The 72,089-nt window shown below is 42.0% G+C and overlaps 1 protein-coding gene across 1 annotated transcript; it reads left to right on the top strand.

Annotated features, from left to right (window-relative positions):
* The first annotated feature begins 33,892 nt into the window (after positions 1 to 33,892).
* On the top strand, positions 33,893 to 60,151 carry LOC148034010 (uncharacterized). The gene is made up of 8 exons (XM_087682026.1): positions 33,893 to 34,176; positions 35,701 to 35,900; positions 35,977 to 36,212; positions 49,348 to 49,597; positions 50,700 to 50,845; positions 58,656 to 58,861; positions 58,943 to 59,067; positions 59,180 to 60,151. Exons 1-8 carry the CDS (start codon positions 34,109 to 34,111, stop codon positions 59,731 to 59,733), a joined length of 1,785 nt encoding a protein of 594 aa, XP_087538152.1. The 5' UTR covers positions 33,893 to 34,108; the 3' UTR covers positions 59,734 to 60,151.
* Positions 60,152 to 72,089: the final 11,938 nt, after the last annotated feature.

Here is a 72,089-nt window from a genome sequence, read left to right as displayed (position 1 = left end):
CTACATGGCTGACCACATGTCACACATTCCCACGGGAGAGCCCGTTGGACAAGGTATTGCCGATGAATTGCCAGATGCCCATCTATTCAACCTTTCCAGCGCAAGAGATTTATTCAAGGCTGATCTAACACCATACTAGGCAGATGACATCGTCCAAGTGCTGGAACATGGACTACCCGAGTGACCAATAGAAAAGGCTCGACTTAGGCAACTTATCCTCAAAATCCAACCCTATCAATTGATAGCATGCCAACTATATAGGTTAGGGCAAGACGGGTTATTGCGTAGATGCATATGCAAGCATGAGATGGATAATGTACCCACAGAGGCACATAGCGGGATGGCTGGAGGACACTTTAGCAGAGACATGACAGCCCACAAGGTACTGTAGTCTCAATTGTGGTGGCCCATGCTTTTCGCGACACAACACAATTCGCCAAGCATTATGACAAGTGTCAACGGACAAAGGTCCCAATTCACAAGGATCAAATGGAGTTAACCCCAATCATTGCACAACAACCCTTCGAAAAGTGGGGAATCGACCTCATAGGACCCATTAGTCCTACGGCACAGTACTCATAGGCCAAATATATCATTGTGGCCAAAGACTACCTAATGAAATGGGTGGAAGCGAGAGCGACATGAAAGAATGATGCTAGAATGACTTCCAAGTTATTATTTATGGGAACAGGTGATCTCACAATTCGGTTGCCCCATCAAACTAGTCAGTGACCAGGGCATGCACTTCATCAATGAAGTGATAGCGCATCTTCTGTCCACCTTTCTGATCATCCATCGAAAATCCTCTTCATACTACCCTCAGGCAAATAGACAGGCAGAATCCACAAATAAGATCCTTGTAAATGTCCTGACCAAAGTAGTCTCTGCTTCGCGTAGCAACTGGGATAACAAGCTGATGGCAGTCTTGTGGGCTTACCATACAGCTTATAAAATGATTGTCGGCCAGACTCCCTTTAGGATTGAGGCAATTCTACCAGTAGAGTTCTTCATTCCTAGCCTAAGAATAGCACTTCAAGAACGGTGGAAAGGGAAGGAGGCATGGATGCAACGCTTGGTTGAACTTAAACGTCTCTCGGAAACACATCTTCTAGCCACTGTGTGCTCATATGTGAGAAGGCATGACGAAGAGCTTGTTTGACAAGCATGTCAAACAACGGGACTTTGAACAGGGTGACTTAGTGCTCATGTACTCAATGAAAGGACACAAGCAGAAAATGAAGTTTAGAGGTCTTGAGCCTTTCAAAGTTCGTGCAATCAGCCGAACCGGCAACATTGAGATCGAGACTCTAGATAACGAGCCATAGGCTTCTTTAATGGCAGTCGCATTAAGAAGTACTACCCTCCCACACATCTGCTGCATGAGCCACCAATGTTGGAACCCCCTATCACGGTATTAGTCGCCACAATCATAGAAATTGATGATAAGGACGAGGAAGCCGTGGAACCCGTATACCTCCACATCACAGTCACTGCCAAGCAAACATGCGCTTTCAATGCCTTGATCGATGAGGGAGTAGACTTCAATTTCTTAACTCACAATCATTGGACCCAACTTGGTAAACCACCACTACAACCCACTAATGCCCAATTAAACCCATATGGGGGCTGCTCATATGCACTTCTCGAAAATGTGCAGGATCACTATTGCTATTGAGTCTGAGACTGTACCAATGATCTTTTGTGTGTTGCCAAACACTAAAGACGCAGGCACAGAGTCGCTGCTAGGGCGAACCTTCAAGAAGTAAACTCACTGCAATATCGATTATGAGTCGCAAGGCATCCACCTCACCATAGGCAACGTCCATATTGATACAGCATTCAGCAAGGACTACGCGACCCCATTAAAGTCCACAAGGCCACCAATAGAAATAAGCACGAGCACAAGTCTATGGAGGGGGGGTAGTGCTCAACCACCATCCACCAAGTCTCACGGGCCGCCGCTCACAACGGGAAAAGCTAAGGCCCAACAACCTGAGTTTCAATGGAGGCCTAAACAACCGCAACCATCGCCTAGGAGTAGATGCCCACGCCTTTGTAACCCAAGAAACTCTAAACCTAGGAGGCCGAGACGCAGTTACAAAAATCAAAGCATGATCAAGCCAAGATGGGTTCCTAAAGCCCTCTTGCACGTGCAAGGCTACTATGAGGGAAATGCCTGGCTATGGATCCCTAAGACCAGAACGGCCCATGGCATCACTCAAATGCCACCCTCGTGCTTAATCACCCTGAGCCTTGTAGAACCTAGAAACCAAAAGCCACAGCATTTCCCGAACCCGCCTCCTACTAGCTCACCCACGCATAAGCTCAGAAGAGTTGAGCAAGACTGTCGACCCAAACCCCAAACAATGCTACCCCCTTCAACCCTTACTAATGCCGATAAGACTTGCCAAACCCAATCCCAGTGTAGCAACCCATCCATAGCAGCCACTACTCTGACGCTTATCCACAAAACTCAACCACCACTTCATGGGCAACTACCACCATCTACCGTCGAGCCTACTAGCCCCATCAAACCCCAGCCACATGCGAGCCTTAAACCATCTTACAAGCGGAAATCATTATTAACTCTAGCCACAAACCTAGCCAAAGACACAAGGGATGAATGGAGAGGAAGAAACCTTCCTCAAAAGCCTCCTTCATCGGGTATGTAAGCATACTAATGGCCATCATCCAGGAGGCTATGAAAGAGGCCCAACAAGGAAGCAAAGGAGCAGATGAGACCCTAGATAGGCCGCTGACCCAACAAAAGAAGGAGCAATCGAGCGACTTGATAGAAATTGAGACAGAGAAGGAGGAGCGAGAGGCTCAATCCGGACGAAGAAAAACAAAGGTGTTCACTGGGAAGGAAACTCAGAAGAAGAAACAGAAGGCGGGCAGGAAAAAGGAAGAAGAAGATCTAGAAAGAGCAAAAAAGGAATCCCTAAGAGAGGTGACGGAGTGGAAAAAGAAGAAGAAGGAAGAAGCTGAAAGGTTGGCCGAGGAAGCAAGGAAAATAGAAGAAGAGAGAGAAAGAAGAGTTATGGAAGAGGAGGTAGAGTTGAGAAGACAGAAGGAGGAAGACATGGCCGAAGCAATTCGTCGGTCTATAGATCAACAAAGCCGACTCGATGGCCTAGGGACCTTAAGTCTAGCTAGGAAAGATAGACCTGGCTCAAGTGTACAAGTACTTGAAGCCATGCCATCCATGGTCATCGAGGGGGAAAGGGTAAGGCCCCCATTCATCCCATTCCGGCCCCCTTGGTACCCACCAACGAGGCCACCACTACCACCCCAAGCATCCCGGTCAGCACCAATGTGAACAGTTTTGTGGCATGGATGTAATACTTTATCAATAAGGAACAAGGAAGGAGCGGGGAGGCCACAGCCACCGGGCACAAAAGGCCAACTATAGATGCCGAATCCAGGCAAGAGCCAAAACGCCAAAAAATGGAAGCCTCGACCACCCCAATTCCCACCACTATGATGCCACATGCAAATCATGACGAATATGTTGATGAATTGCTCTCACAGTTAGAAAGGGCAAGGGAGGAAAAGAGGAACGCGGTGGTAGCCGAGTTGGAGGCAGAAAGGGAAGCAATAGTGGCCTTCCAACTCGAAAAGACAAAGCAAATGGCTACGCAACAAAAGGAAATTCTCGACCTAAAGAGGGAACTAAAGATCAAAGAAGAAAAGGAGCAAAGCTGGTGGCGACATCTCATAGATGAAAATCAAGAACTCGAGAAGATGCGAAAAGAATAATACCTTCTGATCATGCAACATGAGGATCTAGTAGAAAAAATAGGGCAGATTGAATAGGGCATGAAGGAGTTTACCACAAGGGAGGATGGGAGGAAACAAGAAGAGGAGCACCACCACCGAGAAATGGAAACAATGATCGAAAGGCTGAGCCTCAAAAGAGAAGAGCAGGAGCAAATGAGCAGAGAGTTGGAAGATCAGCAACAGCAGAGGCTTACAGAGTTAGTGCAAAGACAGGGAGAAGGCATGGAAGAATGAAAAAGAGGGCTGAAGAATGGGCAGGCCAGAATGAGCAAAGAGTAAAGACCTTGGTGCATTGCATGGCTCTAGTGGAGAAGGAGAAAATCCTAGCAGAAGCCAGAGCAGAGGCAGCCCAAGTGGCCTTAGTGCAAAGAGTGAAGACCTTGGTGCATTGCCTGGCTCTAGTGGAGAAGGAGAAAATCTTAGTGGAAGCCAGAGCAGAGGAAGCCCAAGTGGCCTTCCACACTCAACAATAAATCTTCCTGAACACGTTGATGGATGCCACTCATGAGGAGGAAGGGGAGTCCTTGGAGGCAGTAAAAAAGAAACTGAACATAGCACGCAGAGCCCTGCAAGCAGGGCTACACATGCCCTCCCAACCCATTACAGTGGAGCTAAGCCTGGGGGAACAACATAGGTATCTACTATCGGCCATCCTAAATCGATGCCTTGGGGTTCGTAGAAGGGATGCAACAGCAAGACTGCCCAGGGAGTGAGACAGAACTCCACATCGACCTAGGTGGATTCGAAGAAGAAGTGGTTCCACAACCCCCTTCACCCCGTCTTGAAGGGCAAGGGCAGCTAACAGATGCATTTGTGGAGAGGAAAACCACCCTGAGGGAGAAGAGAAGGAAACTGGTGGAAGAAGCCAGACAAAGATTAAGAGCTAACCCTATGGCCCAGCCCTCTATACCCCTCCCGCCATGCCCAAACGACATGCCTCCCAGTTTTCATGCGGAGCTCATACTCTAGGAGAGATAGAAACAGGAGAAGTAGCCCTTCACCTTCAGTTTTCTCATCCCCAATGCTAAGCCAATAGTGGCTAAAGGAAAGAGAGAAGAATCCCACCCTCTGAGGCATCGAGGATGCAGAATACTGGAAGAATAAAGTTTTTGAAGTGCCTCGATTTGTGTTTAGATACAAGTGCCAACCACTATGGCGAAGGCGCATCTACGACGACAACGTATTCACATGGATGGCCTTCTGCAACACTCTCCCTTCGGAGAGGAATGACTCTACCTACATGGTGTACCCTTGACGAATAGGGGTAGGCTTTGATGCAAATGCCCATGGTCGTTACAACTTCCTTGTAATATACAACCCCTATACCACCACTTTAGCCCAAGCCCTCACCTTCACCTCCGACAACTTAGATGCCACCATGACATGCTTTATCGCGCTAATTTCTTCTCCTGCATGGATCCCTCCTTCATCACCACTTGTAACTATCTTAGGCTCCTAAAAATCCTACTTAGGCAAGACCCCACCCCAGCCGAACGTGACCTTCCCCCGCTCTTTTTTTAACCTAATGCAATCGATAGCTACGTGATGACCCGCCTGATGATGCGAGCCAGCCTCCCCCCTTCTTTCTGCCTCACTGTTCTTGAAGACATGAGCGGCAGCCGGTCACTCACTACAGCCATCCTTTCCTCTCCACAACTCCCCTCTAGGTTTACTTGAACCTTAAGCATTTCATGCAGAGATGGAGATTTTTGAGCCATTCCATTAAATCTCCTTCACCACCCCCTCCTAAGGACGAGGACTAACAATTCCCTACTACTAAACCCAAAAAAAAAAAAACGAATCCGCACGCAAGTCGCGGCACATGGCTCACAATCCCTCCACCTAAGGATCCTTAAGTTAGGTGCGTCTGGTGACCTCGATCGGCTGGCCCCATTCCTAAACCCCCTAGCCCTTTTTTGCCCCCACTTTACGCTTTGGGCACCCCAAGGGTAGGACACACCTAGGGAGGTAACATTCGCTTATGGTTAGACCTGTTATCCTATGCTACACTCACCACATCTCCCTACTACACGAACGGGATCCTCAAGTGTGGGACATCACCCAGGCCTACCTGTGGTTAGACCCAACTCCCCATTCCACTAGCACGAGCACAAGGCACCCCATAGTAAAGCAGGCACTCCCCTTAGGTAGAGCACTGCCAAACCATCAACTTCGGAGGCCCCATCATCCACTTGACATCATTGCCCATGCTTCCAAGGCAGCCTAGCCCATATATGGCACTACCATCGCCTAACCAACAACTTGCCAACCGCCTACCCTTCCCCAACAAACAGCTTGACATGCCATGGGACTGGCACCTGCCTTGAAGGGGGGTAATGTTAACCTCAAATCGAAATGGCGGAAAAATGAAGGAAAAAGTGGAAAAAAAATGGAAAAAGAGCAAAGGTGTAGAGGCGGCCTCTAAAGCTAAACTGAGGCAAAAAGATCAATTTTAAAGGAAATGTGTCTCAAAAACTCTAAAAACTCTTGTAAAAGAGCGCCAGGCTCCTTCCTGTGCCACTTGTAAAAGAATAGACGGGGATAGGCTTAGGGCATGAAGCAAGAAGAGGGGATTAGAAAAAGGGACCTTGCCACAATGGTCAGTCATGTAAAAAGGGATGGGCGCCCATGGGGGTTTTAAGGTTTGTATATATAAAGTTTAAAAAGTGAATGGAAGCTCATTCTTTGGTGTGTGGCTAACAAGAGTCATCTCTTCTTCTCTTCTTGTTTTCATCTTGCTTGTGTGTGTGCTCTTGAGGAAGGGAGTGTGAGAGTGTGAGGGAGTGAGTGAGCGTGTGGCAGTGAGGGATCAAGAGGGTGAAGCTCTTCACCATCTCCTCTTCTCTCTTCTCTTGTCTCGCACGTGGCTATGGTGGATGGAGCTTGGAGATGGAAAAGGCTTGAGGATGCTTGAGCTAGTATCTAGGATCATAGAGCTACCGGCTTGTGTGAGGGAGGAGATAACTCATTTCGGCATCAAGATAAGCGCATAACACCCCGAGAGGATCAATGGCGCATCAGCTAGGTGAGAGATAGCCATGAGAGCTCACTTGGAACGCTTGAAGCAATAGGCGGTCTGTGGGTCTTGGTGGTTGAGCGAAAGCTCCCACAAACACATTACTCATTTATGTATAATTTATGCATCCATGTCGCTTTGTGAGGATAAAAACTAGTTGTAGAACTCACGACTATATTGAAGTGTGGCACATGCATCCAATACTCGTGGCAGCTTACTCAATAAGAATAGATAATTTGCAACATCGAGTAGCATGGTACCTTGTCAGAGCCTATTTGCAACATGTAGCTCCTCATTAGTGAGAATCTTATCAACCATAGCATTTTCTTGGCTAGTTCCGACTAAGTCCATACCCCTAATGGCAATTAGGACTCGAAAGGAAGTTGGCGACACCATAAGTTGGGTCTCTTTGAGACTGCCATTTGGCCAATCGCTCCTCTAAGAATGCCGTCATAATCTGAGCTCCCAGTTTGGCCATTGTAATGCGGTTTTCAAATCAATGCTTTTGAAATTGACTTCGACCCTCTGATTGTCGCTTTAATTACTCTATCTCTAAAATATTCGGTTGGCATAGCACATCGTTGAATGTCACATTCAAGAGTAAGTCGTCGAGTTCCTTGTCAAAGATGAGTTGCATGCGCTTATGTAGGAGCTTACCATAGTGCTCATCAAGATATTCTCACTCTTCCTAGGATAGAGGAAATGGCAAGTATTTCTCAAGCTACTCCTTTGGGAATGCACCTATGTCTGCAAGGATGTAGATGCGTGAGAATACTTTGAGCTTAGCATCCAACTCAATTAAGTATTTTACAACATTTTTGTGTTCAAGGAGGGCTTGCTCGGTTGCTATCTTATGCAAAGTTCTAGGAGTTTCCCTAGGCTTTAGCATAGCTGGGGGCTCAGGCCTAGATGAGCAAGATTGGTCAACTCTAGGATTGCTTATGTCCTCGGGGTTTCCATGTTTCTCTTGAGGCTTTTTTGTTATTGTGTCATGGTTCTCCTTGGATGTGACTGGTATAGATTTGTCACCCTGTTGCGATAGTGTTGTATCCACTCTTGATTGGTCAATGCAATTTCTATTGTCGGTGGATTGAGCGTTGCAAGCAACCACTGATGGTGATGGTTGCTTTGACTTATCAAAACACACGGATGTTTCTGAGGTTTCACCACTATTAGGGGAGATGGAAATGGGTTCCTTAGTGGGTGGATTGGATGCTTTATTCCCAAGTTCTTTCATGCTCTTGGTCTCAATCTTCTTAGCATCCACAACCACTTGTAACTGCCATTGTGTTTGCTCTATTCTCCTCTTGTTCATGGGCAATGAAGGTGTCTTCCTTAAAGACTCAGGACCCTGAACTAGGTTAGCGTTTATGTGCTTGGTTGGGTCTTACCTCTCTCTTTCTCTAGTGTGCTCTCATGGGACTTAGTTGTGACCTGTTGAACAGCCTTGCTAGGTTGATTGGTCAGAAGTGCCATCTCCTTGGCCACATCTTTGAGAGGTTTCTCCTCAAGCCTAGGCTTTAGGTGCTTTGGCAATGCCGAAGGTATCAAGGAAGTTTGTTGTGACACCTCTTCCACCGATGAATGGCTAAGGACACATTCCGCAAGGGGCATCATCACAGCCAAAGGCTGTGATGTGACTGTTGTAATTCCTGATCAGAAGTAGTAACAGCTAGTTCAACAAACTGGCCAGTATTGGTAGATTGTAGCATCAAGTCCTTAAGCAGATCAGAAGTGGTTGTGTCTTTTTTTGCCCTTTGCACATTCACCTATGCACATCAAGCATTCATTGAGCTAGTCACGATGGATTGCACACACATATCCCAAGGATGAGAGCTAAGGGTGGTGTCATGTCCCACATTTTGGACATTTGGAAGCTCAGATGGAGATAGAGATTTGGATTGCACAGCTGCACTTGATGACTGATGTTGTGCTTCCTGTGTCCATTTAGGGAAAGAGGGTGTAGGAGACTTGGGACACCTAAGTGGCTTTGACACTAGCTAGACGATTTGCTCGTGGCTGTTAGATGATTCTGTCATTTGCTTTGTTGAGCAATTAACCTTACCATGAGCAATGTTGTGCCTATAATGCTCATTATCCTCTTGGGAAATCAAAGGCTCCTTGGGCACTAGTGGCTTTTGTACACACTCGACGGGTACATATGATATTCGCTTTTTAAGCAAGCTAGACTGGGGTTCTACTCTTCGAATAGTCCCATCTGGTTTCTTGGTTTCAGTCGTGAGGGGCTCAGTCACTCCAATGATTTTGACTCGAGACTTGGATTCTCGCTTAGATTTCCTCCTACGCTTCTTTGCTCTTGATATGTCCTGGCCTTCAACTAATAGAGATGGTTTAGTAGGGGGTTTTGGTACCCAAATCCATCGGTTACCTACATAATACCCTTGAGCACATAGCAATGCTTTGGATATTCATCGCAACATTGTGCTGGCTCTCCATCGGTACCTTCATCTATAAGGTTTGGGCTTCTTTTGTGGTCTTCTATGATATTTGTAAGTCCAAAGCCTATCCTTGGCATTGTCTCCCAACCTTCTTGTTTCAAGCATGGCCTCACTCACTAGTTCTCTCTGTTCAACATAAGCTTGTATCAACTCTTTCAACAAGTACTTGCTCTTGTTACTAGGCTTGCCTGGCATGTCAGAATGTACCTTGTCTTTCCCCTGAGGTTTGATGAGGCCACCCTTACTAAAGGTTGTGATTATCCTCAACCCCGGTAGTGTCAAGTGTATCCTATGTGCTACATAATCAGCCTCACACTTCATCATCCTTTTGAATGGTCTTCCTAGAAGAGATTTCATGTCCACAATTAGCACTATTTGGAGGAACATGGAATGGAATAGGATATGCAAGCTTTCCGTTTCAATAGTTACAAGGATTTTGCACTTCCCTATAAGTTCTTGGGAGTGTCCCTCGTCATGACTAAGAGTTGCATTAGTCGATGTGAGTTGCTTAGTTGAGTACATGCTTCATAAGTCAAGATATTAAAATCAGCTCCTTCATCGATGAGAGCATCGACACAGTGCTCCCTTTTTGTGGTGAGTTTGGCCCTAAGATAAGCAGGTGGTACTATGTCTTCATCTTCCGGGTATTGGCTTATGAATTTAAGCCTTTTCACAAATGCCCTTGGGTCCCTAGTTGGACGACCAGATGTGGATTCTCCACTGATGTCTTGGGTCATCATTGTAATGCTATTCAAGGTGCATCTATCGTCAAGACTGCCATATCTAGTCATCCTTGTAGTTGGAGCTTGATGTTTTTGCTTTTCGCTTTGACTAGATGCACTCCGAATGCAACACATGCGTGTTTTTGCTGTGTGGCCTTTTTGCCCTTGTTGGCTAGATTGGCCCATTAGGGTTCTAGGGTCTTTGTTTGTCTTTATTCGGGTATGGGCTTTTGGTTGCTCTTTTGCAAGTGAGAATCCATGCTTGTGTAGAGCCATTACTACACTAGGATCTCATTTGGAGGACCTATCACCGAGCTTGTTTTCTCTCCAACCTACTTGAGGGAGATGCAGAGGGGGCAGATCCCCCTCCACGGGGGTCTGGGGGGGACAGTCCCCCCGGCCTGCAAGGCCAATACACTAAATACCATACGCCATTTGAAGGATCGTTCGTAGCCAAATTTTGAACTACTTACTCTAGATTTCAGCCCAGTGATAGATCTATGATGTGCTTTCGGCTTTATATGGTCTCTAGGTCAATTTCAAGGTCTATAGGTTAAAAATTTGACCAAATCCAAATTCGGCCTAATAGGTCCGAATTGCAGGAGCTGAATTACCGATCTGGCCTACCTAAGGATCGAGTAGGCCGAGTGATCTAAGGGTCGAGTGAAAAGGATCGAGGGCCGAGTGCCAAGTTGAGTGGGCCGAGTGGTCCAAGGATCAAGTATAGGACGGGGGCTGAAGGCCGATTCTAGAACTCGGTCCAAAATCATCATCACTTGGATAGGCTGAGTGCGGCGCATTTTTTGCCTAACTCCACAGAATTTGTCACGCCGAGCCATCGAGGCCTTCCTATTGTTCGAGCACCTCCAAATCCAAGATAATCATGCAGGGGAAGGTGTGGAATCACCTGTGGTAGGCAAAGAACTCCTCAATGGCAAGATCGAAGCAGGTTCACACAATGAAGCTCTCTCTCCCTCTCTCCAGCTCTCCTAAAACTCTGCAATGAAAATGTGGTCTTCCTTGCCACTCCTCGCCCCTTATCACCCTACCCAAGCTTGTACTCACCTTAGTCTTGTTCCTCTTACCAATATTTAATCCAATTTTTTATTTTTTGCCCTTCTTTTCCATGTTTCAGCCTGTTATACAGCAATAGAAAACCCTACTGCGTGCTTCAATGTTTTGCTCCTATCCTACCTAAATGTAATAAAAAATCATAAGAAAAATACCTACACTACTCCAACACACTTTTCCAAGTCAAAAAACCAAAAACCTACTTGATAAGGAGATCGAATACCTCTTCAAACTCCCTCGCTTCTTACCTATCTACCTCAAGCACCGGTTCGGGAAAAACCTCTTCAAAAACCTACTTGCTAAGGAGATCGAATACATCTTCAAACTCCCTCGTTTCTTACCTATCTACCTCAAGCACAGATTCGGGAAAAAGCCTACTTCGATGCTCGATTCAAAGCGTGCAAGTGCTCAAGGCTTGAATCCGTTGTCCTGGCAAGCACGGAACCAAAATGTACTGGCGATCAATCGCCGAGACCCACGGGCCGCTTATTGCTTCAAGCGTTCCAAGCCGAGCACTAATGGCTACCTCTCACATAGCCGATGTGCCATCCATCTCTACAGGTGTAGTGAGCTTATCTCCATACCCAATCAAGTTACCTCCTCTCCCAAGCACTCCAGTAGCTCAACGATCCAAGTGCAAGCTTCAAGCAAGCTCCATCCTCAAGCTCCATGCTCCAAGCTCCATTGCCGCAAGCAAAACAAGAGAAGAGAATAGAAGAGAAGAAGAGAGGAGAAGATTGAGAGCTTCTCCTCCACGGTTCCTCACCCTCACACACTCACTCCCTCCTCACACTCTCACACACCCTCTCTCAATCACAAGCTCAAGCAAGCAAAAACAAGAAGAAGAAGAAGAAGAAAAAGAAGAAGAAAAAGAAGAAAAAGAAGAAGAAGAGAGCTATGTTTGGCCACACACAAGAATGAGGTTCTAATTCACTTTTCAACTTTATATACAAAACCCTAAATCCCTTCTAGGCGGTCATCCCCTTATCCCTTTTTTTATATGGCCTAGGCCCTTTTTCCCATTGTCCTCCTATCTTCCTAGCTTCCTTCCTATCGCCCATCTACCTTTACAAATTGCATGGGTGAGAGCCCGCAAGTGAGAACCCGACACTCTTAAAATAAATCATGATGCGCCCTGTGATGTTTCACAAAAGCATTGACTTACGCTTTTTCTCATGTGCTTTTCTCCTTGATTTAGGACTTTTCTACACTTCTTATATTTTCAAATTCCTCTTGGCGCACCTTCATCTTTTGTTTCACTTTTGCCTTGGCCTTATCTTCTGCTTTAGATTTTTTAGCTTTTCCACCTTGTTCGTTTGAGGGTTAACACAAGGACAAAGGAAAGCACCAAAGATTCTAGCAACATGCTCTCAAGGATGAAGGAAAGCACAAAACATTCTAGTAAGGTGCTCTCTCAAGGATGAAGGCAAGCCTCCAAAGGTTCTCGCAAGGAAAGCGCAGGGCACAATGTAATTCATTTTATAAGAGTGACAGGCTCCCTCCTATGCAAGTTGTAAAGTCTAAATGAACATAGATGAAGGGATAAGGCAACTAGAAGGGAATAGGGAAAGAGGACCTTGGTAAGATGCCCAATCATGTAAAAAAGGGGACAATTGCCCAAGGGATTTAGGGCTTGTATATAAACCTAAAAAGAAAATGAGGAGCTCATTCTTTGGTATGTGGCAAAAGTGGTCTCTTCTTCTTCTTTTCTTCTCTCCTTCTTGCTTGCTTGTGTGTGCCTGGGAGAGGGAGTGTAAGAGAGTGAGGGAGTGAGTATGTGAGGGTGAGGGATCTTGGAGAAAAAGCTCTCCATCATCTCCTCTCTTCTTCTTATCTTCTCTTCTCTTGTGCATGGCTATGGAGGATGAAGCTTGGAGGTGGAGGCTTGAGGTTGCTTAAGCTCGCATCTTGAATCATGGAGCTATCGATTTGCTTGTGGGAGGAGGCTACTCATTCGGACATGAAGGTAAGCTCACTATACCCCCGTAGGATCAAAGGTGCATTGTCTAGGTGAGAGATAGCCATTTGTTGCTTGCGTGAAACACTTGAAGCAATAAGCAGTCCATGGGTCTTGGTGGATGAGCGTGAGCTCCCACTACATTTTGGTTCCCTTTGCCGAGACGAACGGATTCAAGCTTGAGCACTTCTGTGCCTCAAATCGAGCGTCAAGGTAGGATTGCATCCCCAAACTGGTGCTTGATATAGGTAGGAAATTTGGGGTTTTTAATCTTCAAAACAAGTAAGTATTTTGGATTTTTGATGAGTAAACGACTAGGATAAATCATTTTAGTATTTGTTTTTTAATTTTTGTTGCATTTAGAGTAGGATAGGATCAAGAAATCAAAGCGAATCGACTTAGGGTTTTTGCTGTAAAACAAGCCCAAACAAGACACAAACAAGGGAAAAATGGGAAAAAAGAGTGCTTAGATGTGTTAATACCGCAAGGGGCATGATCAGAGAGAGCAGAGCAAGGGTTTAAGGCCCTCGAGGGCAAGGGTGAAGCTGATTTGCACCTTCAGCAGCAATAGTGAGAGAGAGAGAGCTTGAGAGAGAGAGAGAGAGACCTTGAACTTGAGTGAATAGATCGGATTCCATGAGTTTTTTGCGTATATCAAGTGTATAGAACCCTCCCTATGTATCCATTCTTGTATTCTAGAGCTCCCCATGCTGTCTGACAATAATCATTGCCACGTATTGATTTTTTGTCATCATTGTTTGCGTGCCACCAGAACCAAACGCGGCTCATAGGATTCAATTCCCAAATCATGTGTTTGGACTTCCTCCACTTGTTCGATTGGATGCTACATGTCTGATCTAGAAAATTGAACCTTGCTCATCCGATTGGACGTTCACCATGTCCGATTAGGACGGTCAGATGCATCACAATCGGACGCCTCCAAAATAAGACTCGGACACTCGGCCATCGGCCACTCACACACGCTAGAATCAGACAAACATAGAACAATTGGATGCTAGAATCGGACTGGTTTGAACCGAACGCATGGAAATCAATCACTTTAAAATCAGATGTCCGATTCTAGGGATCAAACACTGTGAAATCGAACAAATCGAACAACTACAGAATTGGATCAAAAGTCTGACATGAGAAATTGACAAAGTTAGCGCATCTTGGGCAAAGTAGAATACCTCGTACAATCGGGGAAGGCTCTGAAAGCCTTACAGGCACAATTAACCTTAGAAATAGCAATCAGATGGCTAGACACAACCGGTGACAATCATGTCAGCTTTTAGCCCCTTTTAGATCCATGAACTGACCCTCAGAACCCATTTGACCTTAAGCTGAGTAGCATAGCACAAACACTAGAGAGACCAGAGAGAGTGGACAGTGACTGGGTATAAAGCCCTATTCGACTGAGAACTTAGATCAAAGTGCCGAAGCTGCATTTTTTATCTTGTGTTCGCACCCACATTGTTTTCAACACTTGAAGTGCACTTGGAAAAACTGAAAGCGTGATTTCGCATAGTGCAGGGAAAAGAGCACCACATACACATTGAGTGAACGTAAATTGAGGATTGTCTATAAATAAAAAAGAACACACTTAGACTTTAATGGGTAGAATGAAGCCACCAATAGGAACCCTCAAACCTAGATAGGTGATCAAGCAACCCCAATTGGTAGGACCAAGTGAGAGACACAATACCGAAGGCCACACGCATTGAAGGAGCAACGCCATTGGGAGCACAATGTTGCCTAACTTAATCAACCACATTGACAGTTTAGTGGACTAGGAGACCGCAGATATGGTAGAACATAGTATAAACCACGGAAACGACAAGCTTGACCTAGGTGATTTCCCAATCAAAATCCAATAGATGGTGAATGAATACGATGCACAAACTAGGTTGGACCACCATGGCAGACCATCAAAAGACATCATAGCAGACCTCAAGGAGGAAAGAAAGCTGTCATAGAAAGCCTTGCAAAGCATACAGCATACAACCAGTAGCAATAGACTAGGAGATTGCGGTAGGACATTGAAATGCAAGAAGTCCAACCCTATCAAATAGAAATCAAACAGGACTGAATGCAGAGAGGGAAAGAGCACTAGAGGTGGACTTAACATTGAGCGAGCTTCTCATGAAGTGACTTATAGATAACACGTCGGCAAAACAAAGCACAACAGCACTAGCAACATCATTGCTTGCAAGATTAGGAGTTACTGAGGGTTCTAAGAGCCAATCAAGCATCCCCACAATGGCAAAACAACTAGACAAGTACCACTTGAGCAACGACCCATGCAATTTTATAGAGTAGTTCGAGCAAGTCTATGAGGCTAATGGCCACAAAAATCTCACTTAGTATGCTCACAAGATTTTGGCCTATACTTAGGTGATAAGGGTAGGATGCGGTACACAAGCTTAGACATTGCGGAGTGCAACAATTTCAATGACCTCAAGAGTCTCTTCATTAAGAGATTCTTGAAGGTCGGGTACTCAAATAATCTTATAGTGTGGGATGAATGTCAAGCACGGGGACAAAGAGGACATCAGGGACTATGTTATTCACATGCAGAGTCTTTATAATAGAATCTCCACTAATGAGCAACCCACTGAGAGAGCGGTGTCCATAGTGTTCATCAATGGAATACGCAATGAGGAACTCTACAAGGACTTAGTGGGCAACTCGAGCTTGCAGAGAGATGCACTAGCTAGGGTCTTTGAAGAGGCCATACAAGTGGACAACTACCTCAAGGAGAGAAGCTCCAGGAGCTCGAATCGAGATGAAGTCAACTCTAGAACCCCAAAAAGGGCAACCACATCTAGTGAGCGATCAGGCCCAAGTAACCAAGGTAAAGGGAAGGGCGCTGACCCAACACACCCAAAGCTAGCAGAGATGAAAATGGAGCTAGCCAAACTACAAGAAATGATGAGAAGACCTCGTAGTCACATGTCCAATGCGTGTATTGTGGCAAAAACCACCTTCCAACTGAGTGTTAGGACCCTAGGTTGGAAGCAAGGTAAATCTCTCATCTATATGACATCTCAACTACATTCTATTAGATGACACCTTTCTAAGTTTGAAGTGATAGCTAATAGAGGTTAGAAGCAAGCAAATCTCTCCTTTCTATGATATCTCGACTACATTTTTTAAGGTTAACACATTTGACTACATGCTTTCTTGTTTGGCCTAATACTAGAAATGACTATTAATACCTTAAGGACCTTGTGCCAACTCCAGTAGGCTCAACCATGATGCCATGCACTACAGATTACCAAGGAGGCTCCCATACTCATAGCCTTACAACCAAACTTACCTAGGGAATAGGCCTCCAAATTTCTTTGAGAGGAGCCCTATTGGCCCTTCCAGCACCTAACAATGCAAAGCCAGTCATCCTTTGGATGGAGATCAATCCCACATGCATAACTAGGCTGCTTGGACCTTACATAACCCATCCACTGAGTGATGCACCAGTCCACTACATGGAGGAACCAAATGATGAGGAGCCTTATGTGAACCCCTACATCCTCATACAACGAAGAGGGCAATCCAGTTCTCATGGATTATTGACCAGTTCCGATGATGGCGTTAGGAAGAGGGAGAGGTAGAGGCTTAGGAGGGCAAACCTAAGAGCCAATTTCTTGTTAGACTTGTGGTCACCTAGGACACATCTCTTTGCATCGCCTCAAGAGGAAGCAAGCCAATCAAGACAAGGCTAAACTCAAAAGCGCTATGTGGAATCACCCACCTGTTTTTACCGATTGCCCTAGGTGAAAACCATCCCCTAGTTTGGTACTTGTACCATCCATTCCATTGGGGATGTTTGGCATCCGAGATACTCGATGGGGAGGCCGCACCCATTCCATTGCATGTTATGACCCATGCAAAGACAAAGTAGGCCACCATATCATTGCCAGGGCCTAGTAACCTAGATGTAGCCTCAATCAAAAAGAAAAGTCATGGGCAAAGAAAGAAGAAAAGTGAAGCAAATGTCACATTGAAAATCAAAGGCACAATGACATTGCCTCTCAAAAAGAAAGTCATAGATGCTGAGGTAGAAACATCCACTCCAAAGAGTGCTGATAAAGGGAGTGCTAAGATAGGGGAGTACCCCAACCCAAAGTGCTAACTCAAAGCCATAGAAAAGGTCAAGGAGTAGGTGAGAGAAGCTGAGGAACACCTAAAGGTTTCTAAGCCCATCTTGGAGGATGAGATCGATGATTTCTCTTGCACGAGCACACCAATCTCTCCCACACAACCAAGAGACATGTCTGCATCTCAAATTGTGCCACCAAGACAAAGCTTGAATGCCATAGGCCAACAAATTAGTCAAGGCCATTGGCCAAGAAGTGCAAGATTAGGAGATAAGAAAGCCGCTAGCAATCTTCTCACAACGCTAGTGACCACCCCTTTAACTCTGAGCTTAGGAGATCTGCTTAGGCGGCATCCGACGATATGGCACGAGCTAAAGTAATGGGTGGATGGATTGATGAAGCAAGCTACTACTGACTTGTAAGACCACGACGTAGTAATGCAAATACTAAGCATGACCCTACACTCAGTACCCAAGTCTTTGAATATTAATGATTTTTGAGAAGGCATTGAAATGCACGTAGTCTTGCCGGTCCTAGCTCTAGGTGATACCACAAGGAAAGGGATTATAGACACACACAGTACTCCAAGCTTGGGATAACCCATCTGTCGAGGATGCTGGGTTTAACATCTCATTGGCTAACAAAATGAAGGTGAAGCCATCCAGAGTGCTAAAAATTTGGCCATTGAAAATTGAAGGAGTCCAATTCTCTGTGGACATTATAGTCATGAAAGGAGTGGACTATGATATCCTGTTAGGTTGACCCTACATGTGCAATGCACAAGTCATAGATGACTAGGGAAATAGTCTAATTTCTTGAACAATCAGATGGAAGTGGTAAGAGTTGAGATGGATACTTGGAAGACTACACCGGTCAAATATCCCTTTCCTTGAGGATGAGCGAGATTGGATGCATCTGCTAGGCACAATTGATCTGCCACTCAGATAACAAGAAATATGAACAATCTACTAAGGCTATTGGTAAGCCCAGAGACACGGCCTCAATACCAATCTTCATGATGCCTAGGAGCTCGCATGGGTGACCCACCTCTATCACATTCCATGTCTCGAACAACAAATGAGACCTCCATGAGATCTTAGAGCATTTGATTGACAAATTAGCTGGTAACCTAGCCACAAATCTTAAACCACTCAAGGATCTCTTAGATAAACCCAAGTGGTGATGAACCAAGGTGCACGACCTAAACTTAATGTAAAATCGGGGTCCTAGCCTAACCAATGACAAGGAGCCGCACTTAGGAGATGACAAGTAGTTGGATGAGGATGATTCCAACGATGAGTACGAAGACTATTGTTCCTCCAAGGACAAGAGTGAAGAAGAGACAATAGAGTATGACAATAAGGGGCATGAGATTGAACAAATATGAGCAAACTCCAAACCTCACAAAAAGAGCAACTTTAAAATCGAGAAAGGAGTCATGCAAATAGATTGCAATCACACCTGTTTGGAGCATATAGAAGCGATTGATTATAAAGGAGCAGGTCTTGCCCAACCAAGTGTCACACCAGTACTCAAAATGGAATCACCATCAGAGCTACGACCTCTAGGAGAGACTCCCTCTTCTAGCAAAGATGGAGAGTTTGATTTTGAGTTGAAAGTAAGCTTAGATAGTGATCTTGAGATACCCCGACCACGTAAGACCAAACGCACCAGAGGAGACCTACCAGTCCACCTAAGGCATCGAAGGTTGAAGGAGGAAAAGAGAAAACAGCCTAGGGATCCGCAAGCTGAGGAGTAGAGGAAGCCCCAAGACCTAACCAAACAATTCACAAGATTTAAGAAAGGTGAGAGGGTAGTGATATTTCTACGAGCCAAAAGACGAGGGCAAGCAAGCGAGCAAATAGAAGGACCTGCCAAAGTCAAGGAGATCAATATAGATAAGGAAAAGGAGACACCGTGACCTATTTGGCTCGAGGGCAAGCAAGCGAGCAAATAGAAGGACCTGCCAAAGTCAAGGAGATCAATCTAGATAAGGAAAAGGAGACACCGTGACCTATTTCTATGGTTGATGACTTGACCAAGAAAGAGGAGGCAACTCTTGTTGCTCTCTTACAAGAGTACATAGATGTATTCGCTTGAGCTAAAGGGGATAGATGCGAGTGTAGTGACTCATAACATCCCGATGACACCCGATGCAACGCCGATTAAGTAGCAACTGTATCCAATGAATCATAAACACACTCACCTTGTCAAGGAGAAAATCGATAAGCTATTGAGAGCAGGATTCATTTATGAAATCAAGCACACAGACTAGGTATCACCCATGGTGATTGTAATGAAGAATAATGGAAAAATCATAGTGTGCGTCAATTACAAGAAAGTCAATGCTACCACCATGAAGAGAGACAATTATCTATTGTCGTACACTGAGCATATGCTCAAGAGGGTGGCAAGTAAAGAGGCCTATAGTTTCTCAGATGGCTTCTCCAGATACAATTAAGTGCAAGTGCATCCAGATGATAGGCACAAGACTACATTCACTACAAAGTGGGGCATCTTTGCCTAGTAGTCATGCCCTTCGGGTTGACAAACACACCAGTCACATTTCAAAGGCTCATGTGTGCCATTTCAAAAACATGCTTAGGAAACAGTTATATGTATTTGATGATGATTTATGTGTCCACTCTAATTGGAAGGCACACTTAAGCAAGCTCCGAGTAGTCTTTGAAAGATGTAGACTGTATTGTCTCTAGTTGAACCCCTTGAAATGCTAGTTCTAGGTGAAGCACAGATGCATAGGGCACGTGGTGTCAAAGAATGGCATTGCCACCAACTTCTCGAAAGTTAGGGTTATCTTCAACCTTCCACCACCAACCGATTACAAGGGAGTTCAATGCTTCCTTGCCCATATAGGGTACTATTGATGATTTGTGTTACACTATGCATTAATCGCTAGGCCTCTATACAAATTGCCGATGATATTTGAATAGACCGAGGAATGCCAACACTCATATGAAGAGTTGAACAAGGCCCTAACCACAGCACCAATCCTATGAGCCCTAGATTGGACCATAGCCTTCCATGTTCACATTAACACCTCAAAGTTTGATGTGGGAGTTGTGTTGTGCTAGCAAGCGAACACAATTTAGACTATCCAGTGACCTTTACTAGTAGCAAGTCAACTCACGGATATTGAGATGAACTACTCCACCACAGACAAGGAAGGGTTAGCCATGGTGTTTATTGTTTAAAAAATTTAGCATTACCTTTTGGCCACGCCTTTTGTCTTCTTTGTTGACCATCAAGCCCTACTTTATCTTCTTAACAAACCCTAAGCTATGAGATGCATTGCTCGATGGTTACTATTGCTTCTAGAGTTTGTGGTTGTATGCAAAGGGAAGCAACACTACATGGTCGACCATATGTCTCACATACCCAAAGGAGAAACTGCTAGACAAGGCATCACAGATAACTTGTCGAACACACACCTATTTAACATGTCTAGTGAACGGGACTTGTTTAGAGCTGACTTGATGCGCAGATGACATAGTCCAAGTGCTTAAGCACAGATTACCTGAAAGACCCATCGAGAAGGCCCAATTTAGGCAACTCACCCTTAAAATACAACCCTATCACTTGATAGCAAGACAACTCTACAGGTTAGGGCATGATGGCTTGTTGCATAGATGCATATGCGAACATGAGATGTATGATGGACGCACTTGTAGAAGTACACAGCGAAATCGTAGGAGGGCACTTTAGTGAAGACACAATGGCCCCCAAGGTGCTGTAGTCTCAATTATGGTGACCTACTCTTTTTCGAGATGCATCATGATTTGTAAAGCACAATGACGAGTGCCAATGGACCAAGGTACCCATTTGCAAGGACAAAATGGAGCTAAGTCCAATAATTGCAAGACAACCATTCGAGAAATGGGAAATTGACTTCATTGGGCCAAGTAGTCATGCGACACAGTACTCACACGCCAAGTACATCATCATTGCTATAGACTATCTCACAAAGTGGGTAGAAGCGTGAGTCTCGAGGAAAAATGATGCTAGAACCACTACTAAATTCCTTTGGAAGCATGTGATCTCACAATTTGGCTGCCCCATTGAGTTAGTTAGTGATCAAGGCATGCACTTCGTTAATGAAGTGATCTCTCACCTCATGTCAACCTTTCTAATCATCCATTGAAAATCCTGACCCTACTACCCTCAAGAAAATGGCCAGGCTAAGTCTACTAATAAGATCTTAGTGAAAGTCCTGACCAAAGGGATCTCTGCCTTCAAATTGACCTATGGGACTGACACCCTTCAAGTTGACCTATAGGACTGAAGCCATTCTACGTGTAGAGTTCTTTGTCCCGAGCTTGGGAGTAGCCACCCCAAGAGAGATGGGATGGTCTGATTTGCGAAAAGGCATGCCACAAGAGTTGGTTTGACAAGCACATCAAGTAGCGAGGATTCAAACAAGGTGACTTAGTGTTGTTGTACTCAATAAAAGGCCATTAAAAAAAGATGAAGTTCAGGGAATAAGGGCCTTTTCGGGTCCATACTATCAACCGAACTAGCAATGTAGAGCTTGAGACCCTAGATGGAGAGGGCATAGGCTTTTTCAATGAGACCCTAGATGGAGCCGCATAAAGAAGTACTACCCTCCCATGCATTCACTACATGAGCCGCCCATGCTAGAGTCCCCTATGAAAGTCTGGGTTACCACCACAATAACAAAAATTGAAGAGGAAGATGAAGAGACAGTAGCACCCACTTACCTGCCCATGACGGTCACTACCCAATAGACACATACCTTCGACGCATTGATCGATGAGGAAGCTTATTTCAATATCTTAACTCATGATCATTGGACTCAAATTGGCCACCCATCACAACTACAACCTACCAATGCCAAACTTAGCCCATTTGGAGGCTGATCGTATACCCTCTCAAGAATGTGTAAATTTATAGCCTCTATCGAGTCTGAAAACATGCCCATAATATTTTATGTGATGTTGAATGCAAAGGATGCTAGTTCAAGAATTATTGTTGGGACGCTCATTTAAAAAGCAAGCATACTGTAATGTCAACTATGACTCATAGCGTATTCACCTTGCTATCGACAATGTACGAATAGTCATGGCTTTCAACAAGGGAAACACGGCTCCATCAAAGCTTGCAAGGCCACTGGTAGAGAAACTCACCACCAAGTCTAAGGAGGGGGGTCAAGACTTGTCACAGCCCGCCACGCCACACCATCAACACACTGCTAAGATCAAAGCTACGCCCTTGAACCACAGTTCAAGTGAGTGCCTAAACATCAAAATTTGCTACCTAAAAGCCTGCAACCACGACCTTGCAAACCTAGGAACTCATGCTCGAAACCTAGGAGACAATGAAGCAACTATAGACACCGAGGCGAACAGTCAAGACAAGATAGGTCTCCAAAACCTTACTGAAAGCACAAGGATATTACGAGGGCAATGCCTGGATATGGGTGCCTAAAACCAAGAGGGCTAGCAGCTCTATTCAAATGCCACCCTCAAGCCCTACTATACAAAGCCGCACAACAGAGCAAGCACTAAAACCGCAAAAAGCTCAAGTTGCGAAGCCCTTAGAGCCCAACACCGTTGACCCTGCAACACCTCAACGAGTCTATCGATTGAAATTGTAGCTTGCTGACTCCAAACTAACCAAGCCTAGCATTGTTAGTGCTACTCAAGCCTCACAAATATCTGGCAGCACAAAGTTAGAATCTCAAACCAAGCCTACTGCATGAGAGGCCAATTAGCACACTCGCGAGCAGCCGACAACCACTGACATCAGCCGCGCTAATGAGATGTCGAGTCCAGTCAAACCCTAGCCCCCATCAAGTCTTAACCTTCTTACAAACGATGAGATCGATCCTTGCCTTAATCATTGTAGATTTAGCTGAAAATACCGAGGATGAATTGCTTAGTTGCCTTTGGCATTTGGACATCACATTTACCACACTTACTAAAAGCTATGACCGATTAGACCTAGGTCTCTTAAACAAGCCTTTAGCCATGGAAGTACGCACACTGCCTTGCTCATAGGAAGAATTGAAATTTCTATTCATTAAGGCTCCCGATAGCTGAGAAACTCATAGACACCAAGATTTCCCACAAACAAGCATGCAAGCAATGCCTCATTATATCTTATGCCAAGGGCACAGCCCTTGCCACCAACCAAGAAATTGCAAAGCGAAAATAGCTGGTTGCTAAATGAATCCTCTTTCTTGCGATAATGGTATGCTCTTAGACTCCAATGGGAGCAAGAAGTCTACCAAATCATGACCAACGCTTAGCAAAGACATGTAATGAAGACCTCAGAATATGACCCAACTTACATAGCCCCAACCTCCTATAGGGTGTTGACCACCATCCGCAACTGGCACCTCGAAGAGCACATCATGGCTCACCCCTATTTAGATTGCATGTTGACTGAGAAGGAGCTACACATTGCCAGCCAAATGGACTCCGGTGATTTCTTGAGAGATGTTCACACTTATCTCACCGACATGAGCATATGACCTATCAACATGGACCATTATGCTCAAATGCGAACTTCTATGCTTGGCTCATGTGAAGGTGAAACATAGTGAGTATGTGCTGAATGGTCTCCACTCTTCAACCTCTAATCCTAGGAAGAATTCTTCTCATCTTTAAGGGGGAGGGTGTGAATGGTATAAAACATAATGGAACATAAAAGGTGTGGAATCTAAAAACAAACTCTCAAACCTCAATCAACATTCAAAAATGGAAAAGAATGTGTAAAAACCAACTCATGATTGAGTAAAAGTGTCAAAAAAATGTGTGGAATGCATGGTTTGTTTAAAGAAAATTTCTCTTTCTATATTTAAGCATTTCAATTTCCATAAGCATTTCTTCCATCTCCTATGCGTCTTTTCGCAAAAATTATTTGAATAATACCGATGGTGAGCTATGGTTTCATGACAGGCACCTACAATGGCAGGACAAGAGAAAACTAGCAAGTTGTCATTCTTGGAGGAAGAGTAGGCAAAGTATGGCCTCTCAGTGGTGATGGAGACAAGGGCCTACAACCAATTCAATTCAGGCACATCCTAAATTTGGAAGACATAGTCATGGAGGAGCCAACCATCAAGCAAATCGTGAAGCGGTGCAAGCTATAGAAGTATATGGAGAAGATGGGTCAAGCCATGGACTACGAGAAGTGCACAGAATTCCTCCAGATTTTCAACAAGAATCGCAGCACCATCACGGTGCATCAAGAGAATGAAACCCACCAAGTGGAAATTGAGCTAAGTCCCAAGTTGGTGCAAAGAGCATTGGGCCTCCCCAACAAAGTTGAAAGATGGTCAAAAAGGGACGTGTATGACATGTTGGGAATGGACAAAGTGATGGTCCACCCCAACAATGGCACTGGCTTAGTTGACATCCCCAACCCCAAAGTCCAACTACATGCCAAAATAGTGCACACCTTATTCTCTAACCAAAGGTACAATGCATTGATGAGTAGAATCAATGTGCCAATGTTGGAAAGCATTGTTGCCAAGTCCTTCGATGAGGTGAGCCTGAATGGCTTCATGCAGAAGATGATAGAAACATCGACAAAAACATTGGCCACAGGTGGAAGACCCGTGGGGGAGAATCCCTAGCCTCCAAGTCTAGGAAGAAGAAGTCGTCATCAAAGGCCTCTACCATTGGGTTCAGAGGAGTCTTGATGACCATCATCAGAGAAGCCTTGGGGGAAGCGCAAGAAGATGAGGAAGTTGGCGAGATGCCAGAAAAGTCCCCTCCCACCAAGAACAGGAGCAATCCAGTGAGAGAACAGAGTGGTGAGCAAGAGAGCAAGAAGAAGGAGAGAACAAACCTACAAAGAGCTCGAAAAGAGTCCAAAAGTGTCAAGGACAAAAGAAAGAGAAAAGAAAAGAAGGAGGCAAAAAGAATAAAAGGGGAATCCAAGAAAGCTGAAGAGGAGAGGAGGAGGAAAGCAGATCAAGAAGCTGAGGAGTTAATGAGAAAAGAAAAATAAGACATAGCCTTGGCCATTCGCCTCTCTATGGAGCAGCCCTCAAGGAAAGAAGAGCTAGTCGCCACATCAACCCTCATGAAGAAGAATGCCCAAGCACCCCAAAACATGCCACCCCTAGTAACTAGAGGGTAAGGGCAAGGGTCTAATTAACCCCATCCCATCTGTCCTAGTGCCCACCACCCTAATCTCTGCACCCACCCAAGCCTCTTCTACCATGATGGATGCCAGTAACCTTGTGGCTTGGGTGCAGTTTCTCATTAACAAAGAAATAGTTCAAGTTGTGGAGGGATCCTTGTGGCTGGAGCAAAAAGACCAATAGCTGGCAGATGCAGAGTCTAGATAGAACCCCAAAAGGTAGAAGATCTACAACCACTACCCCCACTACACTGTCACTGTTTACAAAGTATGATGACTATGCTCAAGAACTCTTGTCACAACTGGAGAGGGCAAAAGAACAAAAAAAATAGCTATTGTTGAGCTCGAGGAGGCTAAAAAGGAGACTATGGTAGCCTCTCAATTAGAAAGAACTTGCCAAGTGGCCATGTATCAAAGAGAAATAAATGAGCTAAAGGAGGAGCTCAGGGCCAAAGGAGGAGAAGAAGAAAGGTGGCAAGCAAAGCTCACGATAGAAACACAAAGCCGGTCCAAGAGCCTCAATGAATTTGTAAGATCCACAGTATCTTGGGCTTAGCTTCTTGAATTTTCCCAAGGATAAAGAGCTCCTTTTTGGGTGTACACGGATAAAAACCTTGTCCCCTTCTTGGAAGATTCACTCTTTTCTCCCTAGGCTAGCATAGACTTTCTGTCAATCCTTGGTAGCTTGTATATCTTGCTTAATGGTTTTGACTTGTTCGTCCATCCCTTCAAGCATCTTCTTAAAAGCTTCAACCTTTAAGGTAGGGTCGGAGAAGTTTAGCAAAGTTAGGCATTCTTGCCCATATAGAGCTTGAAATGGGGTCATATGAATGCTCTAATGATAGGACACATTGTAAGCAAATTCCACCAAAGGTAGATATTGTATCCACCGTCTGGGTTCTTTGCAACAATATGCCCTAAGTATGTCTTCAATGACCTAATTTACATGCTTTGTCTACCCATCAGTTTGAGGGTGATAAGTTGTACTAAAACAAAGCTGTGTACCAAGAGCTTCAAATAATCCCTTCCAAAAATATGAAGTGGACAAAGAATCACTTCGCTGATAATTCTCTTTGGCAGTCCATGAAGTCTAAATATTTATTTGACAAATAACCTGGCAATATCTAAGGTCTTGTAGCTAGTTTTGACCGGAATAAGGTGGGTAACCTTAGTCAACATGTCCACAATCACCATGATCGAGTTGTATCCTCCTTGAACTAAGGGTAATCCAACTACAAAATCCATACTAATGAATTCACATTTCATATGAGGAATATCAAGTGGTTGTAGCTTTCTTGGAAATTTAACTCGCTCTGGCTTTTATTCGTTGGCAACTCAAGCATTTGATTATGTATTTAAGTACGTCACTTTTGAGCTTCTCCCAATGATAGCTTTTCCTAACTACATTGAGAGTTTTGGCATAGCCAGGATGTCCTAAAATGGGGAATCATGAGCCTCCCGTAGTATCTTCTTCTTAAGTTCTTGACTTGAAGGCATACATAATCTTGTCCTGAAGTAGACAAGTCCTTCGTCAACAGAGAAGTTAAGACACTTTGTCTTAAGCTTATAATTTTGTTCTTTATTATGAATTTCCTTTAGCATTTGCTAATATTTGGGATCATTATTTGCCTTCTCCTTGGCTAGCTCGATGATGGGATTGCTAGGCATTGATATCATTGTAGTTAGTGTTTGAGCTTTAGGAGGTTCTTCTAAGATAAGTGTATTGAGAAATGATTTGCGGCTTAAAGCATTTGCAATTACATTCTCTTTGCCCGGTCTATATTTGATCTCAAAATCATACTCTTGTAAGACTTTTATCCACCAACCTTGCCTCATATTTAGATCTGGTTAACTGAAGATCCATTTAAGACTTTTATGGGCGGTTACCAGTGAGAATTTCTTCCCAAGTAGATAATGTCTCCATAACTTAAGAGCATGGATAATTGCAAGTAATTCCAGGTCATGAGTAGCATAATTTCTCTCGCGAGTCTTCAATTTTCTAGAGGAGTATGCTACTAGATGTCCTTCTTGCATGAGTACGCATCCCAAAGCAAGAGAGCTCGCATCGGTCACCACTTTGAATTCTTTGCTAAGATCAGGTAGTTTGAGGATCGGGACTGTGACTAAGCTTAGCTTGAGCTTGTCAAAGCTAGACTATTCAACTTGGGTCCATTTAATGGCAACTTGCTTCTTGAGTAGGTTGGTGAGGGGTGCATCAATCAAAGCATAATTCTTAATAAAGATCCAACACCATCCTGTTAAACCCAAAAAGTTGTGAACTTCACTTACGGTGGTTGGAGGCAGCCAATAGTCTTGTACATCCTTGACCTTGGCCGGATCTACTAAAATTCCCTCTGTTGAAACTATAAACCCTAAATACTAGATTTTCTTCTTGAAGAACGTACACATCCTCTTCTTAGCATACAACTTGTGAGTCTGCATTGTCTCAAGGACTGTCCGCATTTGTGACTCGTGACTTCCTTCATCCTTGGAATATGTTAAGATGTCATCAAAGAATACAAGGACAAAATCATCAAGATAAGGTCTGAATATATCTTGCATTAATCTATTGAAGGTAGTCAGGGCGTTTATTAATCCAAATAACATTACGATAAACTTGTAATGACCATACCTTGTGCTAAAAGTGATTTTTGTGATATCTTCTTGCTTGATTCTGATCTAGTAATGCCTTGATCTGAGATCAATCTTGGAGAAAATCTTTGCTCCTTGTAGTCGATCAAGTAGTTCGTCGATCCTTGGAATTGAATACTTATTCTTGATCATTACTGATTTAGCCCTCGATAATCAATGCGGAGAGATGGAGAGTCCCATCCTTCTTTTTCTAAAATAACACTGAAGCTCCCCAGGGTGAGTTACTAGTCTAATGTACCCTTGATCTAAGAGTTGTTTGAGTTGTTCCTTTAGTTCTATGGCTTCTAGAATGGACATTCGGTATGGTCGCTTTGCAACCAGTGCAGCTCTTGGTACTAGCTTGATTTCATGGTCGACTTCTCTCTGTGGTGGAAGTTTAGTTAATTCTTCAAGAAATATATCAACATATTCCCTAAGCCACGATTGTTCATCTTCGTCTTCTTTATCTTGCTCAATCTTATTTAATTTGATTAGGTATACAAGTGAGCCTTTTCTTAAACCTTTAACGATTCAAGACGCTTTCTCTAATTGAATTTTTGGTTTCCCTGCTTCTCCTTGTGTGGTCACTTGTTGTCCTACAAGATTCAAGAATGTGAATTGGTCCTTTTCACAATGAATATGAGTGTCATTGGGAATTAACCAGTCCATTCCTAACAAGCACTCATAGGTTTCCAGGCTCATCACTTTGAATTGCATGTTGTTCTAATTGTCACCACCCAGATTAAACTCCACCTTACTTATCTATTGTGTTGAGGAAACTTCTTTTCCATAAGCTAACTCAACTATCATCCCATGTACATGCATTCTGTCTATGCCTAGTTTTCTAGCACACCTTGGTGATATGAATGAATGTGTGCTTTCACAATTAATCAAAATCTTAAAGGGTTTACCGTTATAGATTGATGGTGTTTGAATCACTGAGAACTATCGATTTGGTCCCTCCTTGTTGAGAGAGGCGTGAATTCTTGCTCTCTCCATGTTGGTTTCCAAAGTGGGGCCTTCATTATCTTCTACTTCCTTGAGGGTTATGTTGGCAACTCTTCCTCTAGCTGTGGTTGTCCCGAGTTTGGTCATTACGGAACTTGCTTTGGCATTCATTCTGTCTGAGTTTTGGGCATCGCCTTTGGATGTGGCTAGATTCCTTACAATAATAGCACTTGAAAGTAGATGATTCCTTCTTGTTCCTTTGTATCACAACGGCCTACATCTACAAACTCTAGGATATAGTCTGCATCTAGGCACTTCGCTAGGAACATGGTTCTTAAGGTCCATATAGAAATTACACATCATAATAGACAGAATCTAAGCAAGGTGTAGAGAACACACATCAAATATGAGAATAATAGAGGTTGCTTTAATTTCAAATGAACTAATACAAAGATGGCTCTATCCACTCATGCACTTCTACTATGAAGCTTAGATGGTGATTTAGACAGATGATAGGTGAAGAGCTTAGGATAGCTGGAATAACTCTGACTCGGTGAAAGATAGATTGACGATGGCTTTACATGGGTCTTCCTTTTATAGCTCGGGAAGGTAGTGTGGTTAGCATGTCCGACCATATTATGAACCTTCCTAGTCGACCAAGGAATATTTCGAAGAATAATACCTTTATCATGGGGCTAGTGCCCCTAGACTCCCATTAGGGGGGCCACTAGCCCCCTTGAGACCCCCTAGCTTAGGGGCTGCTTCCATGGCCCCTAGACCCCAAAATAAGGGCCCCTGATAACTCCCACACCCCACAACTTGATGCATTTTTCCTTGAGTTGCTACCAATATAACTACTCTATCTAACCCAAAGGCTAGATCCACAAAGGTCACCTTTTTGCTATCCGGTCACATAGACCTCATCAAACATACAAGTCAGGACTCCACAATGTGCGTGTTCACACATGGATTCTCCTCATAATGGGGATCTTACAACTTAGAGCATCATGGATCATTGGTGGCACCTTATGAGGGTGGGGCATTGAGCATATCTAACAATCCAAACTTCAATGTTGGAGAAGAAGTCCACAAAAATGGCTGTAGGCCTAAAAGTGGATATTTTGCTTTGCCTCCTTGAAATGTTGGGCTTTAGGAATTTCTATATCTCGTGAAAATATTTGCACATTTAACTCTTGCTTATTCTAGAATCTGGTAATGGCCATTCTCTACTCTTGAAATTTGGATGGTATTATATCTACAAGCTCATTTTGAGCTCGAGGGGGAGTTTTGAGAAATAAACATAGGTCAAGTCACATCTTATGGTTATATTAAAGTGTATGTGTAAAGCATCCTAAAGTCAAAGTATCTAACCACTTTGGAAAATACTAATTGTGTGCATTATGTTAAGAGAATAATGAAGAGAAAGATGAAGAAAATGAACTGAGCCTCCATATCTTGTGCCATCCCCCTTTTGTTGTGCATCTAAATTGAATCCTTTCACCTGGGAAATAGTTGCAAGGTTAGTGCATTTGATTCATACGATGGAATGCAAATTCCCTTGACTATTAAATATTAGAAACTTGCTTTGATTTGCATTCGATCTTGGGATCCACTACAGGAAGCTTTGCCTAGTTTTAGTCCCTATGCTTACAAGTATATTGTGGCCTGCTTGTGCTTTGAGTAATTGAGTGAGCAGGGTTTCACCCCACCTAGAGGTTGCATTGGTTCTATTCGTGCCTATCAATGGTACCATCTATTTGTAACAAGTGTGCCCTTGCTAAAAGTCGTGATGATTTTTACATTATGAAACTCTAGGTTGCTTATTTTTCCATTTTAAGTAGTCCTTTTTTATGTGTCCCTTCTTGTTAGAGAAATAGCATTCTACATTCTTTTTGTTGTGTGACTTGCTTCTTGACTTGCCTCTCTCACTAAAGTTCCCCTTGGCACTTGATCTTTGTCTCACCACCATAAGTGTACTAAAGCTCTTTGACCATGCATCATCCTTTTTGTTCATCTCCTCAATGAGCAAACTATTCTCAACACTACCACTCATCATACTACCTATAAGTGCAGAGTTACTAATGGTAGTCCTGAAAGTATCCTAGTTCTTAAGCTAGGTGACTAACAAGAACATGGCCCTTACTAAATCATGAAAGATAATCTTCTGAGATGTTAATGGCTAAAAATAATGTTGAACTCATTAAGGTGATTAGACATTGAAGCATCCTCCTCCTTATGGAGATCAATGAGTTTTTTCAATCAATAAACATGTGAGGCTGCACTTTCTCTTTCATACATGTAACTAAGCTTTTTACATACACTATATGTATCTATCATGTCTTTTGCATTTGAAATACATGAATTTTATAATAGTGGACCATGTCATCTTGTGCAATTCCTCCCATACATCTACATCCATGTCCTTAGGCTTAATCCCACTACATTTGATCGGCTTGTATGTGTGCAATCCATCAAAATACGCATGCAATTTGAAGTTGAGAGTAATCCAAGAACATCTAACCTTATAGAAAGGTTTTTATGGCAAAAAAAAGGCCTACAGATTCTAGAATACTTAAAAAACATGAAAAATTTGTATGAGTATCTTGACTAAGAAATATGTATTAATACATGTCGTTTTTAGTATAAATAGTCTCTAGTATATATGGATCAAGAGCACAATCTATATACATTGTGATATTCACAAATCATCAAGTCTTTCTCTTTCCTTTTCTCTATTATAAACACAAGCAAGCCATTTTGCTTCAATCTCAACCACTAATGGCTGTACAAATCAATGTCAAAATGGGCTATAGCTACATCAAATTGAGCCTCCATTGCTCAAGCATGTGCTTGACTTAGATCTTCAATGATAAGAATAGTACATCTATTAATGTGCAAAAAAAAGGCCTCAATACCAAAGAAGAAGCTTGAATCCTTGACCTTAGCAATAAAGTTTCACTCCAAGCACGAGCTCCCATGAACAGTGAATGCTACTTCACAAAATAAATGTTGTCCTTATTATTTGTTATCTTCACTTATATATACACGTACAATGTGTACAAGGGGTGCCTGCCCAGCTATAGGCCATTGGCCTTTACCCCCATCTTAACCTATGGCTGTAACAACACAATGTGCTTCCTTGCTCAACATCTCAGTGCTTCTCTCTCTCTCTCTCTCTCTCTCTCTCTCTCTCTCTCTCTCTCTCTCTCTCTCTCTCTCTCTCTCTCTCTCTCTCTCTCTCCCCTTAGTAGTTTGAGTAGCCTCTATGTTTGTGTACCTCTATTCACTCTCTCTCTCTCTCTCTCTCTCTCTCTCTCTCTCTCTCTCTCTCTCTCCCTTAGTAGTTTGAGTAGCCTCTATGTTTGTGTACCTCTATTCACTTCTCTCCCTCTTCTTTCTTCCATGTGTTGCACAAGCACAATGGCATGTGGTTGAGTCTTATATGTGGACAAATGTTTGTGCACGTGTGGCTGATCCTGTGTGTCAAAGTGTTATATGTGAGACAAAGTCTATGTGGCTATGGCCATAGTTGAGTGTATGCTTATGTGATAGAGCCTTATGTGGTTGTCTCAAGCAACTAACATTATGTATTGGAGTCTGGTGTGTTGGAGTCTATGTGATGAAGTGTGCCCTATGCTTGAGGAGGAGTCTTATGTAACAAAGCAATGTGTGGGAGTGTGTGCCTATGTGGCATAGTATTTATGTGGTAGATTCTAAGTGGGAAAGTGTATGTTTGTGTGGTGGAGTGTATGTGACAGTCTTATGTGGGGAAGTGTATGGAGTGTGTGTGAAAGAGTCTTATGTGGTGAAGTCTCTATGATGGAGTGCATGTGACAAAGTGTTATGTGGTAGAGTGAGCTTGTGTGTGTGGGTGAGTCTAAGAATATCTGTAGGTCTAATCCAACCAAAGCCTTCAAATAACTCTTGTGGTTTGAGTTCGTAATCAATCAATGCCACAATAGTTGACAAATGCCTTTTGAAAATAGTCATAATCTCTTCACTTCTATATACTTTCTGGCCATGCTCATCTTGAATGCATGAGATAGTCTCCCTTTGGATTTTTCTCTTCAAAGCATTGAAATAAAATGTTGTAGGAGCATCCCCCTCCACTTCCCATTTTGATTTCAACATGACTTTAGCATCCTAAACTTTGTAATTCTCTTGACTCTTAATGAACTCTTCACACCCCTATGGTATTGAATAACAATAGGGTTAGTAGGACAGGAAGGGAACTATTTGGATAAGGATGCAATTAATTATGTAGATATTAAATTTGCTAATTCTAATGAAGATTCTTAGCTTGCAAAATGATCCCCCCCCAACTCAAATATCATGATGAATATATATATATGGATCTTCATCAACAAAAACCAAAATGGATACATATTGCAAATGAATAGAACATGGCATATAATGAGAATGAGACCAAATGAGAGAACTAGAATGATTATTGATGCGTTGAAGCCTCTCATATAGGAAAAGATCTTAATTGATCCAATAAAGAGCCAAAATAACTACTTAGATTTCACTAAAACAAAACCATGCATTACCAAATTAGTCCATCTAACTAGGCTCCCCTTTTCTACGACATTAAAGAATGTTCTCATGCTACTAGCAAGGACTAAAGTAGTTTCCAACACACATAAAGATAAAGAGCAATGACTATGTGTGAGTATATGTGATCCAATTGATTTACATTTGATGTACCACAATGTATATGAGAGCTACAAAGCATAAAGCAAAGATGATTGTAAGTGCTACCAATCATGACATTGACTTAGTAACAACATCTCTATATCATACCATGCAATAGGCTTTCATCCTCTAGTTTAGGACCCAATATTGTGCTATATTGGGCAACAATTGTTATGAGTTATGTTGGTAGTCATATGTATAAGAAGAAAAATTAATAGGCAAGTTAGACAATGCGAATCATAAATAGTACAATTCATGTTTTGCCCATCTTGTAAGGTAGTAGCACACTCAAGCTAGTTTTGTTACATTCTACCTTGGTATACTTAGGTCAATGTGCAAGTTGGGTATTGTATACTTAGCTAGTTATGGTACAGGGTTGGCTATAGTACACTCTTGCTCATCACTATGGATCTAGATCACTATGCTTCAATGTGCATCCAAACACAATACACAACCCCATTGACAAGAAAGAGATAGTTTGGCTCTCGGTTACACTGAGTGTTAAAGTTCCTTTCGATAAAGTATTGTAAAACGATCAACTCGAGAGGAGCTGATACAAATGTAAAAAATATCTCCATGCCAGTAAGATTCGAGAAGCCAGCATGCAAGCTCCGTGTACCTCGGCTCTCCTGCCACTCTCTCGGGAAGGTCTCATTCACAGGCAGCCATGGTAAGCAAGCTCCTCTCAATTCTCTCTTACATTTGATAACTGTTTGCGGAGCGGCGAGGGGGCGCATTTGAATCTTGTCATGTTGATGTATTGCTAAGCATCAATGGTTGATTGAAACCAAGGTCCATTGGACTACTATTTGGCCATTTGGGGGGCCTATCCTTGTGACAGAAATGCGTCTTCTCTACATTATCTTGTCAGAATATCTCTATTGCAGTGCCGCATTGGATTTCTAACTTGCAAAGCATTAATGTCTGATACATGCCACATTGAATGTCTGACTCGACACTCTGAAAAATGTCTGGCTATTGCTTTGATGGCTTCTGACTTGCAGAGATATAACCTCTGTTACATGCCACATTGAATTTCTGACTTAAGACTGTCAAACTATAAGGCATTTCGGGCATGACTCCATTTTACCATGTGGGTAAAGGGGCTGTTTTCCTTTTTTTGTGTTTTTTCTTGTAGTGTAGGTGTAGTTGGGGGCATGGGACTGCCGGCCCCAGCCCCGGGCACCAGCCTCCTGCCCCAACCACACGGAGGTAGGTATGTGGTCCCTCCCTCACAGAAGCTCATAATGTTGTCGTAATTCACAATGTGGAAATTCTGGTGGGTATCTGTCGAAAACTTCTTGTGCTTCAGACTGGCAAAGAAATAACCTCTATTCGATGCCATGTTCAACTTGTGACCTGAAATTGCGAAAATAACTGATACCTGCTCGATGAGGAACAGCTAAAGAAGCTCTGAGTGGTCCATCCATGAAATAAATATATACTCAAATTATACCTGTAAGGCAGGGTCGAGAAAATGGTCAAAGAGACAGAGATACTGGCTGAATTACTCATCAAGTAGACTACAAAGTCTGCAAAATAAGAGGAACTTCCCACTGAACTCCATGAGCTCTGTCATAGTGAAATACAAGCTCATGATGTTCAATTTCATCACTCTTGGATTAGATGACACAGATAGCTTGTTATTATTGATATGTCCATTCAGAGCTAAGTTCCTGAAAGCTTGTTCTGAAATTGCTTCTTCTTAACAAACATATTTAATTTTGTGACAGACTGGTTGACATATTAGCACACTCCTTTCCTTTAAATGGCAAACGTCACACACACATCACAGAGTGTTATGATATAGCTTGCAATTGGGACATTTGTGCCCCTATTTATCTGTCAGACTGCTTGGTCTATTCTGGTTTTGCTGAGTATGTGCAAAGCTGTGTAGTTTTTGCTCAACCAAGTGATTAGTTCATGCTGTATGTCTGGTGCTCATGGCAATAGATCTGATTGTGGTGAATAAGAATTTCTGCACTCTATATTTTGACAATTTATCTCACTAATTCATCAATCTTTTTGTGGATTGCTTTGGTTTCTTTTAATGGTTGGCATGATGCCTTACACTCATTAAACTTAGTTGTACACTTGCGATTTTGTTTCATGAAGCTGAACGTGAGAGATTCTTAATTTCTGATCTGAGATGAGCCAAAGATGCAAAATTGCTTAACAACAGGGGAATTTTCAGGTTACAAATTCTCATCATGAAGCTGTTCACATTAAGTGGATACTGTTCGCATTCTCGTGGTGTAAGGGCTACCAGCACATGTATCTCCACATTGCCTCCTGATATAGAAACCTTGGATGCAACTGCTCCTGATACAGCAGATAAATCCAGGCTGAAATTCAAGCACTATCCTTTGCGGAGACGTAACTCAAGGAAAAGAGGTCAATTTTGAACACTCTCTTTCTTTATTGACTTTGATCTTCTAAGCTAGTTCAGTCACACAACGTCCTAAAGCAGGCGGGGCGAGGAAAAGCAGAGGTTGGATCCTTGGCACTGATTTAGTGGATGATAGTGTGCCTTTGGTGTTGAGTGCAAATGCATTTGCTTTAGCAAAGCTGGTGAGGCAAACAACCAGTAGAGATGCAGTTCGGCATGTATTGGATCACAGCTCTCCCACACATGACACATGGGATGACATCATCAATGTGATTGTGCAACTAAAACGCGAGCATGATTGGAACCACACAATTCAGGTGCCTTGGAACTTTCTTACCAATATTTTTGTTGGTTGTTCTCCAAGTTATGATTGTTATTTTGTAAAGTGGAATGCCTTTGATCAATAATTGTATCCCTTTTGTATATAAACATAACTTGGTTTCTTTGTCCCCTCTTATAGTTTTAAAAAACAATTCAAGAGGAGACTAACTTGAAGTATTTGTGAACAGGTTATGTATTCATCTAAATCAATAAACTTAATGAAAACCGATTAAAAACCTTTGTTGTGTTGCCACTCTAGGTAGAAAGGGTTTTATGTTGGCTGTAGGTACAGGTCACATCAAGCCAGATACCATCCCTTTTCACAGCACATTAATGCAGTGGAGAAGTTCAAGCTATGGGTTGATTAGGATTCTACAGTAGAGCACTTTCAAAGATCTTAAGAGTTGCCATTACACATGTGGAGCTGTTCCTAGCTCTGCTTGTACAATTTCATGTGGAATTGATGGCTTACTTTTTGGATCAGATGGGAGGTATCATTATGTGTGGTTGCTTTGCCAGCTGCAAGTCATCACACTATGGCATTAATAATAGCAAGGCTCGTAGGTCCAGGAGATGTCTCCTAAATGCTGTAGCCTGTGATATCTTCCATATCTTATAGGACCTCGTAAAGCACATGCCCTCTGTATCCACCTTCATTCGTGGGCTCTGATGTATCAAAGAGTTGGGCCTTCTGGCTTGACTGTGGGAATTGAAGTCTCTTGTAAGAAGTATCCCTCATGATAGAAAACCCCATAATGTCTTTGTAGAGAAGGATTTATAGCAATTATCTTTGGTGGTAGTGTGAATGGAGGTGGCATTGTCTACAGTCTATGGAGATACACAAGGGTTTGCAGAGAAAACACAGAGTGTAGGAACATGAGGAACACAATGAACTCAGACAAAACAGAAATGGAGAGTGGAGGGCTTTCCAACAGCGAGTGGGAGAATGCCATCCTGTGAAATTGATCCTGAGTGGAGCAAACCACCGATGCTTCATGCAAGAGGAGGAGAGGATGCCAAACGGTTGTGAGGATAGTAGGATACAAGTTACTTGATGCATGGTGAGTGGCTGCACCTAGTTCTATTGGGAAGCAGAGCGAGCTATTTGTCGTCCCATTGTGTATCCAATAGTCATCTAGGAACTGTTTTAGCTTCCCAAATAGCAACCCTCTCATTGGCCACTACATCATAAGCAATGCTTCAGCCTGATCAATGGGCTGAAAATCAGGCTGCTGTTTAGCTTGTGTTTGTTGCTAATTTTGTTGCTGTATAGAATTACAACTCTATTGTTGTGCAGTCTTCGCTGTAGGTTTGGCTATCTTCTCTCTTTGTCCACCTTATATCCTCTATCTTCTCTTCCTATCCCTCCACATGGCTCCTCCGTGCACTGCTAGTGATGATGATTAAGTTACATGGCCTTGACTATTTAACTTGGAGTGATGTTATGAAAGCTTGGTTTGTGTAGAAGCGGTTATGATACATTGTTGTTTGTTGAGCTATTCCATGTCTTTAGTGTCCTTTTCTAGTAGAAGATTTTGATGAGGACAATCATGAGGAAGCTGTGCTTACATGGGATACAAATGATGTGTGTGCCTATTTTGCTTTTCTTCGATGTATTTCTAAAGAAGTTCTATCGGCAGTAACCTCTTGCAGGACATCTCTAGAAGTATGGCGAAGCTTCAGATGTTGTATGAGGCATCTTACACCATGTGTGCAATGATGCTTTATGGACAGCTCCAGTAGATGAAGTTCAAGCCTAAGAATACTGTTAAGTCATTTTTGCTCCATGTTACACAGGTATAGGACCAGCTTAGACACATGTAGTTCTCTTCTAGAGACACATCTTGTGGGGATAGTACTCTACAAGCTTCCCCCTCGGAGTTTGATGGAGTGGCCAATGCTTTGAGGGTGTAGACGTCCTCCACATTTGTGAGTTTTACCTATATGTTCTCCATGTTACTTGAGCATGAGGTATCTTTGCATTTATAGGGAAGGTTTTTGTCTCATTATATAGGTTTTGGCAAGGTTCTTGCAACTTCAGAGAGGGATGATAGGAAGCAAAAGTTGAAGGCCCAATGTTATCACTGTGGTAAGAAGAAGAAGGCCTAGTCTATAAAGAGTTTGGCTTCGAGGAAGAAGAAGAAGGAGGAGAAGAAGAAGAAGCAGGATTTGGACTCTTTTCCTGAGTCATTCTCTTCCTTAGACTTTGATTTAGATCGTTTGACTAAGGCGAAGGGAGGAATCCTTATCTTCTAATCAAGGGAAGGGCTTGGTAGCCCCTCCTTTTGTTTTTTGGGATAGGCATCTGTCAGAGTGCAGCGATGCGGAAGCGTGGGACCAAGACTGAGAGAGAGTGAACACAGAGAGAAGAAAGAGAGAGGAGACAATGAAACACAAAAAATTTGCAGTGTAGAATGCTGTATAGGAGTGCAGAACTATACACAGGTGCAGAGAGAATATCCGTATACGTCTTCGCCTTGAGAACCTCGATCTCCGTCAGCCCGGGTGCTATCTGTGACTAGTAGGCTGTCTCTGTTAGATGCAAGTGAATAGAGTGTGCTGGAGGACTGCTATAATAGCAAAAAAATACCATGAAAAATAGCCAAAATTAGGCCTTTAATGTAGCCGGCTGTATGAAAATTGTCCGTCTGCTGCTGTGCACCTGCCACATGGCAACCGGTCCGGCGATAGCTAATGTGGCTTCTGCGCTGCGATTGCTGACGTGGCACTGACTGTACTGCTCTGCAACACTGCTGTCCAGGGAATGATATCTCTAACACCCTCTCTCAGATCTTGGATAGGTTAAAAGACTGAAGGATTAGGCATGTTTCCGAAGAAGAGCCTGGGGAAGTGCCTTCGTGAACAAATCTGCAAGATTATCCTCCGTCTTGCAGTACTTCACATCAATGGTCCCATCCAAAAGCTTCTCCCGAATGAAGTGATAGTGGATCTCAATGTGCTTCGTTTGGGCCATGGAAGACAGGATTTCGTGCCAAGGCAATGCCACTCTCATTGTCGCATCGTAGAAGAGTAGTACGAGTTTGGAGGCAGCCAAGCTCCTCCAACAATCTCCGAAGACACACAACCTCACATTTGGTGGAAGATGTGGCTCGATACTCCGCCTTAGTAGAAGAAAGGGCTACCGTGGGCTGTTTCTTGCTACTCCATGAGATAACACCGGAACCCAAAGTAAAACAATAGCTTGTAGTGGACCGCCGGTGGTCCACATTGCCAGCCCAATCTGAGTTGCTCCAACCTGCAAGAACAAGATTTGAAGCATATGTATCTACAGGATAGGAAATCCGTAAGTTAGAGGTTCCCTTCAAATATCGAAGAATCCTTAGGGCAGCTTGCCAATGCACCTGTTTGGGTTCACTCATGAACCCCGCCAAAAGACCCACAGCAAAACAAAGATTAACATGAGTGTTGAGTAGCCAAATCAAGGAGCCAATCAGCTGACAGTAGCGGGAAGCATCCATTAAGGGAGAAGCTGAGTGTGAACTGGCCTTCCAGTTCGGATCCATAGGAGTAGAAATAGACCGACAAGTCTCCATCTCAAAAGTCACCAAGAGCTTCTGAATGTATCTCTGTTGAGAGATGAAATCCCCCTCCGAGACTGATAAATCTCGTGACCCAAGAAGAAATGAAGGAGTCCCAAATCCGTTGTCTCGAACGTCTAATGTAAAGCTGTCTTGGTCTCTTGGACCTTCTATGCATGGTTACCTGTAAGTATCGAATCATCAACATACAACACAAACAACACATAACCAGCCTTGGAAGTGCACACATAAAGCTGCGGATCGGCCTTGGAGCGCCGATATCCCAACTTTGATTAAAGAAACGAGTTAATCTTCTCATTCCATGCAAGCGGAGCTTGCTTGAGGCCATATAAGGCCGTCTTCAACCTATAAACTTTCCCATCTAAGGATCCAAAGCCAGGAGGCTTGTCAGACGGCTCTGAGAAGACCATAAAAGCCAGAGGAAAAGCAGTCCGAAAAAATGAGTACGAGCGATCTTTTCACCTCCCAGCCTTGCCTAGTTTATTACTGGCCAGACCCATCGTGATCCAATTGCCAGCCGTCAAACCTTGGTGAGTCCTACTATTCTTGGACTCTCTTTGGTTCTAGGCTCCCCTAAACCCCATTCGGACGTCCAAGAGCCCGGACGGTCATCCTTGTGCATGTTCCCCTTGATTTACCTTAATGTCACATTAATGTTTGTGACCTTAATGTCACATTAAATGTCACATTAATGTCACATTTCCTTCCCCTTAAGAATCGGTTTCGTCCTCGAAAACGATACTTGGAAGGTCTAATTGTAAATTGGGAAACCTTTTCTTTAAAGTACTTACTCGCTCCCATGTTGAGCTTTCTTCTGAACAATCTTTCCACTTAACCAAACATTCTTGATAAATAGTATTCCTTGTTCGTCTATTACGAACATTTAATATTCTTTCTGGTTCATGTGGATTAGATTGGTCATTTAATAGCTCCTCAATATCATCATTTAAGATTAGATTATCCAAATCACCCAGCTTCTTCCTTAATTTACTTACATGAAAAACTGGATGTATTTTACTACCAGTAGGTAGTTGGAGCTTGTAAGCCAATTCTCCCATCTTTTTAAGTATTATGTAAGGACCACAATACCTTGGTGAAAGCTTTGGACATTGTCCCTTTTTCATAGTTTTAGTTTGTTCAGGCACCTTAAGATAGACCAATTCTCCTTCTTCAAAGGAGACGTCTCTTCGGTGAGGATCTGCATATGCTCTAGCTCGATTTTGAGCCTTTTTAATATTTTCTTGAGCAAATTTTAACATACTATTCATATCCTTCAAAAAGTCTTTGGCTGCCTGAACCTTTTCCTTATGCAATCCTACTGCAAAAGGAGCTTTGGGTTGAAACCCATACATTAACATAAATGGACTATATCCAGTGGAAGAGTGCTTGGCACTATTATATGCAAACTCTGCTATCGGTAGATACTCTTCCCAATTAGTTTGCTTTTTACTTACATATGCCCTAAGCATATCTTCAAGAATTTGGTTAACCCTTTCAGTTTGCCCATCTGTTTGCGGGTGATCCGCCGTACTCATGCTAAGTTTAGTATCCAATTTCCTAAATACCGCACGCCAAAATTGGCTATCAAATTTTCTATCCCGATCAGAAACTATATTTGCCGGAAGGCCATACAATCGGTATATGTTCTCTAGGAACAATCTAGCCAATTCTGGTGTTTTAACATCAATTGAAGTTGGAATGAACCTAGCCATTTTGGTTAACCTATCCACAATCACCCACACAGAGTCGTGCCCCCTCTGTGTTCTTAGTAGAGCAACAATAAAATCCATGGAGGTACTCTCCCATTTTCTCGAAGGAATCTCTAGTGGATGGAGAAGTCCTCCCATTTTCAATCTTTCAGCTTTATTAACCTGGCATTTATTATTTGACCACATAGTCAAGGACGTCCTTATTCATTCCAGGCCAATAGAACTGCTTTTTAATAAGACTATAAGTCTTATTAGCTCCTGGATGTCCCGCGCTAGGGGTATCATGACACTTAAAGAGTATCTGGCGCCTTATTTCTATATCTTTCGGGACACATACCCTACCCTTGTAGAGTAAATAACCATTATGAATGGTAAAATTCTTCCACTTGAATCCAGTTTGAGCAACCCCTGATGCTTCATTTCCTTGTTGAACATCCTCAGATATTCCTTCCTCAGTAGAAGCACTTTCATTTGGATCCCCATTTTTTATTGCTTCCCATATGTTGGAATATGCCGGATCAATCTGGCATTTCCCTTTTAAAGATTCAAGCAAGTTGGAAGTGAATTGAGTAAAACTCAATTCATTAATGATGGACATTCTGCTGAGTGCATCAGCTACTATATTATACTTTCCTTTTCTATATCTTATCTCATAGTCGAACTCTTGGAGGAGTTCGGCCCATCTGGCTTTATACCCGTGTAAATCCGGTTGATCATTAAGCCACTTAATGCTTTCATGATCCGATAAAATCAAAAGTTTGGCACCGTACAGATAGTGCCTCCATTTCTTCATTGCATGTACTATTGCATATAGCTTCCTTTCATAAACATAATAATTCTGTTTTGCATGGTCTAATTTCTTGCTTTCAAAAGCAACTGGTCGACTTTCTTGTAATAAGACCGCGCCTATCTCCTTATCACTGGCATCAGCTTCAATCACAAATGGTTTATTGGGATCCACTATTAATAATACTGGAGCTGTAGCAATAGCTACCTTAAGTTTTTGAAAACTTTCCCCGAATTGAAGCTCTTTCCTTTTCCTTTAAGTTGGTCTGTCATTGGAATAGCTATTTTGGCATAATCTCGAATGAATCTACAATAAAATCCAGATAAACCTAGGAAGATCTGCAGCTCTTCCAGGTCCTTGGAGATGGCCATTCAATAATTGCCCTTACTTTTTTTGGATCCATGTTGATTCCCTCTTTCGAGATAATATGCCCCAAATATTTGACCTCTTGTGCAAAGAATTCACATTTAGTTTTCTTCGCATAAAGGGAATGTGTTCTTAACAGTTGGAATACTAATTGTAAGTGTTCCAAATGTTCTTCTCTTGATTTACTAAAGATCAAGATATCATCCAAGAAGACTACTACAAAATGTCCTAGATAGGGCCGTAAAACACTATTCATCAGCTTCATAAAGGTAGTTGGTGCATTAGTGAGGCCAAAAGGCATCACTAAAAAATCATAATGCCCGTATCTAGTACGAAATGCTGTCTTGGGAACATCTTGTGCCTTAATTCTTACTTGGTGATAACTTGATCTTAAATCTATCTTTGTGAAGAATTTTGCCCCTTGTAATTGATCAAAAAGATCTTTCATTCTGGGCATAGGAAATTTATTCTTCACCGTTATTTTATTAAATGCTCTATAGTCAACACAAAGTCGCATAGAACCATCTTTTTTCTTTACTAATAAAATTGGTGAAGCCCAAGGTGAATTATTGGGTTGTATAAACCCTTTATCAAGGTAATCCTTAATTTGTCTTTCAACTTCTTGATGTTGTGTTTCACTTAACCTATACGGTGGTTTAGAAATAGGGTGTGTATCCTTATTTGTGTCAATTGGGTGATTTATATCACCCCTATCTGGTGGAAGGCCACTTGGTAAATCAGAAGGAAACACATCTTTAAAATCATCTAACAAATTACTTAATTCATTATTTATATTCAACTCACAAACATAAGAAAATTGTTGCTTCATATTATAGAAAGTGAAAGTGTTCTATACAGGAAGAGACCATAACATATATACCTCACAAACTTCCTTCTTTATCAACTTCTGAACTTCAGTAGAACACAGCAAAGGATTATCAGATACTTCATGTTCACCTTGAATGACAAAAGTCTTACCATCCCTTTCAAATTCCAGTGTATTATGATGGTAACTACGTTTTAAGGATGGTTCCAATCCCCATAGCCACTCCCTCCCTTGAGCAATATCAGCTCTTTCCATGTTCATAATTTGGAAATCAAGTTTATCTTTATATCCTTGAATCTCAATTTCCAAATTGGATACCATTGTATCCCATATTTTATTGTCTTGACCTTGCATCATACGAACAACATATTGATGCCCACTCTTTTGTTGGGGAAGTTTCAATTTTTTGACAAGTGCATAGTTTATAAAATTATGTGTAGCACAGTCATCAATCATGACTCTAACTCTCTTTCCAGCTATCAATCCATGTACTCTAACTAAATCATGTGGCCCAAAAGTAGGCTGCCACATAGAAGTTGACATACAACACTTGTGTTGTACATCCATGTGCAAGACCTCTAAAGATTTATACCTTTCATGCCCCTTTAATTCTAAGGTCTGCACTACATGGATTTGTTTTTCTTTTCCCTTGCCCTTGTCCTTATCATTTCCTTTGTCTTCCCCCTTTTTCTTTTGAGGGCAATTCCAAGCAGCATGGTTAGGGGATAGGCAGTTGAAACACAACTTTTCTTTTTTAGCCTTATCAAAGTCATCAGGACTTAACTTTGGCCTCACATATTGTTTCTTTTCAAAAGGTTGTTTTTTACCCTTAAAAAATGGCATTTTCCTTTTAAATTTGCTCGTAAATTTTGAGGCTTCTAGTTCCTTAGACTTGGGCTCCGTATCAGTAAGACTAGTGAGTGTACTTGGACGCATACTATCTTCATTGATCAATGCAAATTTAATTGCCTCTTCCAGCGTCTTAGGTGAACTCCTTTTTACTTCCTTTTTACAGGCTTTATCTAGTCCCCTAATGAATCCTCTTGTTTTTTGAAATTCATCTATTCCTTCCAATTTGAGGATTATCTCACGATGTTCCTCCACATATGTCAGCAGGGGTCTTCCCTTTTGTCTGACATAATCCCAATCTTCCCGATTTCTTTCCATTTCATTTTCAGGAAGGAATTCTTTCAAAAAGACGGATTCAAATTGAGCCCAAGTTTCAGGTATTTTATTTTCCTCCTTTAAAGTTCGCCACCACTTATATGCTTTGGGCCCCAAAGTTAAACTAGCCTCCAGTGCTTGGAGATGTGGTGGAGTATTTTTAAGTTTATGTAAATCTTCCCATTTTTGGAGGAAATTAAAGATTGTATCTTTATTTCTATCTTTTTCCTCCCCATGAAACTGAGGGGGTTTCATATCCTTTAGAACTGGATTATCCCTAAACTTATGGTGGGGTTCCTTAGGATCTCGCATAGTCACATCTAAATCTTTCGATGAAGATGGGACATCCGAGGTTTCTATCTTATTTTTATCTCTTTCTAATAATAAAGTTAATTGAGATTTTATTTCAGTGAGTGTTTGAGTTAAAAATTCCATTTGAACCCCCTGAGCCTGTACATGAGCAGTAAGATCATCAAATTGTTCTCGTGTAGCAAAAAATTCTTCCCACTGTTCTTCTTGCATCTCTGATTCATGGGGATCTACCATAGGGTGGTCCCCAGAACTAGAACCTTCCATTACTCTCTCTTTCCCTTTTTTTGCCATTAATACACTGGAATTGGAAAGCAAAGATAAGAAATTTGCATACAAAGTAAAGTACTTCCCTGATTATAATGGCAAGTAACTGTTGCTGGTTTCGTAAATAAACCCGAAGAGTAAGGAACAAATTTTGCCTTCTCGGACTAGAACAGTGAAGCAGTTATGCTGAAAATGAAGTTTTCTGACTTCAGTCGTATATCATCTGACGTTTTTCCGTCCGTCCCATGACGTTTTTCTGTCCGTCCCACAGCAGTCACCTTGCGCACAGAAATCATCTCACTTTTCTGGCGCCTTTTTTTTAATGTTTCGCCTCAGTTGACCACCGTTGGATCACGTTTCGCCTCACGCTTTTCCTCTGCCCGCAATGTGTCACACTTACATGACGTGGCATGTCTCACGCCTTTCACTTTCCTTCACAGCCTGTCACGCTTTCACGGTTCACGGCCCGTCACGCTTTCACGGCATCCCTTTTCGGCCAGAACTAACCTATGACGGGTGACGCACAACCTTAATCGACTGGCAACTTGGCGAATGACAGACAACTTGGCGAATGACAAGTCATGCCCGAGTAACCATAGGCTCTGATACCAATGTCAGACGGCTCTGAAAAGACCATAAAAGCCAGAGGAAAAGCAGTCCGAAGAAATGAGCACGAGCGATCTTTTCACCTCCTAGCCTTGCCTAGTTTATTGTTGGCCAGACCCATCGTGATCCGATTGCGAGCCGTCAAACCTTGGTGAGTTCTACTATTCTTGGACTCTCTTTGGTTCTAGGCTCCCCTAAACCCCGTTCGGGCGCCCAAGAGCCCGGACGGTCATCCTCGTGCATGTTCTCCTTGATTTACCTTAATGTCACATTAAATGTCACTTTAATGTCACATTAATGTCTGTGACCTTAATGTCACATTAAATGTTACTTTAATGTCACACTAATGTCACAAGGCTGCTCTATATAGATCCCCTCTTGCAAGTCATCATTGAGAAAGGCTGACTTCACATCCAACTGATAGACAAGCCATCTCCTATGGCCAGCCAAGGCAAGAACAACTCGAATAGTTGCCATACGAGCAGTGGAGGCAAAAGTATCATGGAAGTCAATGCCTGGGGGCTGAGCAAAACCTTTAGCAACAAGGCGGGCCTTGTGCTTGTCCAAAGAACCATCGCTAAGGTACTTGGTCTTGAAGATCCACTTGACACGAATCACCTTCTTGTGAGAGGGATGAGGCACAAGGGACCAAGTGCCATTCCTCTCAATAACCTTCAACTTGGCTTCCATAGCTTTCTGCCAATGGTCAAACTACAAAGTCTCCTTCACTGAAGTGGGCTCTCGATCCTGCATAACACGGGTCATCAAACAACAGTTAGAGCAAACAAGCTTTGTAGAATGTGCCTAATTCCTTCGTGACCTCTGCGGTCCATCTTGCGGTTCCCACTCCTCAGGGACCCCCTCAATCTGTGAATCGCAGAGTGTGTCACGGGTCTAACAAGGAGGAGGCCTGTCTGCTGAAGACTCCGGTAAATCCATCGGCGGAAGCTCCACTGGGATGGCTGGTGGAAGGGAAGATTGGAAATCAAAAGAAGAATCTCCATCAAGAGGCTTTGGCTCCAAAGGAATTCTTGGGAGCCCAACTCTCCCATGGATCTCCAAGGACAGGGTGCTCCTCACCCCCCTTTGCGACTAGAACTTCCACGAACCGCACATCTCAGTTCGTGTAGACATTTTGCTTGACGGGATCAAACAAACGATAACCTTGGGACTAGGAGCTGTAGCCAACAAAAACCTGTCGTAGGGAAGCCGCCTCAAACTTGTCATGCTGTATCTTTGGGATGTGCACATAGGCATCACACCCAAAGATCCTGAAATAAGAGACATCAGGCTTAGTCCCAAAGTAAGCCTCAAAAGGTGTCATCTTGTCAACGGCCGAAGTGGGAGATTGATTGAGGATGTGAACTATTGTAGCCACAGCCTCGGCCCATAGAAATTGAGGTGTTTGTTTGGTGCTCCATCATGGTGCGTGCCATCTCGATCACACTTTGGTTCTTCCGCTCCAAAATGCCATTTTCTTAAGGAGTGTTGGTGTTAGCAAAGTCTTGGTGAATGCCCCTAGGGCCTTTCTGCACAAAAATGAGCAAACTCATTAGACACAAATTCACCACCCTTGTTTGAGTGCAAGGTCTTCAGTCTCCGGCCAGATCGGTTCTCCTCAAAGAGAAGCTAATCCTTGAAGTGGGAGAAAGCCTCCAACTTCATCGTCAAGAAATTGGTCCATGTCATCTTGCTGTAGTAATCTACGATCAACATGAAGTACAAGCTCCCCTTAAGGGACTCTGTTCTCATTGGGCCACAAAGATCCGTAGATACAAGCTCCATGGGTGAAGTAGACCGCTGCGAAGCTTTGTTGGAATCGCATCCCGATGCGGTTTTCCACGAATGCAAGAGATATATGGATGGTGGCTCACCACTATGTCCGGACAAACTATTTTGGGCAGAGGCTGTTATGACAGCCATATACTTGATTAATCAGTCACTAAACAGGTCTTTGGGGAGGGGAGTCCCTCAAGAAGAGTGGTCAGGCAAGCCACCTTCGTATGCTCACTTGAGAGTGTTTGGCTGTTGCGAGGCATTTGTGCACATTCGCAAGGAAGAACGCAGAAAACTTGAGCCAAAGTCCTGTAAATGTATTTTCTTAGGATATAGTGATGAAGGTGAGATGGGGTATCGATTATGAGATCCGGAGAAAAGAAAAGCAATTCAAATAGACTTTATGGCTTTTATGTGTGGTGAGAGAGCTTGGTATTTCAAAGGATCCCATCCTCCACTGTGATAGTCGTGCTATCTTGCTAGCACAGAATCCTACCTTTCACACAAAGACAAAGCACATACAAGTGAAGTATCACTTTATTAGGGATGTACTTGATAGCAAGGGCATTGAGTTTGTCAAGGTACATACAAATGATAACCCTATAGACCTTCTCGCGAAGGGTCTTCCAGTCGAGTGGTTTGCTCATTGTCACCAGATGATGGGGGTTGGATAGTATATGTGTCTTTTAGCTTTGTACATACATAGACTTAGCTGATTCTTTTCTCTACCTTTAGGCACATTGTCTTTAGGTTGGAGGTTGTTGGGAATAAAGGCTCACTGTGCCTTTTACAGTGTTCAGGTGTGAACGCACCCTTGCAGTCTTGTTCTTTATATATTATCAAAACCTACAAAGTGGTATACTCATCTTTGTACCGAACATCCATTGTGTCGTGCTTACACTCCTCTCTACTGCTCTCTACTCTCTGTGCAATATCAGACACACTCACCCTCAACTCATAGAGTCTAGATCCGTTAGGCTCTTAACAACCCATCCCTCACCATCTCCTCTAGTGGCACTCTTAGACGGCTTTCTTGCATATAATAAGGTGGCTAATGGAAAATAGCACATTGCCATATGGACGTCCTTTGATTTCCCTATCTAGGCCCTACGGTCCAGAATTCATACTTCCTTGTCCAGCCACCTAGGCTGCATGTTCTAGCTCCACTTTGCATGTACTATAATACAGAAACTCCTGCTGCCTACAATACCCCTTCTGCCTAACCCTGATTTGTACTACCTCATCCATTGTACGATGTTGTTGAAGCGGTTATCTCACAGCAAGTCCTTGTCTATAATATATATATATATATATATATATATATATAAGATGCTATAAAAGAGCTGCTGTTAGACAAGGACTTGCTGTGAGAATCTAGGCATTATGAAAGTAATCCAAGGTAATATATGATGTGGTCCATTGGCTGTCCTCTATATGTAGACTGTATCTCATATACCTCATCCATTGTACAATGTTGTTGAAGTGGTTATCTCACAGAAAGTCCTTGTCTAACAGCATCTTAACACACACACACACACACACACACACACACACACACACACACACACTGGTACAGAAAATTTAGAAATGTCTATTCTGCTGAGGATTTGGGTTTTGTGCATTGGAGTTAACTACCTGATTATAACATTTTGCTGATCATAAGTAAGTCGGGTTTCCAATATTTTATTAGTATACTCCAGTCTATGGAATAAGATCGTTATACATGTGTATTGTGATTCTGAAGGCAGCCATTTCTTGCAGATGTGTGAGTGGATACTTCAAACCCCAAAGTTCCGTCCAGATATACTGTGCTACAATCTTCTCATGGATGCTTATGGAAGAAGTTGCCAAGTTTTAGAAACAGAGAGAGTCTTCCAGCTAATGAGAAGCTCAGGGTGTCTTGCCAATGAAGATACCTTCAATGTTTTGATAAGGGCATATGGAACTGCTGGATTGATTGACAAGGCAGAGGCAACTTTCTATCTTATGCAAAGATTTGGTTATGTTCCTGGTATTATTGCTTTTTGGATACCTTGCAGGGTTGACCTTAATGTAGCTGGTTCTTTACTTTGGCATTGCATGAACAGATTGTGCACTTTGTGCTTGAGTTACCAGCAGTTCTTTTGTATATCTTAAGTGCTTCATGTGCAGATGCATGGATGGTTCTCGGCACACTGTCTCCTGACTGCCCCAGCTTTCATTTTGGCATTGCACAAACAGATTGTGCACTTGCACCTGAGTTACCAGAGGTTCTTTTGTATCTATAAGTGCTTCATGTGCAGATGCATGGATGGTTTGGCACAGTCTCCTTGCTGCCCCAGTTTTCATGTGCAAAATTTTGAACATTCTGTAGAGGCTGTTGATAACATTGTAGTTGTTATTACAAGTGTGGAGGTTGTTTATTATCTTGATATGTTGGTCATTGGACTTTTGAAACCTCAAGTGTCCTGAGAATGAAGCTTGCTGTGTTCCAACTTCAAAACTAGGAGAGCATCTGAACATCATTGTCTTTAGAGGAAGAGACTTACCGGAGGCAGCCATCTCAGGTCCAGTTAGCTTTGTCACAGCAATTTTTGAAGATTCACAGCTTGTCTGATTTCCTGGGGAAGTCCATCATCTGCACTGTTCTCCAAGCTTATGTTCTAAGCTGAATTCACATGCTCTTGTCAAGGGTTCAGGCTGTGGTGTGTGCTTGGGAGGCCCAAGCATTTGAAAGTGAAAGTCTGTGTATACCTATTGAAATTGAGAATGGAACTTCAGAGGTTCTGCAATTTATTTCTGATATCAATAGAACACCAAGTGTTGAATTCTGCTTACACAAGCTTATCCTTTCCAGTAAAGCAAGACATAAAGACTTCTTGAGTCCACTCCTACTGTGGATATGATCATGTTCGGAACATAAGCATTTCTACATGACATTACACAGATCACATAAGTCTGGTTGATGATTTTGCCTGTTTGCAGTAGTCAGCTTTTGTTGTGTACATTGTTCAATGGTTATGACACACTAGAGTTTTTGTTTGCTGTATGTATAGCGTCAAATGAGATCTGTTAAATGAATCGGGATATTCAGAGCAGACATTTGTATAAACATGCATTGTTCAACTTTTCAGGGATTGCCACTTACAATGTTCTTCTTGAAGTTCTGGGGAAAGCTGGAAGAATTGAGAAGGCAGAGGAAGCATTTCAAAGGTTGGCCAAGTCCAACCTGAAGCTCAGTGCAAACAGCTTCACTCAAATGATTAACATTTATGGAAAGGTACATTGTACTCGAGCAAAGCAATGATCTCTTTGCATAGACCTATTGATTTAAGCAGCAGTTCTTTGAGGTTTTTAGATCAGATTTAAAAACGTTTCACCTGACGTGGTTTATGCTGCAAAGCTTCTAGACAAATATGTTGGCTGCTTTAACTGTTTGCCAGCATGTTGTCAAACTGTAAGTTGGCAGCTATAACCAAAGTTAGACATATGAAGTTGAACAATTAAGAGTGTGAATTAGGATTTATAAGATGGTAGTAGTCAACTCTTTATTGCCCTATTTTATGAAGGCCTCATCCTTGAAGGAACATAGGTGTTCAAGTTGCTAATAAGCACTTATAGTGGAAAATTTAGGAAGTTACTGCATTTGAAGTCTTTTGTAGCTTTCCTCTTGAAATAAAGATTAGTGCTTGGGATGCAATCTTTGTTCCAAACTTTATGGTTTAAGCAATGCTTGCTATTCATAATCACAATAGCTCTAGATGCTCGTCTGGAGTTACTAATGAGCGTGATGAAACATTAGTGGAGTTCAATTGGATCATGTTGGAGTTGGTTGGATTGACAAGGAGGATAGATGGGAAAGCACATATAGACATTTGTTAGCACCAACAACAGCTCCAGTTGACAAGCATACTTTGGCAATTGTGAAATGAGAACCAAGAAATAATTAGATGCTTAAATTGCTAAACATACACATTACACTCACTATTTAGCAGCTATTAGCTTCCAGTAAGAGTTGAGAGTTACTTCCACCTCCATAGTTGCACAAGTGCTTGTATGAATTCTTGCATTCATCCTAACTATAGATGGCTGTAATGAAGAGAAATAGGCTGCAAACCTATGCCAAAAAAGTAGAAATTGAAGGGTAGAAATGGAAGCTAACAAACTGAAGCAAATTGGCTGCTGGATCGGACATGGAAACTCAACTATGTAGAATCTTGGGTCCCTTGGCCTAAACAATAGAACTACAATCTAAAACCAATTTTTTCAAAAACTCAAAAAAAGACAAAATTAAATGATCTCAAAATGTGTGCTGGAGTTCCCGAAACATTTTTGTCTCAACACTTTGAATTTGGGCCACTGAAATGCTGTTTGGGGAGACTATATCAATGACAAGGTGGTGTGACTAGTTGGCTGTTGACAGCAACAGCTATATCTGGTGCAGGAGGCACCCATAATTATGTAAATTTCACAAACAACAAGAGCCCTAGGTGGCTTCTATGACATGTAGGAGCAAGAGATCATAAGCATTTGTTGCAAGAGACAATCTGCTCTATCTAAGTCTTTTAAAGAGCTAAAGAGAGAGGTGCATATGAACAGTTAAAAGTGCACAAAGAAAATGTAGAATTTGTAGCCCGCAGCATGGTCCAAAAGTGGTATGAGGAGGAGAAAAGAAGCAAGGCAATGGTTTCAAGCAACTATGCAGGAAGAGCAAGGAAATGGTGTTGAGTTGCAGTTATGCTAAGGGAAACTAAGACTAAATTTTGTGCAAATAGAGATGAAGCTACAATGCATATCCTTATCACCCATAGCATGGAGGGAGTTTCTTGGTAAGCTAAAAAAAGATGTTTTACACATTAAATCTTCATTAGCTCATTAAGACAGCCCCATAACTCAAATTGTACCAAAGTTTCATTGTTCCATAAGCAAACACCCAAACTTTGGGAGGATCCACATATGTAAATAGGAGGCTGCCCAGGTACTCTCCTCATCCCTTGTTTTGTAGGTTACCTCAGTTTTTCCCAGCTACTCTCCTCATATGTAAATAGGTGGCTGCCTAGCTATGTTGAGAAACCCTTCACCCACAGTTCGCATTTTTGCTTTTTGCGTTTAGGGTTTGCAGCTCTAAAAAGGGGCACCACCCTAGACTAACTGTGCCTATTTATAGGCCACTCTCTCATTCATTCCTCACGGCTGATTCTTTCAGTCCGTCACCTCTTCTCTCTAGTCTCTCCACTACCCTCGCACCCCTTTAGGAGGACATTGCGGTTTGTGGTTTGTGGCTGTCTTCATCATCTTCCTTGTGCTACGGTACCCTTGTTTCCTTGTATCACATTCACTCCAAGATGCAAATCTCATCTTTCCATTCATCAAAGTTTCTTCTTTTTTCTCTTCTCTTCTCAGTGTTTGCCAAGTTCACTACGCGTTTCTCCCCGCAAACCCTATTGTCTCGTTGATATGTCATCTTTTGACATGGTATCAGAGCTAGATTTGCTCAAACAGTGGCAAAGATTCTCCACTCGAGCGAAGGCAAAGATTGGTGGCGGGTTCGGCATTCACTTCTCTTTTTCTTTTGTTGCATCAATACTCTAATTGGCGGCTGCTCCCTCCTGCGTTTGTTGTTTTTCAGCTTGTGTTTAGGGTTGCTGCTGCCGCCTCCACCTCCCCTTTGCTGCGTTTTACTGCGGTGTTCTACTGCGGCGTTTTACTACCAAGTTCTACTGCTGCGTTTTATTATGTCATTTTATTGCGGCGTTTTACTATTGCATTTTATTGCCGCGTTTTACTGCGGCATTTTATTGTTGGCGGCTCAGCCAGCTTGCTGGCGGCTATTCTCTACAACCTGACAGCTCCACCATACTGTTGTTGCAACCTCTTACTGCTGGTAGCATCCTCCTCCCTCTAGTAGCTCACTTCCAGCCCTTCCACTGCCCTCCTAGCCCTTGAGGCGGACATTGCAATTCATGGTTTGTGGCTGACCTCTTTCTTCTTCAGTAAGACATACTGGTACCCATGGCTTTTTTACCAACAGATGGCCAAACTACTGGGTGCTCCTATTGTGGCATCACTAGACACACCACCAATGCTTGCCGACTTTGACCTTTGCTTCCCACCCCCTGGAGCATATGTATCTCTCTCCCACTTGGCACTTCCTGTGCCACCTCTCCTTTTTGGGCCACAGAGATTGCTCTACATTGGCTATCGGAGTACTATGCTCAAGGCAATAAGCCGCAACTGACGCGCACTAAGTCCTTTCGAGCACACGAAGGCTTAAGACCTTACAAGGCACTCCACAATCCACTCTCCTAAGAGCCCATGATTGTTCCCCACCCTTGGCTCATCTCGAGCCTCCTTCTTCCCCACTCTCTTCCACTCAGGTTCGAGAGGCTACTTATGGGTGCTTTCCAGCTTCTTCTTCCAAGCCCCTGATACCTTCTTTGGCACGATTGGCGGCACTTCCTTTGTCAGTGGTTGGATTCCCTTTCTCTCTCAGACTGGGGTTTAGAGGGGGATTTTCTTGCTTTGCTCTCAGAGGGGGCTTGCAGTTCTTCTTCGGCTTCAAAGGGGGCTTCAACTTCTACTCCTTTTGATTCAGAGAGGGACCCTGTGTGCCATGAAGTTGTTCACCTACCGCCACCTTTCACTTTCGAGGAGTGGCTCTCCTTTGAGCAGTCATTTCCTCTACTCATACCTACAATCTAGAGGATCTACCTAGATCGGGGCCCTTGGGTCTTCAGCAGTGACTTGGTGGCTAGGCCTTCGTATTCCTTCCAGCATGGAGTCACAAAGCTAGTGGCTTCTATAGCGAGGTTCAGTTTCGGATTCTACAACTCATCTAGTCTCGTGACTATCTTCAAAGGTCTCCTTTCAGGTGGTATTCTTAGATTACAAGGTGGATCTTCTTCGTCCCTTGGTTAGCATGAAGCCAACTCGCGAGATTGAGTACAAGCATGTCCTTATGGTTCTTGGCACCACACAAAGTCTAACATTCCTCCTTTGCATTGCATGTTTTTATCATCGTTGTACCAGGGCGCTTGGGCAAGTGAACAATTTCCCCACGAGGGACACTGTCCAAGTGGCACCTGTTGCATGAGCATTCTTTAGCATGTAGCATTGCATCTCCACCTTACTCTTCTCTTGTTCCCCTTTTTGGGTGTGAGAGGGGATGCTGAGAAACCCTTCACCCGCAGTTTTAGGCCATCACTAGGCACCAAAGATGTACCATTTTGCACCTTGGTGCTTCGTTGCTAGGAATGCCACCCGTGGACTATTCATCTTCTGCATATACGCAAGTGCATTACTCTCTTTTCTTTGGTCTTGTCGTGTGAAGAATCCTCCTTTTGCACTTTTTTCCACCCTCCCCAATTGCTCAAACACATGAACTCTTATGTTGATGAGTCGTGTTTTTCTTTGAAGGACTTAAGGAGTGGATAGCAATCACCTAGCCACTTAAACCCTATCCCACCCTCCCTAATTGATCCTAAACATGGACCACGTTTTGTGTTGATGTTCAATCTCCCTCTTTGAAGGAAAAAGGGAGTGGTATAAGTCCAAACCTCACAAAGACCCTTTTGGCATTACTTATCTAAAAAGAACATGTTTTGTACATTTTGCCACAAACCTGGCCATGTAGATGACAATTGTCGCTTAAAGGCCAAGGGTATTAGAGTCACACTCAAAATCACCCCATCCACAACTAAAGGTATGTCATACACACCAAAGCTGACTCCATTCCAATTCCCAAACCAACCTCAATCCCTTTTGGTAGTGGTAGTGCCACTCCAAGGCGGTTGAGAGGGGGTCTTTCCTTGGGAGGTAGTGCAGTTTTTCCACCCCCTAGTACTTGTGTTCATCAGTGGCTTGCCAGTAGTACGGTGGATGTTGGATCTCCCCCTCAATTAATGCCTTATGGCATCTTTGATTGGTTCCGACATTACCTCCCACAAGGCTAGTCTCTCAAAAGTCCTAGGTCATCCTCAAGAGCCTTAGGTTAGTTAGACTCTCTTTCCTTTAGACCTAGCCGTACTTTTACGTTAGGCCTTTTGTTGCACACCTAGTCACCTATCTTTCATTCACTTCCATTGCATCTAATAGTCACTTGGCTTTATTTTCCATTTCGCACAACATGCGAGGTATCTCAATATGAAACATCTGGTATGCAAGTCTCTTTTTTTATCCTTTCATGCTGGGTTATGTATTTTAGTTCAAGACTAACATTGTAGGTATTCTATTGGTCCTTATTGGGCTAAAGGTTGTTTTTTTGCTCCATTAGCATGGAGACAAAAATAACATCTTCTCACTTGAGATTAGGTATCCTTTTCCCTTATCTTGGCATCCATATTTGTTTTCTTTTAGTTGAGATGTTTATCATTAGTTTATTTCTTTTTTATGTTAGGTGGGTTGCTACTTTAGTAGTTGTGCCTACTAATACTCGATCAACATTTGAGCCATCTTTGGAGTTTCATTATGGGCACATCGTGATTGCCTTGGTGGTTGACTCTTCCCTCTTTCATCTAGTTGGGGAGTGTTTGGTCTTCCTTCTTCATTTGTTTCAATGGTGGACTGCTATCTTGGCTCTTCTTGACTAGCATTAGAGCCCTCTTTTGATGTTGCAATTCAAACTTGTCTACACCACTTGATTAGCATAGGAGCCCTTGAGATGGAGTACGGGCATGTTCCATGTACCTAGATGATTGATTCTCCTTTGGCTATTCAAGCTAAGGGGTGTCAAGTCTATCTTCATCATTAGCTTCATCCTTCATCATGGCTCTCGGCACCTCATGAAGATTGACATTAGGTTCCTCTTCCTCCTTTAGCATAGACATCCATGGTTGAGTGGGGATTCCTACCCTTCACTTGGTATCTACTGGCTTCAGCTTCGACATTGGCCTTCCTTCCTTGTTGTACTTACCCTTTGCATTGCATAATCATCATCCTTGTAAATGGACTCTTGGGCAAGCGAACAATTTTCCCAGGAGGGACACTTTCCAAGTGGCACTTGCTGCATGCACATTCTCATCATGTACCATTTATCTATGCATCTCATTGTGTAGAGCACCCCTAAGTGGATCCTAGGCTGTTTCCACATGTGGTTTTCTTACCACTAGACTTTCCTACTTTTTCACCCCTTTATTTTGTTACCAATACCCTTGATACTAATTGGGAAAGTCTTCTGTTTTGTGATGTTAGATTTGGCCATCCCTTAAATTTCCCCCATGTCCACAGTTACTCAAAAGAAAGAAAGAAAAGCTCGAAGTGGTTCCATCGCCTTTGTAGGTTTTGGTAGGTCACTAGGCAATTGATGAGCATCATTTGTCCGATGCCCTTACTACTTTGAGGTGGCACACTTTAGGATATTAGGGGTTGAGCTATGCTTATAGTCCCTTTCTCGTTCCAGTTTTGGGCATGAGAGGGGGTGTTAAGCTATAACAGATATATTACACATTAAATCTTCATTAGCCTGTAAAAGAAAATTTACCAAATTTTTTGTGTCCCATGAACAAACACCCAAACTTTGGGATGATCCACATCTATAAATAGGAGGCTGCCTAGCCACCCTTCTCATCCCTTGTTTTGTAGGTTACCATAGTTCTTCCTAGCCTCCAACCATCATGCCTCTCATTCAACATGTTGCCATGGTCATCTCCATCTATGCCCCTTCGGACTGGCGACTCCTACCGGCTACATTTTGCCGTAGCTTGCTAATGCCATCGTCTACAGTAGGTCGTTTTTGCGTTTGCAGCACCTTTCTTCATCACCTTCTACTCCGATTTGTTGTTAAAGCACTTAGGATCTATCTCCGGTGGACGACATAGTGACACCTCCCTTAGCTTGCTCCCATGAGAGCCACCGGTTGTTGGGCAGCTGTCCCATTGAGCATCTTATACACTCTTTTCTTCACTTACAACATTCATTCATTCACTTCAAAGTTCTTCTTATTTGTGTTTTTGCATTTTGCGTTTGTGATTGAGTTCTTTGTGTTTGAGTCATGGTTATACACACAGTGTTTTCTTTTGCAAACTGCAAACCCTAGCATATCTCCACATTTCCTAGGTCAAGGGAGCTAGGCACATTTGGGACTTGTAGTAGACTGTAGTCCTATACCTTCTAGGATTGATGCAAGGATCCAAGTATGCCTGCCCAAATGGGAGAAGGGGGTTTGACACATGATATCTTGGCTTTGGAGGTGTGGATTGTTGAGGATTACAAAGTTCGCCAAGCAAAGGTTTTTGAGATCTCATGACAACAGTCAGTACCAATTATAGATGGAGGCATCTCTATCATTTGATGATGGAGGGTCATAGAAAGGGTTAGGTTTAGTGGGTTTGAAGCCCTCTTGCTTAGATCTACTCACATTAGTGCAGTGATTCTCTAGCAAAAATTGGTATGCAGTGTTGAGCAAAGTTGAACGAAGCCAAAAATGTTAATTGCCAAATTTATTTAGCTCTAAAACAACCCCAAAACAGCCAAAAATAAATCATCTAGGAGTTCTTATTGGGTAGTTATACAGTTGCCTAATTGTACATAAGGAAAGGTAGGGAGGAGCCATTCATAGTGCTTTTACTGCATTGAGCATTGTATCTATTCATTCGTCATTCTTCTATGTTCATTGTCTCTTGAGTTACCTAACCCTACTAAGTTCTATTATTAGTGTGTGCTTTGTTGTATGATTGTGTTTGTATTTTGTGTTTGAGTATTTCTTTACATGTCAGCCAAAACTCAAAGAAGCCGCTCATGGATTAGGGCTTAGGCTCTTTTGAACCTATGAAATGATTTTTAATCTCTTGGTATACATCATATGTCCAGTCGAATCAGTAAATCCTCGAAGGACATAACCACTTTGATAATGTATCATTGATGGATAGATATCCCATATCTAGTTTGGATTGTACTATGTTGGGAGCACTCCTTACATCATGGAACTCCTTATTTTACGAAAAGAAATGGACGACTTGTTTTACAATGGAGAGAGAGCGTGCATAGGCAAAGCAATAAAGATGCGAAAAGGATGTGCATGTTTTTGTGTGCATGGAGCGAGTCATGCCTTATACATAACTGAAAGTGTCTCAGCAACCGTGTGTTTTGTATAGGCGGGCTGCTACAAGAAAGCAGAAAATATCTTTTATCAGATGCAAACTGCAAAATGCTTGCCAAATATATGTACATACACGGTTCTCATCCAAGCATATGCCAAAGCAGGACTTTGTGCAAAGGCAGAGGAAGTTTTTGAAGCGTTGCAGGTAGCAGGGTGCGATCCAGATGTGTATGTGTATAATGGACTTTTGGAAGCTTACAGGTGAAACTTTTCTTCCAGGTGCTCGTCATGATTTCGTATGCAGCTTCCCTGTGTAATTAACATTTTCTTGAATTTGTGCAGCCAAGCAGGCTTTCCCCTAGCAGCTGCTGAAGTTTTTTGTGTGATGCAGCAATTGAACTGTGATCCTGATAGAGCATCTTTTGACATAATGATAAATGCAGTTGGACGTGCAGGACTTTACCAAGGTATGCTCTTTGGTACATCCTGGTTGCAGGCATAGGGGACTCAGACGTTGGCATTCAATGATGTGCTGAGTGAGCTAATACCATGGTTCTGCTTTTCCTATTTGGTTGTCAGATGCTAAGAAGTACTTCAGAGCAATGCAAGCAGCTGGTTTTCGCCCCAGTCTGAGATCTTACATGCTCTTATTGGCAGCATATGCAAAAGCTGGATGTGTCTCAGATGCAGAGAATCTTGTTATTGAGATGCAGGAATGTGGTGTGCCACTCGACACTTTTGTTCTGAATAGTCTCTTGAGTGCTTATGGCCATGCTGGCAAATATACTCAGATGGAGGACCTATTCCAGAGTATGGAGGAGGGGCTGTGTGGGGTGGACATCACAACATACAATACGTTGATGGGAAGCTACTCCAAAGCAGGTTATTTGGACAGAGTGGAGGAACTTTTCGCCATGGTGCTAGAAAAAGGTTTGCAGCCTGATGTTTGGACATGGACTTCAAGAATCGGTGCCTTTGCCAGAAAAGGGCGAAGCAAACAGTGCCTGTGTCTGTACAAACAAATGGTAGAGAGTGGATGTCGTCCTGATGCGACCGCTGAAAGAGTGCTTCTCTCCTCGTTTAAGCGGCTGGAAGATGTAGAAACAGCATTGAAGGTGTTGGATGGTGGTTGATGTGCTTCTGTGGTCCATTCTGTATTGGCGGCTTTCTGTGCCATACTCCTTGTAATCTCAGGTCCGCTGTGTATGTTGGAGGCTGATACTTGAGTATGATATTGAGCTTACATCATAGATCTTTGAGATAATCCGAACTCCATTATGCAAACATCCTTTTCTTACAAGCATATTACAAAGAAGTGTCCTCTAGAGATACAATAATGGAATAGAACATGAAATAGGATTCTCTCAGTTCCTCTAGATGAAAATGCCAACTCTAGTGCATAGATACCAATCCATATTTAGGGTAAGGAGATGCCAACCTTGCTATGTATTGAACAATTGTTTTCATGAAAAAATTGCACCTAAAACCATTAGAGATTTCTACATTGTTAAACCACAAATATTGCCATTTGTGCATTGGTAAATTATTTTCGAAATCTCGATATCTTAGAAAAAGGGGCGACCTTCACTCGAATTAGCCTTGCTACATTGAGCTTGCTCATCTTGCACGTACGAATGGAGGCTCTTTACTTTTGTAGTAAGATTGACTTTTCAACATGTCTAGTGAATTTTTAGTTCTCCTATGAACTCATGACCTATTTTGTGATAAAAATGTGTAGGCTCCACCCATGTGGTCCACATGCATCTAGTCAAAAACAGGTTCCTGTTTGATAGGGCAAGTAATGGAACAAGTTCTTGTTAGTGATTATTAGAATGTAAAAGACCTAATTTTATGATGGTGGTCAATATGTGCAAGTTTCCAGTAGAGGGGTTCGTGATGTACTTAATCCATCAAGCTTTTTCTCAAAGAGGTTCTCATTTGATAGGGAAAGCTTTGCATAAATTGGCATATCATCTTGGTTGCTCTCATTTGATTATCTTCCATATGTTGAAAGCCCATGAAAAGAGACGATTGCTTGATCTTAATAAGTGGATGAGAATGGACTTCCGCTTGGTTTGATTGGATGGTGAGAAAATCTCTATTTGCTTAAAATCAATGCTAACAATCCATATGGCACACATAGAGGATTGGGAGGAGATTACATGGCACGGAGATAAAGGTCAATGTAAACAAACAAAACCAAGTTGTATGACTCATAAAGTCTTATTTGTTGGTGTGTGGTCTCAAGTACTCCTCCCTTCAACCCTAAGGAAGTGTAATTTTGATAGAAACAATATATCTCCTTTGTACATTCCATTCTATCAAGGTTTTCCATCACACTTATGCCAATTCAATATGACTTTCAATAATCCTTGTTCACACAGAGATAAGCCTTGAATAGACTTTGAATGTGCATGCATATAAGCAATTGAATAGCTAGTCATGAGATCATATCGCTAGGGATGGGCTTCATTGATTCATTTAAGATTCATACACTCACATCATCTTAGAAATAGTAGTTGAATCTTTTCCTATGATAATCATAAAGGTATGATAGTTGTATCCATATCCGTAAGTCCAAGATACCAAGGAGTCTAACAATAGTTCCATTACTATTCCCTTGGATATATGTTGAACCCCTTGGTATAGCTTTTTGCTTTGAATCATACACACACTGGATGGGTTTTAATAGGGATGCTTTTCTCTTGGATGTGCTCTAGAGTCTATATTTCTTTTCTCTATCTTTTGCACTCACATTTTTAGCTATAACTACTAATAATGTATATTACATTGTTAACTATAATCATTAAAAATGTATATCAATGTGTTGCGGTCAATAGAACTATGTTCAAACATTTGACATGTGAATTATTTCATTTGCAAGGAACTAAAAAATTATGGAAATAAGAAGAATAGTCAACATGCTCTTGCCAAATCATGGTGCAACTTCAAAAGAAAGTGAAGGCAAATAGTTGCAAGCGGGCAATTGCATTGCAATAGATAGAGTGATGCCTGCTACTTCGGAAGGTGGTAAAGTAAAGTAAATAAACAAAAACAAGAGTATGATACTATCGTTCTCTTAGATACAGTAAGAAAAACAAGTACAGATGGCTGTATTTGAGCATTGGGAAGTCAATTTTCCAATTGAGAAAGTCAAAATAAATTGGTCCAACAATAAAAGAAACCATGGTATCCCCACTATGTATGTGAAAGTGGTAGTCCATTCATGTGCTTGTGAACCAATAAAGCATCAAAGAAATGGCAAATTCCTCTCATATCCTTGATTTCTTATATGATCTCCAAGTGCATGAGTAAGATAGTCTCCATTAGGACATTTGGCATATATAGGACTTATCTTGAGGGCAAGCTAGGAGGCATAATGATCATCAGAAGGCGAGGCTCATAATGATTGTCTTGACTATTCATGCCATCATGGAGGGAAATTTGATCAAGACGACATATGAGTTGATTGAGATCATCTAAGAAATGTGGATGTCCATTCTAGATTTGTGTGGAGTTTGTAGAAGTAACACAACATATCATTATTATCAATTGTAATAAATATGAGGATCATGTACATGAGATTAGAAAAGACCTATACTAATACTATTTGGCTATAAACCCAAGTGTCATCCAATGCAAAAGGATGATTTATTTAATGTTGGCATGTCTTAGTATGTAGCCAAAATGAATGTGTTCAAAGAACACCATATAGAGTGTGTATCTCGGATTGTGTCACATTTAGATTCTTCACAATGTAGAAAGAGGTCCAAATGATGGTTTATCGAATGTGAACCAAATGTAATATGTCCTTATGCATTTGGAGTATGGGTTTCTTTGGATTATCTTCACCATTTTACATTACCTTTGTGCTTCTTAGGGGGGCCACAAATGATAAAAGGATGTTAATGTCCATTGAGGCCATGATGTCTAAACTTGAAAACAAGGTAAACATGTGCCATTCACATGCATGTGCATGACTGTGCCTTCGCTTTCATAAGGATCTCATGCATTGCTAATGTGTAGATTCGTATTGCTAAGTATACAATCCCCATGCCATCAATGAGAAGAACATGCCCTTCATTGATGTAATTCAAGATGATTGAATGCTATATATGTCCTTACCCCTTCCAGAGGAGGACTTGGGGACAATCAACACCATATTCAAGGCAAATACATTGTTGGGCTTCTTCTTTATGCCACAATGTTGCTCAACCAACAAGGTGTTGGCCTTGTCATATGGTCTATGATGTGCACCAATACCAATATGTTGAGAAATATGACATAGGTTGTCATACCTTATGGTTGTATTGAGGTGGAAAAGAGGTTGTGTAAAGTTTCCTAAAGTCAAAGTATTCATCCACTTTGGGAGATACTCATTGTGTGTATTGAGAGGAGAAGAACGAGGAGGAGGAAGAAGATTGATTGAGCCTCCATATCTTATGCCATCTCCCTTTCGTTGCACATCTAAATTGAATTCTTTTAATTGGTATTGGAATGGGAGTGTGGGAGTCAAGAATCAGATTGAGGAGTGCAATGAATCGAGGTCTATATCGTATTCAAAGCTTGTTGTCCGCCATTATATCAGGTACAAATTCTCTTCTAATCAACTTAAAATAAGTACAAGGATTGAGAGAGCCATTGTAGGTCGGATTTGTGGTATTAGAGCTCACTTTGAATCCATCCGAGAAGCCATTGAAGGCTAGAAATCATGAATGATAGTGAGGTTTCAATTTGCTTTGGGTTTCAAATCGAGATGTATGCTTATGCTAAAAGCTTGGGTTAAGCTTGGGGCTTCCTTGAGTAAGGGACCTGCTTGTGCCTCGAAGCGCACAAGAAAATTGTGAAGAAGCATAGGAGTTGATTGTCCATAGAAGAAGATGACTTAAGTTCACAAAGACAAGAGAGAAGAATTATTATGTTTTATAGTGCTTGATACTTGAACTAAAGCTCAAAAATGCAATTGAAAAGGACAGGAGGACATGTTTCCCCAGATTGCTACCATGAAGCCACGTAGAAGACTTGACGAATATGGTGCTATCTCTAAAGGGTTGCATGCTAATAATTATGTCCCTAGAAATTTATTATTAGATCTTAACCTTTAAGGTTAAATAAAACCCACTTCCATTTTTCACCATGAGAAGGCAACTGAACTAGTTTGCTTTTGGTTTCACACTGGATAGAATTGAACTTGTTATTTTTGAAGCTAGTTTCATATTGAGTAGGGCTAAGTTTGTTTAGCTTGAAGCAGTTCACAATTTCTATGTTCACATTGTAGTGGACAGAAGTTGTTTTTTCAAGAATTAAAAGGCTGATTTCTATGCAATTGTCGAGTGCCAATCTGAAGGGAAAATTTATTAGAAAAATTCCATAAAAATTACTATGGTTTAAACTTGTCCTAGATTTCATTATTGGCACAAAAAATTGTAGAAAAATGGTAGGAAAAATTATCAATTTAAGATTTGTATTTTGATGCCTTTTGGACCATGCATGCATCGTTTGAACCCCGTTTCTAGGGGTTCTTGCTAGACAATTGATGTATAAAATATGGACATGATGTATGGATGCATTTGATAGCACTTGGATATATGTATGACAACCATATAATTGAAACTCATTTTGTGTGTATTTTTTGGGGTATTTATGATGCTTTTTGGTCGTGGTTGATGCTTGAGACTTGTTCATCTGCTTGAATAGTGATTTAGCACATTGGATCTTCTAGTTTTTTTGAAAGTACACTTGTCATAGTGTAAAAAATGGCACAAACTACCTAAATCGTTGGTGACAAGTTGACTAAGGATAGTTACAGTGCGAGCTCTGATAGCATGGAAATTTCCAAAAGAAGGCTTACAAACAAAGATGCAAACATTGGATATCAATATGCATTTTTGAGACCTTGATCCTACACATCAAGAAAGCTAGGACATGCAAAGACACTTGGGAGATCATTGAGAAAATATATGGCACTTGCACATATGCAAGGAAGATATAGCTAATGCAAAGATTGCATGGTCCATGGTGTGGGAATTGAAGCATTGGTGATTAGGTTGCAAAGATAAAGTAGATTGTGAAAGACCTTGCTTTGATAAATGTAGTTGTGGATGATGACTTGGTTTGTGTTACTTTGAATGGACTTGGACTTGCATACAAATCCCTTGACACTTCTATTTTTGTGAGAGGCAATTCTAGACTTTGAGAAATTGGTTGCCTTGTTGCTTACTGAAGAAAGAAAGTTGGGCCTTAATGCATCTAGCAATGGGAAAAATGCTAGTTAGGACAGTGTATTCTACCACTAGAGAGGTCATGCCAACTCATCCAAAGCTAGAGGATCTTCATATGATCATGGAGATAGCTTTACTCATGGTTATAGCACTTTTGGTCATGGAGACTTTATGCATAAAGGTAGTGGGAGATCCTTTTCTCAAGGTAGAGGATGGTCTAGTCCTCATAGAGATGGTGCTTGTCATTACTATGGACAATTTGGCCATTTTGAGAAGGAATGCTATAAGTAGAATGCTATGTCTAGAGGTTGTGGAAGGATATAGTATAGTTATCATGCAAGTGGTTATGGAGGCATAGGCTATGATTCTAGAGGTGGTTCATCACCTAGAGGTCATCTTTTTGCTATGGCGCATGTATTTGGAAGCATGACACATCCCACTAGAGAGAATTATTAGTTTTTGGATTTAGAAGCTACAGGCCATATGACACATCATGCAAAATGGTTTTATAGGAAGTAACAAATGCAAAGTGAAGAGTATGTTGCTACGAGAGATGATAGCATGCATAAGATTGTTCACATCGGCAGTGTTCTATTGGTGACTAGAGATGGAATGGATAATAAGCATGGAGATGTTTCGTATGTGCCTACCATCACTAAGAATTTAGCTTCAGTTGCACAAATGGCTACAAGTAAGGCTGAATAAGTATAGTTGTTTCATTGACGATTTTTGAAATGGAAATCTTGGTAGGTTGATTGCTCATGGTCAAAAGAAAGACAGGTTGTTTGCATTGGATGTAGCAGCTCCTATCATGGTCAAAAGAAAGACAGATTGTTTGCATTGGATGTAGCAGCTCCTATCATGGTCAAAAGAAAGACATGGTCAAAAGAAAGACAGGTTGTTTGCATTGGATGTAGCAGCTCCTATCATGGTCAAAAGAAAGACATGGTCAAAAGAAAGACAGGTTGTTTGCATTGGATGTAGCAGCTCCTATCATACAAAGTTCTATGTATGTGGAGATTGGACATGGACAAGACAAGGATGTTGAGTTATGGCATAGAAGAATTGGACATGCTAACTTGCAAAAGTTGAAAAAAATGTAGTATAGATAGGTTGTTTGTGGCCTTCACAATTTGGCTATGTCAACTATAATCATGTATGTGAAAATTAGGCACTTTTGTTTGCCCATCATTCTAGAGGGCTCAAATGATCTCGACTCAAGGGTAATTGGGAAGTGGTTAGAGAGGAGACAATTAGCATTTGCACCCATTATAGGACCACGTTATGGAGCCACTCCCTTGCTTGCGAGTAGTACCATTGGTTTAAATGAGAGCAATAATCCTTATGGGTGAGGGATTTGTAAGAATGTCGAGTGAGAGGAACCAATGTAGTCCACCATGTCTAGCAAAACCCCATTGTCCACTGTCGAATGCCAAGTTGTTCGTTCTTCCTCATAGGATACTATTGAGTTAGTGGAGGCATCCTCGTGATGGACCACTATATTGAAATTGCCCCCAATCAAGTAGTTACCTATTATGATATCAAGAATTGGTTCCCATTGAATCTTCCTTATTATCTAATCACTCAACCTCCTATAGATGTCAATCAATGTCAGAGGCTCTCTATCCCATTCAATAATAACAACCAACATGACACCCTCAGATTGGAAGATCAAGGACGTGTTCAAGGTGTTTTTGATTATACTATCAAACACCTTGAGTAGTTGCATGTACCTTTGCTCACAAAGAAATTATAGTCTTTATAGGAGAATTGGGAGTGTCCCCCCCTACCCCCCACTTGTGTGATTTATACTCTTGCACCATAACCATGTCAAAATTATGCTTGTACACCCAACTCCAAAAGAGGTGTCTTTTGGCCCTTGCATTTGATTGTGACTAGCTTAATTTTCTCATTGACTATCTCCATTAGATTGATTGAAAGGGGTTTAAATGGCCTCTTTCCTTCCTTTGTGCGCTCCTTTTGGCAACCACCTCCTTGAGTAAACTCTATTAATGTCAATGTCCCTAGGTTGCTTTGTAGTGAAAAATGGAGTTTTGCTAGAAACCAATCAATATGCTTGTTGGCTAGTTGGTCTCTATATCCCTGCTTGAGGCTACCCGGGCTTTAGCATCCAGTTTGGGGTATTCTTTCACCAGTTCCTCCAAAGGGATCTTGTTAAGTTGAGCAAAAGAGTTGGCTTTGCCTCTTAAGTTATTTAGGATAGTTACCTTGGAACAAAACCCCTTGACATAATGTTAGTTAGAAGTAACATTGTCTAAGTTTTGGACACTTGTTTGGAGTGGATAAGACTTATCTTTCTTGCCTCTAACTTGTTGCCAACCATCCTCGATATTGCCATCTTGTGCCATTAAGTCTTTGCCTTTGTTTGCAAGGGAGTTTCTTTTGGTCACTTCCACCCATGATGGAATCCATGATTGATTGGCTCTATCTTCTCTGTCCACCAACTCCAAGCACTCTCTGATCTAGTGGACCCATTTTTCATAGTTGTGACATGAACATGCAAACTTACTCCAAACCGGTTAAAGTTGTAGCTCACCAACATGTGGAATATCTAGGTCTACAAATTCATGTTTCTCCTCCTCTAGGCTCCAGAGAATGCACCATGGTTTCTGAAAGGGGCAGGATGCACAGATGCTTTCCCAACTCATTGTGGTAATGTCCAGTAACATGCACCAAAGATAAGGAAGAAGATCCAAGATTTTGGCCTTGATTGGACATCTTTTGCAAAGTGATCCTTTGCCTTACTCCATAGGCTAGATAAATTCCCCAAAAGTAGATGCCTTGATCCAACGCTTTGCACGCAACCTCTCTATTGTTGAAGAGGACCTCGTAAAACCCCTTACCTCTACAAAAGATTTGCTCCACCTATTGAGGGGTGTATTGCACATCGAGCCATCATGGCTTTGGATGGATTCCCTATGAAGAAGACAAGAACCCCATGAGTATTAAAATGCAAGTGCTTCTTCATGTTCTTGTGTAGGGCTTCAACTAGGAGGTCTAAAGCCACTTGGGGATTAGTCTTTAATCAGAGATTGTAATCTTATTGTGAACTTTGTTGGTTAACTTTGACATAGTTGCTATCTTGCTCGATAGATATAGCTTGCACATTCCCCACAAAGGTGGAGTTCTCTTTGTCCCTCTTCCTTTTATGAGATTGTAGAGCCATTATGTCCACTTCATTGCTACCTTTTGCTACCACATCCTCCATTGCTTCGTCACTATTGACAAACCCGCTCAGAGCCCTCTGAGCTAGGTTCCAAACGTTCACCTACATGTAAAGGAGGACATGACGTATAGAACTGGGTGGAAATCTTCTTAGTACATGCTTTTAGGTGCCTCAACAACTAAGCTAGGGGATGACTTGAGCAATGGTAATCGGGACCCTTGGGGGGAATTTGTAAACACATTGTAGCACTCGATCACTCTTTAGGGCAATTGGCTAACCTCTAGGGAGCAAAAGGAGGAGGAATGTGCATGTGCGATGATGGCCAACTTGTCTGCTATTATGTCATCAACCCCTGCTCCCAGATAAGATTGAATAACTAACCAAAGATCGAAAGTTTAGAAGTGCAACTCTAGAGAGGAAGATTGAAAAGATCAACATAATATTTAGCAAAAATATTATGCTCTCAACCCTAATTGTTCCACCTCGCAATTCATTAGAAGCATATACAAAAGAAGGAGATGTGATAGTCTAGTTGCTTGGAGCCCCAAGCGGAATACCGAGAAAATAGGGAAACTATTGCAAGAAAATATATCTTATCTCACCAACAAGCATGTTCTTCATACTTTAATCAACGAGAAGAAGAAAAAGAACACCAAGAACAACTAATCTTCACGTAGCATTATATAGTGAATCTCCCACGAATTTATCACAATAAATCTTCAACATATTCTTTATATTCTTCATAAAACCCATCAAAGAACCAAAAGAACACAAGGAATGATAAACTTTGAATGGAATTCATCACATAGTATTCATATTTCATCATCTTCATAGTCTCTCTCAATCTCTCCCATATATATACAATGTTTCTTCTTAGAAATTGGCTCTCTCTCATATACACACTCTCTCACATATGCTCTCTCTTGATAGTACATGAGATAACAACAAATCACACTTAATAGTCATCTCTTGGTTGTGGATACCCCTACCAACAGGTATGCTTGATATGAAAAGGCACCACCTAAGACATTATAGTGTCCCTTGAGAACTCATCAGTGTTACTGCCACTTCAATATTCAACAACTACTTCTTCTGCTTCTTCGAGCTATTAAGAGCTTCCATTATTCTCTTTCCAAGATTAGAAAACATCCCCAAGCTAAACATCCATCCATCAGAACACTTACAAAAGCATACAGAAGACAACGTAAGGCTTACAAAAGCTTAACAATACGCTATAGAAGGTCTATAGAAGGTATAAAAACTATATAGTGCAAACCAAAACCATCTCAACCCATTAAAAACCATCCAACACACTCTCAATTATTCCTCAAACCACTCATCTACAATCATAACCCCTCAAACAGGAATAAAACAAACCAAAACAAAGGCAAAAATAGACCTATTAGAATAGACATACCACAAAACTAATCATCATATCATAACTCAACTAAAACCATCATGAGCTTCTCAAACCTACTCAATACATTCCGACACACTTCAAAACACTTCCAAACCATCCAAAATCCAATCAATCAACTACAAAATCAAACAAAAATCACCCAAAAATCTAGTTTAAAAATAGCTTAAAAATAAAGTCATTTGAGCACTCAACATATCCCCACACTTAATCAAGGAGCGTCCTCGCGACCTTGGAAAAAGATAATAAAAGCTCTAAAATAACCATCATCAATCACAAACTCTAGCTCGAGCAAATCCTTGACTCCAACTAATAACTGTATCTGACAAGCAATTCTAATGAAAGGAAAACACCTTTTATCTATTAACTTATCCTTAAACAATAAAATCATTACACACTTGTAAAGGATATAATAGGTTTATTCTATCCATTGCAATTCATCAAAACCAAGAAGTCACTAAAGAACCATCATCTCGATCAGCTTTATTAAATCACGACCCCTTCATACACAGCTCACACACCACATATGCACTAGACATACAATAGTCACTTGAATGGCACCACCAAAAAACATAATATATTATTATAAATCAGCAAAAATACATCAAGATTCAATGGAGTGTATCACGATTAAAAGCTTCATGGTTTCTAAATCTGTCTATGGCGAGGAATTCATCCACAAATGTCTTGGGAGGATTTTGAAAGAATTGCAAGTACATGAGTCTTCTATTCCCTTGGAATGACAAGTCAATCAATCTAGAAACTCGTTGATGAATCTATGACTCCATCCTCGACATCTAGGTATCTGTAAACTAAAGGATGAAGTGATAGATATGCAAATTCATAAAAATAAGAAAGACTTAAAGATGAAGATTCATGTAATTTAACAAATTCTGATAAGAAAGGAGTCAAGAAAAATGTTGAAAAAGTAGAAAGGAGTGTAGTAGACGATGAAGAACAAGGAGAAGGACATGAAAAAACATGATCTAGAATGAACAAGCAATGAGTAAAAATAGGAATTTGGGGATCTAATTGAGGTTGAAAAAGAAGAGAAAGAATACTATGAGGAGTCAATTGAAGTGTGGAAAAATAAGAATCGAATCTATAGGCCATCTATTGATAATAAGTGAGTGAAGGTACTAATGGACCTAAAACAGAGCGACGATTGTAAGCTTCAAAGAAGTATATGTCAAAATAAGATTGTATAGAAATATTGGCCAAAAGATCCTTCCATAATTAGCATTCTTTAAACATGAAAAGACTTTTAATTGTCGAGAATTCATAGGAATAGAATCTACTATTGGAAGCCAAGAAACTTCAGAGCAGTCATCCCAAGACAAATCCTCATCCTTTGAAATCGGAAGATCACCTCGAATATACATGTAAGACATCATCATGGGGACATGTGTAAAAAAGGCTTCAAATACTGTTCTCACCACTTCTACAAGGAGATCAAAGTGTTGAGATATTGAGCTCCACTTGTGATATGCCAAGGGTGACCATTGTGCATTTATGTCACCGACTTGTTAGCTGCAGATGCGGTTGGTACACCGCCCATGAATAATAGCTAGATGAGAGCTATCCTTATCTACTCTAGTTCGTGGCTCAGTTAGTATGCCACCTTAGTTAGTTGAGTTTGGTTTGAGACCCACATATAGGGTTCTTCTATTTTTTTTGTACTTGAATTCTTTTGGTTTACACAACTAAGAAGAGGAAACCTGTTTTCAGCCTCCACCTGTGTGTGTATTCCCCCATTGTGCAAGCAAGAAAGCTACAAGTGATATTCCTTCCTTCTCTCCCACAATCTTGACATGGTATCAGAGCCTGATTCGTGGTAAGGAGCTCAAGAAAGCAAACCAAGTTCGCGGAGTTCTGATAAGAGGACCAGTGTTGCTTTCATTTTTCGAGTTTGGGAGCAAGTCTCTGCAGTAGCACAGCCAGAAAGTGCATTAGTGCATTGTCTCAGATTGAGACGCCCTTCGCAGTATAGCAAGAGGGCAGTATATGCTGCGAGCGAGGGCTTTAGCCCTCGGTTTCCCTGTTTTTTTTTATTCGAGGCCATTTCAATGCATGTTTTGGAGGCGGAAGTTTTCCGCACGCACTCAGGAAAAGGCCCTGTTTTTTGTTGTGCGACCACTGTTCTACAGGTCGGTGAAAAGTTACCATAGAAATTGCATCATATGCCTGTGCGCAAAGACATTGGGAGTTATAGAATCATCCTTGTTGCTTGTTGATGCAAAATCGTCACTAGGAAGTGACTGTGTGGTCAAATACCACTTTCGTCAGTTTTGCAAATTTGCCCTTGTGAGGCTGAAGCTGTGTTTTTTGCAGTGACAGAATTTTTTGTAGTGTTCTGTAATGGCGTCTGATTCTCTTTCATAGATTGTCACTGAAAAGCTTGACAAGAACAACTTCCAAGCATGGAAGTTTAGAATGACGAATTTTCTTATGGGAAAAGGATATTGGGAATTCGTTATAGGAAATGAAGAAGAACCAGTTCTTCCTGATCTTCCCAATCAACAGCAAATGCAGGCATTTAAAGGATGGCATGAGAGAGCCAGGAAAGTTATGTACTGGCTATCTATCAGCATTTCAGACTCTATGATTGTGCATATTCAGGATGCAAGTACGCCAAAGGAGGCATGGGATACTTTGTCAAAAACG

Source organism: Lygodium microphyllum, chromosome 7, assembly GCF_053477565.2.
Source record: "Lygodium microphyllum isolate KBCC chromosome 7, Lygodium_microphyllum_v1.1.10, whole genome shotgun sequence".
Classification (NCBI taxonomy): Eukaryota; Viridiplantae; Streptophyta; class Polypodiopsida; order Schizaeales; family Lygodiaceae; genus Lygodium; species Lygodium microphyllum.
Note: the sequence above shows the minus strand (reverse complement) of the source record. Positions and strands in the feature narration are given on the sequence as shown.

What these genes read in the sequence shown, in the direction of transcription:
- LOC148034010 (XM_087682026.1), top strand. Translation starts at nt 34,109, where the DNA reads ATGCAAGCTCCGTGTACCTCGGCTCTCCTGCCACTCTCTCGGGAAGGT. An exon ending in ACGTAACTCAAGGAAAAGAG is followed by an intron (nt 35,901 to 35,976) that starts GTCAATTTTGAA and finishes GTCCTAAAGCAG; the next exon opens with GCGGGGCGAGGAAAAGCAGA. An exon ending in ACGTGCAGGACTTTACCAAG is followed by an intron (nt 59,068 to 59,179) that starts GTATGCTCTTTG and finishes TTTGGTTGTCAG; the next exon opens with ATGCTAAGAAGTACTTCAGA.